Genomic DNA, 50,719 nt, shown 5'->3' with positions numbered 1-50,719 from the left:
GTCTTTGGTTTCTTTGTTGGTATGGAGCATGATCCTTATGTCTCCTATCCTCATCTATGAGGCGCCCAGAAAGATATTCCACATTTAGGAGTTCTGGAGCCAAACCATCAATAGTTGTGATAAATGTATCCCAGCTATCATCGAGAGAGCTGAGCATTACGCTAACTAAAGATTCCTCTGATACATTGTGGCCATGTTGAATTAAATCAGCCCTCATCCCTTTTAATTTTGCAATATGCTCACTCATATTGCTGCCTGGTTTGAGTTTTGTCCGATAAAAATTCATTGATAACCGTGTTGTGGTGCCTACATTTGTACTACGAAAGAGATTATTTAATTTAGTCCATACTTGTTGGACTGTGAGAACATCAGGTATACTAGGTTATAGGGCTGTGTCGATGGCTTCTAGTAGTATGCTATAAACCTTTTTGTGCACCTGTTCATCCTCAGCTGACCAGGGGATGGCAGGTGGGTTAGTTAACATATATAAACAATTTTGCTTCATGAGCACCACCTGGACCTGCTTGCACCAGTCCAGATGGTTCTCCCCATTTAATTGTAATTTTTTGAACCCCTGGGGCAAAGCAGGAGTCAAAAAATGCATTAAATTATTATTTTCAGGCTTTTCTGGCAGCCATTGCTGACCAGAGTGCTGAATGTCAACACTCCCTATAGCAGGCATAGGAATAGCTGTAAGAAATGCTGTTTTTAGAGGTTTTTCACACTGCGCATGTGCGAGGTCCTCAGTGCAATGTGGCTGTGCAAGTCTCAGTCCTGGCTGGAGCTCAATTGGGGAAGATGTCTTCCTTTGGGCTCCCAAAGAAGGCCGCGGCAGGGGTTCCGGTCTACTGGATTGGGCTGGAAAGGCCTGAAGATCATCAGGAAAAGCCGGTTGGGCCCAGAGTCCTCGAAGATGCGATGAGGAGGCCTCAGAAGATTCCCAGGGCCTGTCGATCGGCGCAGGACAGCAGGCGAAGAGCTCCGAAGCTGGCAAGCCTGTTGGAGGGCGAAGACCTCAGATGGATGATGCCGGCTGGCACCAAAATTAGTGAAAAGATATCAGGACTGTCAGATAGTATGGATAATATGACATTGGAAATTAAAAGAATGAAGCAAGAAATGAATGAAAATTTTACAAAGCAAACAGCAGAAATGACAATAATTAAAGGTGAAATTGAGCAGATTCATACACATGATGCAAAGATAGATCGGCAAATTGGAGAAATCTTTTTTAAAAATGAACAACAAGATAAAAAAATTTGTCTTTTGGAAGAAGAAGCGAGGAAATATAATCTGGTTATTCATGGAATTCAAGAAGAAAAAGTGGACAATTTGAAACAACGAGTTTTAAAATGGCTCAATGACTTGGATACACAAATCACATTTACAGCAACAAATCTGGCAAGTGTTTTTAGAATTGGGTTTAAAAGACAAAACGGCTTAAATAGAAATGTACTTGTCAGATTTGCAAATCTTAGTGACAAATTGGAAGTGATGGTGAAAGTGAGAGAGATGGGTGAAGCTTTGAAATTTGAGGAGAAAATTATTCAAGTCTTTCCGGATATATCAAGAGAAGAAAGGGCGTGGAGATTTTTTTTGAAACCAATCGCAAAGGTTCTGAGAGACAATGGAATTAAATATAACTGGAGACCGCCACAGCAACTAAAAATTTTTTATAAAGGAAGAATGCAAATAATTACTTTGGAAACAGATGCAGTGTTATACTTACACGAACTTGGATTGATTGTAAAGTATGAGGACGTAACAGAGATAAAAGATCAAATGCTCAAGATGGGTGGAACATATGCAAAAACATCAACACCAGAAGAAAAAGGGGTTGCTGGAGGACAAGATCCTAAAGGACTAAAGCGGAAGGAAATCTCACCTGCGATGGTTGAACAAAAGAAAAGTCGTGATGATATAATGGGAGATGGAGCGGATAAGAAATTCAAGGATCTTGAAAAAGAATTGCAGGAAGCTGAGTGCGGGGAGAAATTACCACCCTTTTCTCTGAGAGATGAATTTAAGTAGACTACCCGAAAGAAGTGACCCGACCATTGGCACGTCCCCTCTCCCCCACTCTCTTTATAGAGGCGGAAACCAATTGAGGATGTGGGGGACGAAGATTGTTTGTTATTCAATGTTTGATGGTTTTTTTGTCCTTTTTTGTTTTTTTTTTATTGTTTTTTTTCTTCTATGTTGAATGTTGTTTGGAATGTGGGAGATTGGTGCTGGGATCTGGGCACAGAAAGGAAGAGGAGGGGAAAGGATTAAAAAAGTTACAGTTTAAATGGGTTTAATAAAAATAATGACATGGAATGTGAAGGGTACAGGGAATCAGATCAAGAGAAGACGATTGGAACTTAAAATTAAAAGAGATTTACCAGATATATTATTTTTGCAAGAAACCCATCAGAAATCTGAAGACTCAAATAAAATGTATATAAAGGGTATGGAAATTTATGAAAAATCTTTTGGAACTTCAAAAGCTAGAGGAGTTGCTATATTGATATCAGATAGGGTATATTTTGAAAAAGAACAAGTAATTGTGGATGAAGAAGGAAGATATGTAATAATTGTGGGAAATATTAACGAGGAAAAAGTGACACTGGTTAATTTATATTTACCAAATGAGAAGCAAAAAGAATTTCTTGAAAGAATAACTAAAATTTTGGAAATCGAAAGTGTAGGGAAAGTAATTGTGGCTGGGGATTTTAATTTAATTAGAGATAAAATAGATAGTACTAACCCCACTCGTTGTGGAGGAGCAAATAAAATGGGGACCTTAAATAAATGGATGTTTCAAAACGGCGTGGTGGATGTCTGGAGAGAAGTGAAAGGAACTGAAAGAGTGTACACTTTTTACTCTAAGATACATAATACATATTCAAGAATTGACTATATCTTAGTTTCTAAAGATTTGTTGAATAATGTGGATAAGATAGATGTGGGAATTTTTAAGGATTCTGATCATGCAGAAGTTACGATGGAAATAGATTTTAATTTTGAGAAAAAAGGAAGTTGTTGGAGATATGATGAAAAACTGTATAAAAATGAGGAGGATAAAAAATGGATATTTAAAAAAGGGGAAGAATGTTGGAGATTGAATGATAATGGAGAGGTTAAATTTGAAATTGTTTGGGATGCGATGAAAGCAGTGTTTAGAGGGGAAAGTATCAAGTTATCAAGCAGAAAATATAAAAATTATAAAAATAAAATTGAAAAAGATAAAAGCCAGATTAAAGAATTGGAAAATCAATTTTTGCTTACTAAAGAAAATTTTTTTTTGGAGGAATTAAATTTGCTAAAAAATAAATTGATAGAAGAAGATATAGAATTGGTAAAAAAGAATATGAGATATTTAAATAGGAATTTTTTTGAATTTAGCAATAAAAATTCTAAGTTATTGGCAAGGATGGCGAAAAATAAAAGAGAGAAGAGAGAAATTGGAGCCTTGATAGATGATAAGGGTATAAGACGCTATAAAAAATTAGAAAAATGTGAAGTGGTCAGGAACTTTTTTCAAAATTTATATTCGAAAAAATTAATTGATCGGGGAAAACTGAGAAGCTATTTAGAAAAACATGTTGTGAAAATTGACCAAACATATAAAGATTTAATGGAAGAAGATATAACACAAGACGAGATTAATGGAGTAATACAAAAAATAAAATTAGGGAAAGCTCCAGGTGAAGATGGATTACCTGCTGAGTTTTATAAAGAATTTAAGGAAATAATAATACCAAAATTGCAAAAACTATTTAACGGAATTTTACATGGTGGAGAAGTTCCGTTGTCATGGAACAGAACGGTGATATCTATAATCCCTAAACCAGATAAAGACTTAGAAAGGATTGAGTCCTATCGGCCCATCTCTTTAATTAATCAAGATGCAAAGATATTTACTGCCATTATAAATAATAGATTAAGTAGATTTATAGATAGATATATAAGTTATAACCAAGTAGGTTTTGTGAAGGGTAGATACATGAGTGATATTGTCAGAAGAGTATTAAATATTATAGATGTTGCTGAATATAATGCTGATAAAATAGGTATAATATCATTAGATATTTTCAAAGCTTTTGACTCTGTACAATGGGAAACTATTAAAACAATTGTTGGGGTACTAGGTTTTGGTAATAAGTTTATACATGTTATTTCAAAACTGTATCAAAAAAGTAGTGCAAGAGTGAAGGTGAATGGAAGGCTGACAGAAGAGATAAGATTGGAAGCGGGTACAAGACAAGGATGTCCCCTGTCTCCAACATTATTTTTATTAGTTATGGAAATTTTGACTAAAATGATAGAAAAAGATGAAGAATTGGAAGGGTATAAGGGATATAAGATAAATCTGTATGCGGATGATACTTTGATTATTTTGAAAGATATAGAGAAAGATTTGAAAAGGATATATAAGCATTTGGAAGAATTTGAGGAAATGACAGGTTTGAAAATAAATTGGTCAAAATCTGAATTATTAATGAATAATAATGGTAAGGAGTGGGAGAATATGCAAGAACAACTTGGGATAAGGATTAAAAAAACATTGAAATATTTGGGCATAACACTTTCACTCAAAGTTAAAGAAATGAAAAAATTAAATTATGATGTGGTGATGAATGAAATTGAGAAAAAGATAGATAAATATAAAATGATAAAGTTGTCTTGGTTTGGTAGAATTGCAATGTGTAAGATGATGTTGTTGCCAAAGTTTAATTTTTTATTTGAGATGTTACCGTTAAACTTGACAGAGAAAGATATTGAAGGATATCAGAAGAAATTGGATAAATTTTGTAATGGTGGGAAAAGACCTAGATTAGTGAAGAAAATGTGGTATCAAAATCAAAAGGAAGGTGGATTAGGAATCCCCAAACTACTCAATTATTATTGGGCTTATGCTATTCGGACTGTGGTAAAAATATTTAAAGGTGAAGATAGTCATTGGAGAGATTTAGAATTAAAGGACATCAAGAGATTTGGCTCAACATGGTTTTTAGATAAAGCAAAATCAAAATGTGTAATTAATAGCTATTGGTTAAAGGGACTGAGTAAAATTTGGAACAAATTTGTTAAAATTTTAATTCCAGATATAATTTTCTTAGGGAAGACAATTGAAAATTGGCCGATTAAAACTAATATAAGTCGTGATAGGGTAATGGAAGATGAAAATATACAAACTATAATAGATTGGTTAAAAACTTCAGAAAATGAAAGGAGGAAAAAAGAAATCATTGAAAAATTGGGTTTAGGCTGGTTTGAAAAAATACAGATAGAAAAATGGACTAAGAAGGTAAGGGACAATTGTTCGATAAGTAGAAGTAAAACTGAATTTGAATATTTAGTATTCCAAATTATGAAAGATGAAATTGGGCTAAAGGGACTCGTTAGTAAGATATATAAGATTATAAATTTTGATGGAAAACCACAAAGGGTGATGAAGATGAATTGGGAAAAAGAACTTAATATTAAAATATCAGATTTAGATTGGAACGTGAATTGGAAGAGTAGAATTATGAAGACTTTATCTGTAAGGATTAAAGAGCATAATTATAAGGTTGTTTGGAAATGGTATTTGACTCCATTAAGATTGTCATTGATGGATAAAAAAATTAGTAAACAATGTTGGAGATGTGATATGGAATTAGGGACTTATGAACATATGTGGTACAAATGTGATAAAGTTAAAAAGTTTTGGCAACAATTGGAGGAAATGATATTTGAAATGATGGGGAAAGCAATAATATTGAGACCAGAAACTATATTACTGTTGATAATTAAGGAAATAGAACCAACAAAATATGAGAAAGAATTGATTAGAATTATGATTATAATGGGTAGAATTATAATAGCCAGATATTGGAAATTAGATGTGAATTTTAGAATAGAAGAATGGTATTGTGAAATGTGGAAATTAGCTTTAAATGATAAAATGACATGTGATATTAAAATTAGAAATGGTGACTATAAAGAAGACATTTTCTGGAAAATTTGGAAACAATTTGTGGACTATGCGCTGGGAAAATTGGATGCTTCGGTACCTGTACCCCGAGAACGTGGATTTTGGCGATCATGAGGATATATCCGAAGAACCAAATCTTCCTTTCTTATGTATAGCACAGGGTGAAATATTGTATATGTTGTTTGTAATGTTAGTAATTTAAAATATAAAATGTTAAAAATAATAAAAGAAAAAAAAAAAGAAGAGGATCGGCTATATGTGTGAGGATCTCAGCCGGAGGTCCTCCGAAGAACATCTGGGCCGGTGATTCTTGCTGCGGTGGTGGGCAGTATGCCTCAGGATCGCATGGGCCACCCATATCAGGTTGGATAGCCAGGGTTGCAGCCTCAGCGGTATTTTTAAAAGTTTTTACTGTGGCGCTGCAAGCAATGACCAGGGAGTTTATGGCTTCATGTAAACTAGTTTGCCCCTGGGTTGTTTGGCTGGGTGGTTGTGTTGGTTGCCCCTGCAGCATGCATGGGATAGTCAGGGTTGGCAGTCCCACTGCTGTTGGTGGCAGCTTGTAATTAGTTGCTCCCATTAGCTGTTTTTTATTAATGGGGTTTGTATTAGTTGTTAGGCCTTTGGCCTGTTGGTGGCTCATGGGCGTCGCCATTTTGGATCCTGTGACAACAGGAAGTAGTGAAGCCGCCATTTTGTTTTTCTGCTGAGCCGATGCAGGTTCTGTCAGAAAATTTAAAGGGGCAGGTTCTGACAGAAAATTTTTTGCCACCTTTTCTCTGGCATAATGGCTCACAGGAGTCTCTGAGGTAATTGAGGCATTTGTTTTTATTGCCTTCAACAAATCTCTTGATTTTTGGAGGTCAGATAGCCTCTTTGTTATGAGGAGATTAGTGAGGGATTCATTTAAGTCATTTTCCTCAGTTAAAGCCTTTAGGATACTGTATCTGGACTTTGCTGCTTCTTTGGGGTCAGGAGTTGCTTCAAGCAGAAGATCATAAGGGTCTTCTTCTGCTGTTACTTTGCCAGTATTTTCCTCAAAGTGAGAGGAAAAGTCAATTAGGGGCCTTTCAGGACTTGTGGCAACTAACCTGTATCCTGCAATTCGCCCACTGGCTCCTTTTTCAGCATATTCTTTAGCTTCTTCATCAGAGCTGTCAAAATCATCTGTTCTGCTGGTCGTGTTTGTTTCGCAGTTTTCTTGATGCTGGCTAGCCATCTGAATCCTCTGGGCTCTGGTTAATACCGGGAATTCATGGGTCCAAGTAATTTTCTTTTTAGTGACCCCTTTTATTTTAGATGACATACGTGAGCTTGCTAAAGATCATTAGACCACAACCATCCTCTTGCTATCAATTTGTTAGAAAAGTTTTTAGTTTAGGTTGTAGAGGTCAATAAGATCTTGGAATGTCCCAGCAGCTACAATTAAGCCAGATTTCTTTTATCAAGAAAAACTTTGTTTATTTAAAATCAATAAACTATTTACATTTTAAATCACAGAACATTGTATCTTGGTCTTTATTTATTTCTGAGGTAAATGTGCCTAGAGCATAATCCCTTCACCTGTGTGTCTCCTATGTGCCTTCCATGTGTCTCCCCTGTGTCTACCCAGTGTGTGTGGCTAAAGGGGGTCGTATTTATAGGGTGGCTAAGCCACTCCCCCTTCAGTCCCTTAGATAAAATGGAGGGAAAATATAAACACAAAACCATCCTTCCAGTGTAGACAGTGTGGTTCAGTGGCACTGTTTCAGATAATTATCTAACAGTCCTCAATGGACATTACCTCAAAAGATTGTCATCTTTTGTCTTTGGGGAAGAAGTATCCATCAAATCTCTCTCAAGAACTGTTTTTCAGAACAATCTCCCAGGAAGCTCCAAATCAGGACAGATCAAGAAGTAGTATAAGGTTCTTCAACTCCTCTGATAGATCCTAGCTTTCTCGTCTTCTCTATGTATATCTTCTATAGCATACCTCCTCCCATTTTATTAATTATGCTTTTTGAAATTGTGTCTCCCTCACAGGGAAGAATAGGAGGAAGCTGACGCTTTCTTTTGGGGGAGCAGGACCTGTGACTGAATCCCCAATGCAGGTAAGAGAAGAACATTCGTTTACTAGATTTGCATTTTCCGTTTCCCTCAAGATATCACCTGATCGACATATTTTAGGTAGTCCTTGACTTATGGCCCAAAACCATAAGAATTGGGCCCAAAACCTTTGTTGGTAAATCTCTTTCACAAGGAAGAGTAGAAAGAAGTTATTTTTCCCTGATGGTAGAGCTGAAATAGTGGTCAAAATTCCAACTGAGGAATTTTATTAGATTTGTATTCTCTCTTTCCTTCAGAAAGTCAAGCTGGGGTACATAGTACAGTCACCTTTCATTTTTCCTTCTTGTTTCGGTTGATTTATTCCTTTCTTCCTCAGAAACAGATTTAAATGAGATTCTTGTTAGGGATTTTTTTTTCTAATACTACTACTTTAAATAGAATGCTCTTTACTAAAGTAGAACATTGCCAAAAGCTTCCCAGTCAAGGAGCCCCTTCCTGCCTCCCCCCCCCCCCCATTTCTCTGCTCTTTGCATGAGCACCTTCCGTGCATAGAAAATCCACCAGGGGGGGCACTTCAGCCTTGGGCCGTATAAGTTGGGAAGGCAGTGACGTCATTCAGTTTTTGCCTTTCCAGGACACTGGACTCTCTCTCACTTTAACCCTTTGAGCTCTGCAGGAGTTTGAAAGGCGGAAACAAAATCCAGAGGTGGAGAAGGTAGGTATGTGTGTGTATGTGACTGTGTGTTCTTCTCCTAGAAAGGGAGACCGGGGGGTTCTCACTCTAAAAAAGGGGAAGAGACACATGCCTAGTCCTCATCCAGGTTCAGTTTTTTTGAGTATCAGAAATGGGAGACCCCCCCCAGATCCCATATTTCCCTACCGCCCTTTTCCATGATTAAAACAAGCATGGGGGAAAGCAGAGACCACGCATTTTACCCTCAGGAATAAGTCGAGATCCTCAGGAATGAAAGGGTGGGTACCTTGAGAATCCTACACACCCCATTTCCTGGGAAACTCCTACTTCGGGTGGAGAGCTTGCATGGCAGATCTCAAGCAGGAAATAAGAAATATATTTGCAAGAAAGTGTAGGAAGTTAGCACCAGCCCCTTTCCTGGAAGAGTGAAATATTTTGGGAAATATTAGGAAGGCAGAATGTTATGTTTCCCTGTATGAAAAATGGAGAAGCATGTTTTATAGACAAAGCAGCTCCCACCTTCCTGCCCCCCACCCTTTGTTAATGGGCCAGAGGCAGAAACCCAATCCTTTGTCAAAGGACATTTGCAACACAATAGCAAAAGAAACTAACACAATGGGCCCCATCTAGCAAGGAAACTCACCACATGTGACCTGGGAAGCACATGTGACCATCAGACAGCAAGGCTAGCTAAGACCCCCACCCCCTGGGAGTCTGACAACCATTCAGGATACTCTTTCGGGGCCCCAAGAAATGCAAAGCCAGAGAGAGCATAAAACCCAAAAAACTTGCTGTATCTCCCCTTTTCTGTTCAGAAACTCAAGCCATGTGATCCTGTCCACCATTAAACCATCTTTCCAAGCAGTCTCCATGTTTCCAGTGTCTTTTTCCCCACTTGGAGCAGAATCTAGAAGGATGTTTCTTCCAACAGAATAGGGGCAAAATATTATGCCTACATTCTCACCATGTGCTGAATGACACTAAACTAGGCTTGGATCCCCTGCAGTTCAATTTGTCTTAGGAAGGTAGTGAACCAGCATCCTAAACCAGGGTCAATTGACTGGCGTTTCATTTTATGTGAACTGAACGTTCATACTTCGTTAACCTGTTCTGGGCAAGAACTGGGCAGAAGATGCTGGAAGAAGGAACCATCGTTTCACAAGTTCACGCCTGGAACTTCAGGAGCATCCAATATCAGGAGGATGAAGGTCCCCGAGGACTTTGCAGCCGACTCCACTACTTTTGTAGTCGATGGTTGAGACCAGAAAAGCACACAAAAGCGCAGATGCTGGACTTGGTTGTTCTGGAGCAGTTCCTGGCGCTTCTGCCCCTGCAGATGGAGAGCTGGGTGCGGGAGTGTGGAGCAGAGACCAGCTCCCAGGCGGTGGCCCTGGTGGAAGGCTTCCTCCTGAGCCAGGCGGAGGAGAAGAAGGAGCAGGTTGAGTTGCAGGTGAGAGGACTTCCTCCTGGGACTCCAGAAAAGGTTGAATATAATAATATGTTCACATTTTTGTATCCTTTTAATAGTTTTATTATGTTAATTAAGAGATAAAATACAAAAAATGTAAACAGTAGGAACTGGGGGGAAAGGAAGAGAAAGATGTTTAGGATAAAGGGGGGGGAATCATTGAAAATCTGATTCTTTTTATCACAGTAAAATATAATGGTAACATTAGAGGCTCAACTTTTTACTCTTACATACTTAATATGTACTAGCAAATTCTGTAACAACAAACTTATGTAATCAGCAAAACTGGAATAGAATAGAACAGAAATGGAAGGGACCTTGGAGGTCTTCTAGTCCAACCCCTGCTTAGGCAGGAACCCTATACCATTTCAGACAAATGGAGCATTCACAATTTTTGGTGGCAATATGTTCCACGGATTAATTGTTCTGTCAGGAAATTTCTCGTTAGTTCTAAGTTGCTTCTCTCCTTGATTAGTTTCCACCCATTGCTTCACATCAAGATCGCATGAAGTGTTAATAACTTGGTAAAGTCACACTTGGAATACTGTATCCAGTTTTGGTCGCCATGATGTAAAAAAGATGTGGAGACTCTAGAAAGAGTGCAGAGAAGAGCAATAAAGATGATTAGGGGACTGGAGGCTAAAACATGTGAAGAATGGTTGCAGGAACTGGGTATATCTAGTTTAATGAAAAGAAAGACCAGGGGAGTCCCTTCCAACTCTGTTATTCTATTCTATTCTATTCTATTCTATTCTATTCTATTCTATTCTATTCTATTCTATTCTATTCTATTCTATTCTATTCTATTCTATTCTATTCTATTCTATTCTATTCTATCCTATCCTATCCTATCCTATCCTATCCTATCCTATCCTATCCTATCCTATCCCAGTATTTCTTTGCTTTTTCACAAGTCCAGCAGAGATGATAAAAAGTTCCTTTTTTATATTTACATTTCAACCATGTATTTGAAATTCCCTTAAACATCTTTGGCAGTTTATCATGTGTTAAATAGAAGTACATACCTCTTCATGATGTGTGATATCCATTAATTTTTTTCTCTTGCATACTATTTCAAGTCCTTTGCAATGGAGATCAGGGATGCTCAGAGAAAGAGGCATCCCTCAAATCTCCCTGAAGAACTGTTTTTCAGGAGGATCCCTCAGGAAGATCCAATTCAGGACACCTCAGGAGGTAATATAAGGGCCTTCTACTCCTCTGATAAATCCTAACTTTCTCATCTTCTCTGTGTTCTCTCCTCTATAGAATACCTCCTCCCATTTTACTAATGATGCTTTTTGAAATCCTATCTTTCCCACAGGGACGAATAGAAGGAAGTTGACTCTTTGTTTTGGCGGAGCAGAAACCAGGATTGAACCTCCAACTCAGGTAAAAGAAGAACATTCATTTACTAGATTTATATTTTCCATTTCCATCAGGAAATCAGAGGATGTAAATAGTATATGTCAGTGATGGCTAACCTTTTTATCGTTGCATTCTGAAAGCGTGCATGCACATGTGCGATAACACGCATGTGTAGCACTCATAACGCAATGCGACAAATTTGGACTTGGGCTATTAATGTTATTTAATAGAATACTAGCTGGATACCTGTGCTTCGCTACGAAACTATGTGATGGGGCTTGATAAATTGACACTTAAAACTTGTAAATTAATGAGTAGTTATAATCGGTTTCTCCTCCCCCCCCTTCTCTGCCTCAGCCTTGCCCCACAGAAGCCTCCCCTATCCTATCCCCTGCTTGCTGCTGTGAAAGTAAAACTGAAAGTGAAACTCCTCTCCTCTGCTTGTGTTTTGCATTTGAAACAGATTTCTTTTCAGGTGGGGAGGGGTAGTAGAACTCCTTAGCATCAGAATATGTTAATCATAATATAAGAAATGCTAATGCTCTGATGGTCATTTCAAAAAATCCTTTCTTAATGAGCACCTAGAAGCCAAGAGGAACATACGTGGCAAATTTCAAGGCTGGGCTCTGCTTCAGCCCAGCCTAGCCCTTCATCCAGCAGCTAAGGATGAGGAACTCAGCCATGAGGCCTTTTAGGGAACTGCATGCAAATCAAAACAAAGCGCTGCGAGTCCAGAAGAGGGAGGCCAAGGTTCAAAGGGGATGGGAGGGCTGGGACAAATCTGAAAAAACAGACCCTTCCTTCCATGCCAGGTTTCCATGAGAAAGCCCAGGGGGCAGCTGGCGAAGAGGTAGCCCTCAAGCGACTGCTCTCCCTTTTTTCCTTCTCCTTCCTTCAGAAGTGAGAGTCGAAAAGCCCCATCATTTCCAGCCACCATCCCACCACCTGTCTTTGCTTGCAGAGTGTGTGGCACAGCTAGAGGATTAGGTTGGATGACGGGGGCCAAATGTGCACGTGTGGCACCACCCTACCCTGCTACTTGCCTTCCCTCACTTCGCAGGGACACCAGCAACAACTAGAGGTGTGGGGATAAGTGGGGAAGGCATGCAATCCAGCCTGCCAGACGTGCCATGAGGCTGCCTGCTCTGTAGTAGCCACGGGCAAGCAAACACGACAGAGTGTGCAGAGAGTCCACATGGTGCATCTGGTGGCTAGATCGCATACCTACCGCACCCGCGTCTCTGCCAGTGCCACTTCTATGAGGCGAGGCAGGGGTGGCACCACAGCAGGGCCCCTACATTCTCAGCCCCTGCCATCCAGCCTGATCCTCCAGCTCCACCACTGCACTCCACGGAGGAAAAGACAGATGGTGGGACAGATCGTATGCCTCCACCTGCCCCCATGCAGGCTGTAGTTGCTTCCAGACACCATCTTGCCCTGCACATGTGCTCATCATCTCCTATGACAGCCATGCCCACTTCCCCACCCTCCCTGATGACGCATTGAACTCAGGCTTATTTTGGGGGTAGGGCTTATATTATGAGCAGCATGGAAAATCATGCTAGGTCTTATTATCGATAGATTGTATTTTCTGGGAATCACGGTATTCTCCATGCTTTTCAATAAAAAATGTTTTACATAATTCTTCATGGTGCCCCTTTTTAATGTAATTCTTTGAGTTGGATTTGTGCAAGGATCCTGAAAAATATCATTTTTGAAAAGAAGGTTTACAATCATTGAGTAAAAATTGTTCTGAAAGAGAACATAAATTTTGCTTTCAAAGTAAATATTAATTTCCTGATTTGTGCCTGTATTTGGAGGCCAAACAAACCAGCTTTGCAAAGGCTAAGAAATGTCTTCCTCAGAAAATGTTTTCAATTTTCTTACTTACATGCCAGCCAATGGCTCACAATACCAGCAGCTTCCTTGTAATCTGAGGAGGGGCACAGTCTCTGGATTTTGATGGCACACCACACAGATCACTGTCTGAGCTCTCCCAGCACTTTTATTAAAGTGTTGAGGATTGTCAGAGTGTGCACAGCGTAACTACTATTTTGAGACAACCCAGGAGCAAAATACAGTATACAGAGGTTTGTCTTACAAACAGTGGTTTATATACAAGACTTTTATATAGATTCATGCACGTGGTAGGCACATAGCAGGCAAGCAACCAATCTTCAACTCTACACTGAGAACTACAATGCAGATAGCACACAACGAGAAGAAAGATACACAAGGAGAGAGAGAGAGAGAGAGATGCCTTCTCATGGCCTCCCTTATATAGACAGCTTCTTAAAGTGGCAATAACCCTGCTGACTCATCCTCAGTCTTAAAGTGGTTGGTCAATTTTAAATCATCATTACTCTGACATGCCTCCCATTTAAAACTGAACAGCTGAATGCTTTAACATAGTCATGATGCTTTCTATTTCTATTATGTCCTTACCTCCTGCTCCGGTTCCTGCTCTCATTGCTACACACGCTACTAGTACTATAGCTGCTGGAACTATTCCTACGGTCAGTATCTACTGACTCTGTATACTCTTGTCTCATTATTCTCCATTACATCCTGTTTACCATCTCTTGGCTGGATACCGTTACTTTCTCTTTTAACTAGCTCAGTTTCCTCCGCAGGATTATCTGCCTGCCTATCATTCTCATTAATTTTGGCTTCCTCAATTTATCTTGTTGCTCCTGAATGCCACCTACTCTAACCCCACTTGTAGTAAACTGCTCAGGAGGTATACCTTTATTACTCCTTTCAGATCTCCTTGGTATTATCTGTTTCCAGCATTTCTGTGCTTTTACTTTTTATCGCAGGTCTATCCTCTTCTATATCTACTTCTGACCTGCCTTCATGTCGTTCCTTTATCATACTTCCTTCCGGAAAATTAGTGCTATGCATTGGCATGAACACATCAGGATTAGCATGCATCCTATTCCAATTGTTCTGCTCCACAAAACTAGCAGATCTAGAAATCACAACCTTTCTGGTTCCATCTGTAAACCCTTTGGAACCTGGCTCATACCCAATAAACCTAAGCTTCCTGGCCTTTTTCTGTCCTTTTCTCCTGGTGCCTTTGGGACTATGCACCCAGGCATAACTACCAAATGTCCTTAGATGAGCCAAGGAGGGTTTCCTTCCATGCAACAGGAAATACGGTGTTTCCTTTATTGCCACACTCCATATCCTGTTAATTATATAACTTGCTGTCTCCATGGCTTCCCCCTAGTAAACCTTACTCATGCTTGCATCAGCAAGCAATGAGTCCTTCATGGTCTGTATGACACCATTTCTTCTTTCAACCACTCCATTATCAGCCAGTGAATATGGATTCATACATCTAAACTTAACTATTATTGGAAATTATCAGACATAAACTCTGTTCCCCTGTCTGTTTGCAGCTGGCATACTTTACAACCATACCGTCGCTCTACAAGTTTTCCCCACTGCTTGAATTGTTATAATACATCTGTCTTGCTTTTTAGCAGATAACAAAACCCATATCTACTGTAGTCATCTACTATGACTAAGGCATACCTAGCTCCTCCTAAAGAGGGTGCCATAGGGCCAATTAAATCAGCATGCATTAACTGCAATACTCTGTTTGTTTGCCTTGAGCTTTTTCTACTTACAGGATATACCCTGGAGTTTGACTGTTTACAAACAGCGCAATCTAAATACACATTGCATTTCTTTATTCTAAATCCCTCAGCTAGGCTTGGCATCTTCTTTAGTAGATCGAAACTTGCATGCCCCAATCGTGTATGCAACAAATGTACGCAATTGTCATGTGTGGGAGTATTCATAAGTGCACATGCACAACTATTCCTCTGCCTTCTGAGAACATACAGGCCTCTGTTGAGATTCATGTTGAGATTCATAGAAATAAGTTAGCATGCTTAGTGATTCATTGTAGAGAGGAGGAGCACAAAAAATGTCACCGACTGATACACTGTCTTTAATTGTATGGAATGAGGATGTTTTTATGTTTTGTTTTTGTTTGATTTCTTAAAAAAAAAATAAAAAAAAAAGTTGATAAAACCTGCCTAAAATATTTCTTTAGTCAATTCTTTAATATTTCTTTTTGTTCTGTCCATTTTGTCATCTAAACCACTTTCAGGAGAGTCTTGTGTCCTTTGAGGAGGTGGCTGTGTTTTTCTCCGAGGAGGAGTGGTCTCAGCTGGATCCTCACCAAAGAGCTCTGCATTGGGAAGTCGTGCTGGAGAATTATAAGAACGTGGTCTCTCTTGGTAAGGGTTTCCTACTCTCCAGTCAGAGAGTTCAGGAAGACATTTTGTAGTTAGATGCCATTAGTTAGTTCTTCCGAAAACATCTCTAAATAGATATCCCCTCTTCAGAGGGAGAAGGAAAAGTTCTGTTTTTCTTCTGCTCCTAGGAAGGAAATGGGTGTATGGCATTCTGCTTAGATGTGTCCTGTCCAATTTTTTTTTGTATTTCTACTGAAACATTTTAATGACAAAGCAATTCCTTAGTTTGAGGTAATGCCAAACTCCATCACACAGATTTCAACTATTTTGGCTCAGATGCTTCCATATCATTCAGGTATTTTGATTTAATGTCTTTTTCAAGGTTTTATGCCTAATCAATAAGGATATTATCATTTCTATACCTATTATATTGTTATTATAATATAATATTGTAAGGATACAGATATGCAGTATATATTAGAATTTGTCACAATTAATATGACTTGTGAAAGAATGATCTTTTTCCCTAACCTTTCTCTCACTTTCATTTCTCTTTCCCTTTGAAGGTGAGAATGAGAATGACAATAAAGACTCTGGAGAACCAATCAAAGTGTTTAGACAAGGAGACATAATCGAGAAACCTGCAATTCAATCAGAATTCCAAAGGCAGGAGAGAAACCTGTCAAATAACTGGAATAAAGAAAGCTCATCTTTGATTGTTGCTCAGTTGCAGGACTTTATTGATCAACGAGGAAAACTAAACAAGAAATATTTTGGGAAAGGTCTAAGACTCTTCAAAGAAACATTAGATGTAAATGGACCCTGTCCATCACAAGCCAAAGGACCAGCCAATATATGCAAAGACAAAGAAAAAAATTACAGTTGGATATTCACACTTACTCAAGAAAATGGGTCCCTTGAGTCACAGAAAAGTTTTCACATGGGAGAGAAGTCAAATAAATGCAATGAACATGGAAACAAGATTGTTAATAAAAGGACATGCATGAGGGAGAAGCCACATAAATGCATGGAGTGTGGAAAGGGTTTTAGCCAAAAGAGTGCCCTTATTACCCATCGAAGGATCCACACAGGGGAGAAGCCATATAAATGCATGGAGTGTGGAAAGGGTTTTAGCCAAAAGAGTGCCCTTATTACCCATCAAAGGAACCACACAGGGGAGAAGCCATATAAATGTATAGAGTGTGGAAAGGGCTTCAGAGCAAGCAATGATCTTGCATCCCATCAAAGGATCCACACAGGGGAGAAGCCATATAAATGCATGGAGTGTGGAAAGGACTTCAGAACAAGCAGTAAACTTACATCCCATCAAAGGATCCATACAGGGGAGAAGCCATATAAATGCATTGAGTGTGGAAAGGGCTTCAGAAGAAGCAATGATCTTGCATCCCATCAAAGGATCCACACAAGGGAGAAGCCATATAAATGCATGGAGTGTGGAAAGAGTTTTAACCAAAAGAGTATCCTTATTACCCATCAAAGGATCCACACAGGCGAGAAGCCATATAAATGCATGGAGTGTGGAAAGGGTTTTAGCCAAAAGAGTGCTCTTATTACCCATCAAAGGATCCATACAGGGGAGAAGCCATATGAATGCATTGAGTGTGGAAAGGGCTTCAGAACAAGCAATGATCTTGCATCCCATCAAAGGATCCACACAGGGGAGAAGCCATATAAATGCATGGAGTGTGGAAAGGACTTCAGAACAAGCAGTAAACTTACATCCCATCAAAGGATCCATACAGGGGAGAAGCCATATAAATGCATGGAGTGTGGAAAGGGCTTCAGAAGAAGCAATGATCTTGCATCCCATCAAAGGATCCACACAGGGGAGAAGCCATATAAATGCATGGAGTGTGGAAAGGACTTCAGAACAAGCAGTAAACTTACATCGCATCAAAGAATCCATACAGGGGAGAAGCCATATAAATGCATGGAGTGTGGAAAGGACTTCAGAAAAAACAATGATCTTACATACCATCAAAGGATCCATACAGGGGAGAAGCCATATAAATGCATAGAGTGTGGAAAGGACTTCAGAATAAGCAAGGAACTTACAATCCATCAAATGATCCATACAGGGAAGAGGCCATATAAATGCATGGAGTGTGGAAAGGACTTCAGAACAAGCAGTCAACTTACATCCCATCGAAGGATCCACACAGGGGATAAGCCATATAAATGTATTGAGTGTGGAAAGAGCTTCAGTACAAGCAGTCAACTTATATGCCATCAAAGAATCCACACAGGAGTGAAGCCGTATAAATGCATGGAGTGTGGAAAGGGCTTTCGCCAACAGGGTGCCCTTATTGCCCATCAAAGGATCCACACAGGGGAGAAGCCATATAAATGCATGGAGTGTGGAAAAGACTTCATAACAAGCAGTAAACTTACATCGCATCAAAGGATCCATACAGGGGAGAAACCATATAAATGCATAGAGTGTGGAAAGGACTTCAGAATAAGCAAGGAACTTACAATCCATCAAATGATCCATACAGGGAAGAGGCCATATAAATGCATGGAGTGTGGAAAGGAGTTCAGAACAAGCAATCAACTTACATCCCATCAAATGATCCACACAGGGGATAAGCCATATAAATGCATGGACTGTGGAAAGGGCTTCAGCAAGCCCCGTAGTCTTATTTCTCATAGTATGATTCATAGACTGGAGAATCCCCAAAACAAAGATACATTTGGGTGAGAATGTATGCTAATTATTGATTTAATGGGTTCTATGTATGGATTTCCAATTTACAAACTGAACTTTGAAAAGGGTATTTCTGCTGTTCACCCTCCTGGCAACCGTAGAGAGATGAATTTAGTAATGAAAATAAAAACAATGGGCATGTGTCATTATAATTATGATTTATACTTTTTTGAATGTATCTGTATATAAAGTATATAGGAATGTCAAATTGGCGGCTCACGGGTCAGTTGTGTCACATGCACATACCCCAGCTCCGCAAATGGGGAAACAGTTACAATGTGTCACGTGATGGCAACGTCATGCGGTGAGTTTGAAACCTGTGGTGTACAGGTTCATTTTATTTTATTGTTTATAAATGAGCTTCCTGTTCCCCAACTGTCATCATTCCTCCAGTTAGTCATAGCTTTAAGAGGGATGCGAAGACGTCTAACAGATGCTGCTTCTCTAAGCCCAAAAGGAAGATATCAAAAAATTAGTCCAATTGCACCCATGGTATAGAACTGGGATCCCCAAAAATAATTAAATTTGCATCTTCAGTGTAGAACTGAGACCTGAGTCAGCTGGTATCTATGCAGAAACATTAAACATTATTCAGACAAAAGCCTCATGATATGAGGAAATTGTCACATGCAGATCAATGTAGAGCGTGTGGGAAGAACTGAAAGGATGAACGATTCCTCTCTCACAAAAGGAGCCAGAAGCGCCCCAAGTGCTTGTGCAATTTTCTTTTCAAACATGGACATATTTTGCTCTTCTGTAGTATGGTGAGGGCTAGAAAATCCACATTTGGATTAAATAAAATTAATTGCTTGTGCAATTTTCTTTTCAAGCATTATGGACATATTTTGCTCTTCTGTAGTATGGTGATGGCTAATGAGTCCACATTTGAATTAAATAAAATTAATTAAATATCAATGGTGTGGTTTTGTTCCAGTCATGTGTTATACTCATCTGTTAAACTCTTTAGTTGCTTTAAAAATGTATTAACACAGGAGTTTTGGAAGAATTCGGGGGGCCATATTTCAGGATTTGAAAGGCTCATGTTGGTTTTGTAATGTATTGAGTTTTGGCGGGAAGTTTGAAAGACAATGGGTCAACTGTGATTGGTCAGCTCCCGGCCCAGCCAGGTATATAAAGGGAGCTGTGTTACTGCATGTTTTGCTGAAGTCACACCCTGCATTAAAGAGCTGTTGTCACAGAAGACCTTGCTTCTGCCTCTTCATTCCCACAACCTAACATTGGCAACGGTGAAGGTGGGATTGAGGCAACGAAAAGCAAGCCGAAAAAGAGCCGGCAATAACGGATTCAGCCAGGCAGACGAGCTTAGAACCTTGCAGGACTACCACAATGTCTGTGTATGTACCGCCAACGCCTTTCAACCCAGCAAGAGAGAAGTGGGGATCGTACATGACCCGGTTTGAGTGCTCCCTGGAAGCCAGTGACCTAAATGGCCTCCCTGACAACTGGAAAAGAGCTCTCTTCCTGAGCCACTGCAGACCAGAAGTCTTCGACATGGCTGAGTCACTATCAGAACCAACTCCGGTCCAGACCGTATCGTGGCAAGTGTTGCAAACCTCACTAAAGACACACTATGCTCTGGTACCATCCAAGTTCATCCAGCGGTACGAGTTCCGGCAACGAGTGCAGCAAGGAGGAGAGCTGATCAGCGCTTACATGGCTGCCCTGCGTAAGGCTGCAACGCACTGTGAGTAATGAGACCTCGATGATGCACTCCTAGAGCAACTAATCTGTGGTGTGAGAGATATTCGCCTATAGAGAAGGTTGCTAGCCAAGTCTAACCTGACTACTACACATTGCTCTTGACGAAACAAAAGCACACGAGTCCTCCACAAGGCTGCGGAGACCCTACAACGACCAGCCACCTCACAAGCAACCCCAAGATCGACACCAGTGCACCACGAGACCTACAGCGAGGAAGAGTCGGATGAAGACATCTTCCAAACAGAAAGGCACAAACGCGAGCAGAAAGAACGTCACAGAAGCTGCTCAAGCTGCGAGGGTCACACCAAAGACAGACCTGTAAGTTCAGGGACGCCATCTGCAGATGCTGTGATAAGAAGGGGCATTTGGCGAGAGTCTGCCGAGCAAGATTACCGGTCAGCCACAAGCCAAGGGACAAATACAGCCAATCAGAGCCGGTGCAGCACAAGTGGACAAATAAAAGATTGCGACCCGAAGAAAAGGCGCGAGTTTCAAAATCACGAGACCTGCAGCACCCAGATTGGCTAGGCCAGCGCAACCATCGAGAAGAAGGTCCACACCAAATAGGGTAGTGCCCTATTTTTTTTTATTGAACAGTTTTAAAAGTTTTACAAACATTTCCCCTACCCCCTCCCCTTCCAACCCTCCCCCCCGCTTCCCAGAGCAAAATACAGGGTATAACATTTGACAAACATAAGCTAACATAAGCTAATTATCTGTAGCCTCCTAACCCCTTCTTGAACTTTTAACTCCCCTTTTACTAGACTAAGTTTAAGTACTTTATAAAATCTTTTGGATCATTCCTAAGCTATTTGAAATTTTTTAGTCCGATATTTGCCTTGAATATAATCAATCCATCTTCTCCATTCTAGCATGTATTTCTCATTTGAATTGTCCTTTAAATATGCTGAAATTTTTGCCATTTCTGCTAAATTTACTATTTTTAGTGTCCATTCTTAATTGTAGGTAAATCTTCCTTCTTCCAATACTGCGCCACCAAAAGTCTCGCTGCAGTTATTAAGTTCAAAATCAATTTAGTCTCTATAACCGTACAATCTGTGATTATACCTAACAAAACCAACTGTGGGGTAAATTTTATCCTTTTTTTAAAAATGTTTTGAATAATCCACCATATTTTTATCCAAAATGCTTTAACTTTTTTACAAGTCCACCAAACATGAAAATAAGTAGCATCAACACAGTCACATCTCCAACATTTGGGTTGTAGGTTTGGATACATACAAGTTAACTTTTTGGGATCCAAATGCCATCTATAAAACATTTTATAAAAATTTTCTCTCAAGTTTTGAGCTTGTGTAAATTTTACATTTCTTACCCAAATCCTTTCCCATGTTTCCATCATTATCGGTTCCTCAAAATTTTGTGCCCATTTTATCATACAATCTTTAACTAACTCTGTCTCCGAGTCTATTTCTATCAATATATTATACAACCTTTTTATATGCATTTGACTCTGGTCCCTGATTTGTTTTATCAAAATTTCTTCACTTTGTGTAATACCAATTTTCTGGTCTTTTTTCCATCTATTCTGCAACTGTACATACTGAAACCAAGTTTGAATTGCCCTTTCCTCTCTTAATATGTTCAAAAGCTTTAACTGTAGTACATTTTTTTCTGTAATCAAAAGTTCTTTATAAGTAATTACATCCTGTCTTTGTTCTATACTTATATTTTCTATCGCATGTCTGGGTACTGCCCACATGGGTATCTTGCCATTCAATTTATATTGGTATTTTTTCCAAACACACAGGAGAGCGTTCCTTAATATGTGACTTCTATCCACCTTCTTCTCAAAAACTAAGTAGGCATCCAACCATATAACAAATCATACCCTTCAATATTCAATATTCTTTCATCTGTTAAATTAATCCAGTCACTAATTGCTGACAAAGCAACTGCTTCATAATACAGTTTTAAATTGGGCAATTTCAAACCACCTCTTTCATGTGTATCCTGCATTATTTTTAATTTAACTCTCGGTCTCTTCCCTGCCCAAACAAAATTATTAATGCCTTTCTGCCATTCCACCAAATTTGCATCCTTTTTAAGTATTGGTATCATTTGAAAAAGAAATAAAAATTTTGACAGAACGTTCATTTTGACTACTGCTATTCTTCCTAACAGGGACAATTGTAATTTTTTCCATTTATCCATCTCTATCTGTATTTTATGCCATAACAATTCATAATTGTACTTGTATAATTTCCCATTTGACATAATAAAAATTCCTAAATACTTAACCTTTTTCACTATCTCGTATCCTGTTACTCTTTCCAATTCTTCTTTTTGATTTATATGCATATTCTTAACTATCATCTTTGTTTTCCCTATATTTATTTTAAACCCTGATACTTGACCATATTGCCTAATTATATCCATTAAACCTATAGCTGATTTTACTGATTGGGTTAAAGTTACAACCAAATCATCCGTAAATGCTCGTAATCTATAATCATGTTGCCTAATTTTAATACCCTGTATAATATCCGAGTCCCAAATTTTATTCAACAATACTTCCAAAGTTAAAATAAACAATAGTGGAGCCAAGGGACATCCCTGTCTTGTTCCTTTCTCAATATTAAAAAGTTTCTGTAAGACTATCATTAACTATTATTTGTGCTGTTTGTTTCTGATATATTGCCTTGAGAGATTGTATAAAATACTCTCCTAGCTGCATCTTTTGTGCTACTTTCACTAAGAACTGCCAATTCAATCGATCAAACGCTTTCTCTGCATCCAAAAATATAAGCACTGCAGGGACTTGATTGTTCTTCCCCAAATACTCCAGTATATTAACAATTTGTCTTACATTGCTTTTCATTTGTCTCCCTTGTATAAATCCAGTTTGATCTTTATGAATCACTTGTTGCATAACTAACATTAGTCTGTTTGCCAAAATTTTTGCAAAAATCTTATAATCTATATTAAGCAATGATATGGGTCTGTAATTTTTGGGTTGACTATGGTCTTGATCTTCTTTTGGGATCAGGGAAATAAAAGCTGTTCTCCAAGATGGTGGCACCTCTCCATTGTATTTTAGCAAATAATTCCTTAAGCAGTTCTACCATTTCTAGTTGGAAATTTTTATAATACACTTCTGTCAAGCCATCTGTACCAGGACCCTTTCCACTTTTTAATTGTTTAATTGCCAAAAGAATTTCCTCAGTGGTTATTGATACATTCAATCTTTCCCTTTGTTCATCAGTAATTACAGAAATATTCTCCTTCTGCAAAAATCTCTCTATATCATTTTTTCTTTCTTTTTCTTTTTTGTTAATGGAATGCTTATACTATATTATACTCTATTTTTTCTATCGTCTGAGATTTTTGTTTTTTCCTTAACATATATGCTAACCACCTGCCTGGTTTATTTGCATTGCAAAAAGTATTATGTTTAGCATATTTCGAATTCATTGCAACTTGGTCTGACATCAACATATTAAACTGTTCTCGCAATAAGAGCCTTGGTAGTACAGTGGTTTAATGCACCCTGTAATTAACACAGCTGCCTGCAATTTCTGCAGGTTCGAATCTTACCAGGCTCAAGGTTGACTTAGCCTTCCATCCTTTCTAAGGTAGGTTAAATGAGGACCCAGTTTGTGGGGGCAATAAGCTGACTTTGTATAAATATACAAAAGTATGAAGGCTATTGCTTAACGCATTGTAAGCCACCCTGAGTCTCCGGAGAAGGGCGGCATATAAATCAAATAAAAATAAATAAATAAATATTGAAATGGCTTCTTTTATATTCTTATCATCTGGTTTATCCACTAACACTTGTTCCTTCTTTTTTATTTCCTCTTCCAATTCCCTCTGTTTTTTCCCCTGTCTACGTCTGTAAGAGTTATTCAAACTTATTAAAACTCCTCTCATATATGCTTTACTTGCATCCCATACCATTTCTACAGGTGTACCCTTATGCATATTTAAAGCAAAAAATTCTTTCATTAACTTTTTACATTCTGACACATTTGCCTCATATCGAAATAAATTTTCATTCAATCTCCAAGATCTCCTAGACCCCTCCCCATGCTCTAATTCCATCCACACCGGATTATGATCTGTTAGAGTTCTTGGACATATCTTCGTCTTCTTTACCCTGGAAAGAAAATCATTTGTAATTAGTATAAAGTCAATTCTAGAAAAAGATTGGTGCCTATCTGAAAAAAAAAGTAAAATCCTGTTCTTTAAAATTTCGTTCACGCCATATGTCTCTCAGCTCCATATCATCCAACATGTCAAAAAAAGATTTCGGCAATTTAGCCCGTGTTTGAATGTTCGGCGAAAGGGTCTTTTTGTCTTTTTTAGTGTCCAGTAGACCATTCCAGTCACCCATCATTATGCATGATTTATAATCCATTTGTATTAATTTTTTATGCAAAAGTTTATAAAATTTCTCTTGTTGTTGGTTAGGTGTATATACTCCCATTAAAAGTATTTTCTTCCCTTCTATTATTAATTAAATCATTATATATCGTCCTTGTAGATCTGCTTCAATTAATTTAGCCATTAAATCTGTTCTTAGGTATATAACTATACCATTTTTCTTCTCAGGAGATGATGCAACAAAATGTTTGCCCAGTCTAGCATTTATTAAGTATTTCTGATCACTCGTTCTGATGTGTGTTTCTTGCAAACAAATTACATCATTTTTAAACTGTTTCAAATAGTGAAATATTTTCTTCCTCTTTTGTGGTGAGTTTAAGCCATTAACATTCCAGGTCAAAAATTTATTTGCCATCCTTGGCCCCTGAAAGCTTATACCGACTGGAAGTCCTCTTGGAATTTCCTCTGCCGAGCAAGACTACCGGTCAGCCACAAGCCAAGGGACAGATACAGCCAATCAGAGCCGGTGCAGCACAAGTGGACAAATAAAGATTGCGACCCAAAAAAAAGGCGCGAGTTTCAAAATCACGAGACCTGCAGCACCCGGATTGGCCAGGCCAGCGCAACCATTGAGAAGAAGGTCCACACCACGGTAGAGATCGAGGGAAGCCCATGTGAGATGGAGATTGACACCGGGTCATCACTATCGATCATGTCCTGGGCTACCCTGAAGGCAGCTATTCCTGGGTTGAAAAGGAGTCAACTACAGCTCCAACGGATTCGGCTTCAAGACTACTATGGAAACCGCATCCCCGTAGAGGGAGTAGGCACGTTCCAGGTCCCGTATGAAGAGCACCAGAAGAACACCTTCTCCATAGTCAGCGGAACCCTACCGAGCCTCCTGGGCCTGGACTTGCACAGACTATCCAAACTCACAGAGGTGCCTTCAAATGCACTAGGCTGCAGTTCGGAGTCAGCATAACCCCTGGACTATTCCAAAGTACCATGGAGCATCTGTTACAAGGAAGGCCAGGGATAGTGCCCTATTTTGATGATGTCCTTATTAGTGCCACTAGGAGACTGGCTCAGGCTAGTGTTGGAGAAATTCAGGGGTGTTGGCCTCAGGGTCAAGAGGAAAAAGTGCATGATAGCAGTACCCTCTGTTGCATTTTTAGGATACCAGGTGGATGGGACGGGCATACACCCCACCGAAAGCAAGATCAGGGCCATCAAAAATGCACTAACTCCAAAAAACAAATAGAAGCTACAGGCTTTCTTGGATCTCCTTAACTTCTATGCCATATTCCTGCGAGACAAGGCAACGGTAGCTGAACCCCTACACTGGCTGTTGGCTAAGAATGCGCGCTGGGTTTGGGGAAAGACTGAAGCTGCCGCCTTCACTGCAGTAAAAATTTTTTTGTTCGCGGACAGTTTCCTAATTCAGTACAATGCGATGCTTCCACTTGTACTAGTCTGCGATGCGTCCCCTTTTGGAGTGTGGGCCATTTTGAGCCATAGACTGCCAAATGGACTAGAGGCGCCCATCGTGTACTACTCCCACACCCTGTCCAGCGCAGAGTGGAACTACAGCCAGCTGGACAGAGAGGCCCTCGCAGCCATCTTGGGGGTAAAGAAATTCCATGAATACCTATGCGGGCAAAATTTTGAACTTGTTACGGACCACCGACCACTTTTGGGACTCCTGGCTGGGGATCAGCCCACCCCCGCTGCCTTGTCTCCACAAATGACACGATGGACCATTTTTCTGGCGGTTTAGTCCTACCGACTTGTCCACCAACCCAGACTAACTTAGGGCATGCCGACGCCCTCAGCCAATGCCCGTTACCAGACATCCTAGAGGACCCAACCCCGGACGTGCCAGTTCTCCTCATTGATGTTTTGGACTCGGGGCCTCTCACTTCAACCGAAGTGGTGAGAGCCTTGGCTAAGGATCACGTGTTGAGAACAGTCATGAGCTGGGTCACGAGGGGTTGGCCAACAAAGACTGAGGGCAGGGAATTCAAAGCATTTGCAAACAAGAAAAATGAACTGTCAATGCAAGGGGGTTGTTTGTCATGGGGTGACCGTGTCATTTTGCCCTTATCCTTAAGGGAAAAGGTTTTTAAAATGTTACATGAAGGGCACCCCGGGATCATAAGGATGAAGGGGCTAGCCAGGAGCTATGTCTGGTGGTCCCAGATGGACAATGACATTACCAAGTGGGTGGGTGTTTTGTTCCCGTCCCACACACGCACACCAACAGACGTCCAAGAGTTAAAAACCAAACCAGCTGACAAGAAACTCCCTTTTGATAACGGAACTTGGCAGCAACCTAGTGGCTGCCTGCCAAGAGTCTTTTACTTACGAAGGGAGGAGAGAACTTCTCTCCGCTTTTGTACATCAAAGTAAATGTTCAATAAGTACAGGGTAAATTAAGTCCAGTTCACAAATGTAGTCCAGCAAAGCCTATAGCAAAAGTCCGGCAATGCAGAATGGCGTGGAAGCTTTCAGCTTTGTTCGTCACAAGGTTTGACTGGCCACCACACTCCCTTTTATACCCTGTGGGGTGTGGTCCAATGACTCAGCCTAATCTCTGCCATGCCTCCTTTTCTGTTGCGTGCACTTATCTCTCCGACGCTGGCATGGATCCAGCCAAGACTCATCCCCGTCACTGTCTGACTGCGACTGCTCGGGGATACCTGGCTCCTGGCCAATCTCTTCTCCTTCGGGAGACACCTGAGGCATTGCCAGAGAGGAGGGTCCTGGAGAGGGAGGCCCGGCCAACTCCTCTCCTTCCCTTTCGGAGCCTTCTTCCTCCGATAAGATGGGCTCGGGGGTCGGAGCCACAACAGTGGGGAAGTGTAACCCCTGCCAAGAATCCAGACCAGATCCCCCAACGGCACCAGTCAGTGAATGGGAATGACCCCAAGGCCCCTGGGCCAGGGATCTACACTGATTTTGCAGGCCCCTTTCATGGCCAAACATTCCTGATAATCGTCGATGCCTACTCGAAGTGGCTCAAGATTATACTAATGCAGTCTACCACATCTGAAGCAGTAATCAAGGTGCTTTGGAGGCTGTTCGCCATCCATGGGCTGCCCAATACCCTCGTATCAGACAACGGGCCCCAGTTCATGGCTACCCAATTCGAGGGATACCTTGGAGAGTTGGGAATCAGACATGCCCTGTCTGCTCCGTTTCATCCGGCCAGCAATGGACTGGTTGAGAGATTCGTGAGAATGGCCAAAGAGGCACTCTCACGATTGGACGCTGGAGACTGGCAGGCCTGATTAGATAAGTTTCTGGCTGCCCGGCATGCCACACCATTCACAGTCACGGGGCACAGTCCAGCAGAACTTCTCATGGGCAGAAAGTTGAGGTGCGTGCTGGACTGGTTACACCCCAACTACTCTCTGGACAGGTTCAAAGGGGCTGACAAAAAGCTGAGGGGATTCCAGATAGGGACACCTGTGTTCACCAGGAACTACGCAAATGGGCCCCTATTGGTAGCAGGGACTATTTCTGATATAACAGGTCCCAAGTCATACACCGGGGACTTGGGAGATGGGAGAGTATGGCGCAGGCATATCGATCAACTGCGAAAGCGAGTAGCCCTCGAACCAGATGACCAACCAGAAATGCCAGCCTCTAACTACCAAAACCTTCCCACAACAGCTAGCTCAAGCCCAAGACGATTGGAGGACCTATCTGAAAACTTCTGTGTCCAGTGCCGCCCTCTCGAGCAAACGGGTCCAGTTGAAGAAGTCAACGCCCCCAGCGAAATCCAGGATGTTCCATTGGCGGAGCTGGGAGAAACAAAAGGTCCCTCCGACCAGCTCGACGCCATGCCTCAGACTGAACTGTGCAGGTCAACCCAGGTACAGACACGCCCTGGTCACCTGCGCAATTTTGTACGCAAATGTATACCCTGAGTGCCTTCTGGAAGGGGAGGGGTATAATGTATTGAGTTTTGGCGGGAAGTTTGAAAGACAATGGGTCAACTGTGATTGGTCAGCTCCCGGCCCAGCAAGGTATATAAAGGGAGCTGTATTACTGTATCTTTTGCTGAAATCACACCCCCCATTAAAGAGCTGTTGTCACGGAAGACCTTGCTTCTGCCTCTTCATTCCCACAACCTAACAGGTTTGAAGCTCAATTTTCAGTAATAGTTCTGGATCAAGCTGACAATAAAGAGACTGAAAAGAGCAGAGAGGTAAATTTAGGGTTTGTTTGTTTTTTTGATAGCTAAATCTCTTTTTTTTCCCCCTTGCATTGTCACCTCCATATGCAAAGGAATCTCTTCAAACCATTGGAATCTTCAGCTCTTGTGTTTGGAATGTTTTTCTCTGTTTATTCATGATCTGTAGATCATGAATGAATCCCAGTATCATTGCTCAGGCTGGTCCAGGTTCTTTCTTGCCCCTCAAAGGCATTTTTGGGTCATAGAGGTAAGTCAGAAGGGATAAGACCTCTCAAAAGCAGAATGATAACCTAGGGTGGGAAAAAAGTATTATGCGTAGCATGGATGAATAAAGGAGATGCAAGGGAAGACAAGATAGAAAGTGGATAAGAGAAACAAGGAGATTACAGGAAGGTCCATGAGAGGACTGTAATTTAATTAAATGATAACCAAAGAAATTTAATAGTTGAAAGGCAGTAAAATCACTCTAGGTGTAGGGACTGTAGGAAGAATATCCTTCTGGGTTCTGCTCCAAGTGGGGAAAAAGACACTGGAAACATGGAGGCTGCTTGGAAAGATGGTTTAATGGTGGACAGGATCACATGGTTCCTGAACAGAAAAGGGCCGAGACGCAGTGAGTCTCTGGTTTTTATGCCCTCTCTGGCTTTGAACTTCCTGGGGCCCAGAAAGAGTATCCTGATTGGTTGTCAGACTCCCAGGGGGTGGGGGTTTTAGCTAGCCTTGCTGACTGATGTAATCTTCCCAGGTGCTATGTGTTGAGTTTCTTTTCCTAGATGGGTCCCATTGTGTTGCAGATGAAGGTCCATTGTCAAAGATTGAGTTTCTGCCTCTGGCCCATTAACAAAGTGGGGGGGAGGGGCAGGAAGGTGGGAGCTGCTTTGTCTTTAAAACATGTTTCTCCATTTCTCATCCAGGGAAATATAATATTCTGCCTTTTTAATATTTCCTAAAATATTTCGTTCTTCCAGGAAAGGGGTGGGTGCTAACTTCCTACAGAAAGAAAGTTGAGCTAGTTTGTAAGGAAAACAAGTACTGTCAAGGTTCAGTGTAAGCCATACTAGTATTCCAAACTAATGAGTCTGGTTAAAATGGGTAGTACTTCCATTTAAAGAAGAAAAGCATAGCTCAGACTATTGCTATGATATTTTGCTCCTATATTCTGTTGTTTAGGTATAAATTTTGTTAATGTAGAAATTTTACTTACAGCCTATTAAACAATGGAGCTAGCTGTCTGCCTGCAATTGTGTGTATCTGTTAGGATTAAATCCCACTGAAAGAGAGTAGCCTTACTGCCAAGTAAACATGCACAGGCTTTACATGGTTGAGAGACAGGGTATCAGTTAGTATGAGGTGTATTGTAGAGAGAAATGAGAACTTCTGTAACAACAGATACTTTGTGCCCAGACCAGGTGTGTGTGTGTGTGTGTGTGTGTGTATGAGTGAGTGAGTGAGAGAGAGAGAGAGACAGAAAGAGACAGACAGTCAGACCAACAGAGGGAAGGAGAGAGAGATACTGTAGAAGAGAAAAAGAGGAAGGAAGGGAGAAAGAGAGAGAGAGAAACCCTCTGTGCTATTATTTTTAATTGTTCCATTGTTTATCATGTGTTAATATTTTACACTGTCCTGTAGGAAGTTAGCACCCACCCCTTTCCTGGAAGAATGAAATATTTTGAGAAATATTAAAAAGGCAGAATATTATATTTCCCTGGATGAGAAATGGAGAAACATGTTTTAAAAACAAAGCAACTCCCACCTTCCTACCCACCCCTTTGTTAATGGGCCAGAGGCAGAAACTCAATCTTTGTCAATGGACCTTCATTGACCATGGACCTTCATTGGGACCCATCTAGGAAAAGAAACTCACCATATGGCACCTGGGAAGATTACATCAGTCAGCAAGGCTAGCTAAGACCCCCACCCCCTGGGAGTCTGACAACCAATCAGGATACTCTTTCGTGGCCCCAAGAAATGCAGAGCCAGAGAGAGCATTAAAACCCGAGGATTTACTGTATCTGCCCCTTTTCTGTTCAGGAACTCAAACCATGTGATCCTGTCCACCATTAAACCATCTTTCCAAGCAGTCTCCATGTTCCCAGTGTCTTTTTCCCCACTTGGAGCAGAACCCAGAAGGATATTTCTTCCTACAGTCCCTAAACCTAGAGTGATTTTACTGCCTTTCTTTTGCCCAGGACTACCACATATTTTTCAGGGATTTACATGCATTCAATGACTATAGTCCAGAGCATAAATATGTGCGTGTTTATTTGTACATCAGGTTGCACAGGTCCATCTTAAGAGGCTATTCCTGGAATGTGATGTTTTGTATGCATACAGAGAAAGAAGCACTCTTGTAATCTTTGACTTTTAGGCTTGCTGTCAAACATCAGCCATAATACTAATGACTGTTTTGAACAATATGCAGGTTGTATTACACGAATGGCTATTTTATATGTGAAATTATGACTGAAATATTTCTGCACCTATATTGGTTGACACTGTCAGGAAGTCTCTCCTTAGTTTTAGGTTGCTTCTCTCTGTTCAGTTTCCATCCATTGCTTCTTTTTTTTGCCTTCTGGGGCTTTGGAAAATACATTGCCCCCCCTTTTTCCTGGCAGCCCCTTAAAAGCCTGTTGCCTATCATACTCTTGGGCAAAGCATGTGAGCCATTTCCTCCTTTCAGTGGTCCATGAAAGTGCATCTGTAGTATGTAGATAATAAAGTTGAAAAAAGGTGAACATTTTTACAGAACTATAGATACTCTGAGGTTGGGTGTGACAAGGAATGGCTGGGAGGGGAGGAGCCAGGCGAGGCACCCCTTGACGTGAGTGACATTGAGTTGGCCATGCCTACCCAGTCACATGACCATCAAGCCACACCTACTGTCACATGATCATCAAGCCACGCCCACAGAACCAGTAGTAAAACTTTCAGAACCCCCCCTGATCTCCCAGGTTTCTTTCACATACCTCCATGAACACAAAGGAGTGGCTTCTGACGGATTTCCTCTTCACCTTCGTGCAGCCTAACGTCTGTTAAGAACCATGTTGCAATTAGCTAAAAAGTGGTGAGCAGGACCACCCAGTGAGTCTAGGAGAAATCCTAAATTCTGAATCATGCATACATCACTCTCAAAGATGAAATTTTCCTAGAATCATAAGGTCTGTTCTGTTCTGTCCTCTTTACGTTACATGTTACTCTGTGTGGAGCTTGACATTCAGCTAAACCCAACTATCCTCCAATAAAACAGACCATGTCGGTAGATCTGGATGCTCTATTAAAGGAACAGGATGGGTAAGTGCATAGATGCATAAACGCACACATGCATACACACACACACACACACTCACACACACGCAAACATAAACACTGCATTCCAGGTTTAGGGGACTTTAATCCACAGAGGATGGAGAGGGCCTTCTCAAGATCAGGCATGATTGGCAGTTTCAAATTTCAGATGTGGATAAAAGTCTGCAAGCTTGGAATAGTGTGTGGGTGAGGTACATAGTACAGTCACCTTTCATTTTTCCTTCTTGTTTCGGTTGACTTATTCCTTTCTTCCTCAGCAACAGATTTAAATGAGATTCTTGTTAGGGATTTTTTTTTTCTAATACCACTACTTTAAATAGAATGCTCTTTACTAAAGTAGAACATCGCCAAAAGCTTCCCAGTCAAGGAGCCCCTTCCTGCCCCCCCCATTTCTCTGCGCTTTCCATGAACATCTTCCGTGCATAGAAAATCCACTAGGGGGGCACTTCAGCTTTGGACCTTATAAGTTGGGAAGGCAGTGACATCATTCAGTTTTTGTCTTTCTAGGATACTGGGCTCTCTCTCACTTTAACCCTTTGAGCTCTGCAGGAGTTTGAAAGGCGGAAACAAAATCCAGAGGTGGAGAAGGTAAGTATGTGTGTGTGTGTGTGAATGTGGGTTCTTCTCCTAGAAAGGGAGACCGAGGATTCTCACTCTAAAAAAGGGGAAGAGACACATGCCTAGTCCTCATCCAGGTTCAGTTTTTTTGAGTATCAGGAGTGGGAGACTCCCCCAGATCCCATATTTCCCTACCACCCTTTTCCATGATTAAAACAAGCATGGGGAAAAGCAGAGACCACGCATGCTGCCCTCAGGAATAAATCGAGATCCTCAGGAATGAAAGGGTGGGTACCTGGAGAATCCTACACACCCCATTTCCTGGGAAACTCCTAGTTCGGGTGAAGAGCTTGCATGGCAGATCTCAAGCAGGAAATAAATATATTTGCAAGGAAGAGAGGCAAAAGATTATGCCTACATTCCCACCGTGTGCTGAATGACACTAAACTAGGCTTGGATCCCCTGCAGTTCAATTTGTGTTAGGAAGTTAGTGAACCAGCATCCTAAATCAGGGTCAATTGACTGGCGTTTCATTTTATGTGAACTGAACGTTCATACTTCGTTAACCTGTTCTGGGCAAGAACTGGGCAGAAGATGCTGGAAGAAGGAACCATCGTTTCACAAGTTCACGCCTGGAACTTCAGGAGCATCCAATATCGGGAGGATGAGGGTCCCCGAGGACTTTGCAGCCGACTCCACTACTTTTGTAGTCGATGGTTGAGACCAGAAAAGCACACAAAAGCACAGATGCTGGACCTGGTGGTTTTGGAGCAGTTCTTGGCCCTTCTGCCCCTGCAGATGGAGAGCTGGGTGCGGGAGTGTGGAGCAGAGACCAGCTCCCAGGCGGTGGCCCTGGTGGAAGGCTTCCTCCTGAGCCAGGCGGAGGAGAAGAAGGAGCAGGTTGAGTTGCAGGTGAGAGGACTTCCTCTTGGGACTCCAGAAAAAGTTGAATATAATAATATGTTCATATTTTTGTATCCTTTTAATAGTGTTATTAAGTTAATGAAGAGATAAAATACAAAAAAATGTAAATAGTAGGAACTGGGGGGAAGGGAAGAGAAAGATGTTTAGGATAAAGGGGGGAAATCATTGAAAATCTGATTCTTTTTAGCACAGTCGAATAAAATGGTAACATTAGAGGCTCAACTTTTTACTTTTCATACTTAATATGTACTAGCAAATTCTGTAACAACAAACTTATGTAATCAGCAAAACTGGAATAGAATAGAACAGAATTGGAAGGGACCTTGGAGGTCTTCTAGTTCAACCCCTGCTTAGGCAGGAACCCTATACCATTTCAGACAAATGGAGCATTCACAATTTTTGGTGGCAATATGTTCCACGGATTAATTGTTCTGTCAGGAAATTTCTTCTTAGTTCTAAGTTGCTTCTCTCCTTGATTAGTTTCCACCCATTGCTTCTTGTCCTGCCCTCAGGTGCTTTGGAGAATAACTTGACTCCCTCTTCTTTGTGGCAGCCCCTGAGATATTGGAACACTGCTATCATGTCTCCCCTTGTCCTTCTTTTCATCAGACCCAGTTCCTGCAACCGTTCTTCATATGTTTTAGCCTCCAGTCCCCTGATCATCTTTGTTGCTCTTCTCTGCATTCTTTGTAGAGTGCAGAGAAGAGCACTCTACATCTTTTTTACATCATGGCGACCAAAACTGGATGCAGGTATTCCAAGTGTGGCCTTACCAAGGCATTATGAAGTGGTATTAACGCTTCACGTGATCCTGATTCTATCCCTCTGTTTATGCAGCCTAGAACTGTGTTGGCTTTTTTGGCAGCTGCTGCACGCTGCTGGCTCATATTTAAATGGTTGTCCACTAGGACTCCAAGATCCCTCTCACAATTACTACTATTGAGCAAGATACCACATATACGGTACCTGTGCATTTTGTTTTTCTTCCCTAAATGTAGAACCTTACTTTTTTCACCATTGAATTTCATATTGTTAGACAGCGCCCAATGTTCAAGTCTGTGATGATCCTTCTGTATTTTAAGCCTATTTTCTGGAGTGTTGGCTATTCCTGCCAGCTTGATGTCATCTGCAAATTTGATGAGTTCCCCATCTATCCATTCATCCAAGTCATTGATGAAGATGTTGAAGAGTAAGAGCATCTGCTGCAAGGATTTCCAGGAGTTGTCCCCTATTTTGATGATATCCTTGTTACTGCAGCAGGCAAACAACAACTAGGGGACCGATTACAAAGGGTACTAGAAAAATTTAGAAACACGGGTCTACGAGTAAAGAGAAACAAATGTTTGATAGCAGTACTCGCTGTAGAATTCTTGGGGCACAAGGTAGATGGAACTGGCATACACCCCATCGAAAGCAAGATACGGGCCATTAGGAATGAGCCAACCCCTAGAAACAAGGCAGAGCTACAAGCCTTCCTAGGTACTCTTAAACTTCTATTCAATTTTCCTGAGAGACAAGGCAATGGTAGCTGAGCCCCTCCACTGATTACTTGCCAAGAAATCCCTATGGGCTTGGGGCAAAGCTGAGGCTGATGCATTTGCCGCTGTGAAAAAAAACTTTTGTCTGCAAACAGCCTCCTGATTCAGTACAACACAATGCTTCCTCTTGTGTTAGTCCTCCTTTGGCGTTGGGGTCATCTTGAGTCACAGACTACTGAATGGGCTAGAGGCACCCATTGCTTACTTTTCCCGCACCCTGTCCAGTGCTGAGCGGAACTACAGCCAGCTGGACAGGGAGGCCCTGGCAGCCGTATCGGGAGTGAAAAAGTTTCACGAATACTTGTTCAGGTGAACATTCGAACTGGTTATGGACCATCGACCTCTCCTGGGCCTCTTGGCAGGGATCGGGCCACCCCTGCTGCCTTGTCCCCGCGCATGACTAGGTGGGCCATTTTCCTGGCCGCATACTCCTACCGCCTTGTCCATCATCCCAGCCAGAGCCTCGGGAATGCCGAGGCCCTCAGATGCCCGCTACCAGACCTTCTAGAAGACCCAACCCCAGGAGTTCCAGTCCTGCTCATCAATGTTTTGGACTCAGGGCCTCTCACTTCTGCTGAAGTGTGAGGGCCTCTGTTAAAGACCATGTATTAAAAACTGTAATGAGCTGAGTAACAAGGGGGTGGCCGGGTGAATCTGTAAGTGAGGAATTTAAATCTTTTGTAACCAAGCATGCTGAACTGTCAATGCAAGGGGGTGCCTATTATGGGGAGATCGTATTGTTGTACCGCTATGCTTGCAGGAAAAAGTCCTTAATGTTTTGCATGTGGGGCACCCCGGGATTGTAAGGATCTGGTGGCCCAAAATGGATGAGGATATTGCCGAATGGGTAGGCAAGTGTCACCCCTGTCAAGAATCAAGGCCTGCTCCCCCCACAGCCCCTGTCAGGGAATGGGAACGACCCCAGGGTCCCTGGTCGCGAATCCATATTGACTTCGCCGGCCCATTTCATGGTCAAACCTTTCTGGTAATAGTTGCTGGATGGCTAGAGATTGTCTTAATGAGTTCAACCAATGCAGAGGCGGTAATCAAAATGCTACAAAAAATCTTTGCCACACATGGGCTACCGGACACTCTGGTGTCAGACAACGGGCCTCAGTTCATGGCCACCCAATTCGAGGGGTACTTAGCAGAAATGGGAATCAGACATGCACTCACTGCACCTCTTCATCCAGCTAGTAACGGACAAGCTGAGAGATTCGTGAGAACTGCCAAAGAGGCCTTATCTAGGCTAGGCCCGGGGTATTGGCAGGCCAGAGTTGCTACATTCCTGGCTGCCCAACATGTCACACCATGCACTGCCACCAGGCAAAGTCCAGCCGAACTGTTAATGGGCCGAAAACTAAGGTTACACCCCAACTATTCCCCTGATGGGTACAGGGAAACAGATAGAAAAACAAGAGGGTTCTTGATAGGAACACCAGTGTTCGCAAGGAACTATGCAAACGGGCCCCTATGGCTAGTGGGAACAATCTCCGAAATCACAGGTCCCAAATCGTACAATGTAGATATGGGAGATGGGAAGGTCTGGCATAGCACATAGACTAACTTAGAAAACGAATAGCAACCAAGCCAGAATACCAATCAATGGTACCAGTCCCTAACTCTCAAAACCTTCCCATGGCAGCTAACTCAAGCCCGAAGTGGTTGGAAGACTTATCTGAAGACTTCGGTATCCAGCGCCTCCCTCTTGAGAAGCCAGTCCCAGCCAAGGAAAGCAACGCTCACAAAAGAATCCAGGATGTTCCATTGGCTGGGCTGGGAGAGACAAAGAGTCCCTCCAACTGGTTCTGTGGGCATGGCTTGGTGGGGGGGGTGTCCTGTGTCTGAGTGGGCATGGCCAGCTCAATGTCATTCACAGCCATGCTGGCGTGTCCTTATCTTTCTCTCTTGGGTCCGTCCACCTGCCCCATTCCCCCGAGTCGGGGAATGCACCATTCCCCAACTCCAGCCTTGTCACGGAGCTGCTGCCTGCTCGCCCTTCGCCACGCGGTGTATCCTACTGCTCACCTTTCTCCCGCGGCTAGCTGTCATGGAAGGCAAGCGCCCAAAAGTTACCGGAGTCGCTCACTCTCCTTCTTGAATGAGCCGCTCTGATCCACCCGCTGGCTGCGCAAGCGCACACCCAACCTACCGCTGACTTAAATAAACAGTGTGCACTTGCACAGCCGGTGTATGGACCAGAGCGGCTCATTCAAGAATGAGAGTGAGCAACTCCGGTAACTTTCGGGCACTTGTCTTCCCTGACAGCCAGCCGCAGGAGAAAGGTGAGCAGTAGGATACACCATGTGGCGAAGGGCGAGCAGGCAGCAGCTCCGCGTCAAGGCTGGAGTCGGGGAATGGTGCATTCCCCAACTCCGGGGAATGGGGCAGGTGGGTGGATGGGCGGAATCTCCAGCTGCCGTTGCTACTGGTTCTCCAAACTACTGGCCATCATTGCTACCGGATCAGCTTATCCCTTCCAATTCAGTAGCATTTCACCCCTGGAAGGGAGGGGTGTAATGTATCCTTGGAGGGAATTTTAGGAAGGAAAATACACAATGTTCATTAGCTAGCACCCTAGCCAGAATAAAGGGAGCTGTCTTGTTGCATCTTTTGCTGATTCTCACTGTGTAATAAAGAGCTGTTGTTGTTCACGACCTGGCTCCTGGCTCCTCAATCGCCCAACTTAACAGATAGCATCAAGATCACGTGAAGTGTTAATACCTTGGTAAGGCCACACTTGGAATATTGCATCCAGTTTTGGTCGCCATGATGTAAAAAAGATGTGGAGACTCTAGAAAGAGTGCAGAGAAGAGCAAGAAAGATGATTAGGGGACTGGAGGCTAAAATATATGAAGAATGGTTGCAGGAACTGGGTATGTCTAGTTTAATGAAAAGAAGGACTAGGGGCTGCTACAAAGAAGAAGGAGTCAAGCTCAAAGGGATGGCATGCATACCTATGGGAAGACAAACTCACGAAACAAGAACAATTCTGTAGACATATAGTGAGAGATACCCTGCTCAAAACCTGGAATGAAATTAGAAAGATCCACTATGATAAGATCCCATGGTGGATCTCTATAATGGAAGCACAAATCTATCCAAATACAATGGACAAAAATAAAATGAAAACATATCCCCAAAAAAAAAAAACCATATCAGGATCTCTTAAATGAAGAAGGAAAATTAAAAACAATAGAAGAATTAAGAACTCAAGGTCTTGAAATGGATTGGTGGCCATACTTACAATTAAAATCCAGATACAAAACAGATATGGAAAAATTTGGAATCCAAAAAGAACTAAACCAACTGGATAAAATCTTACTGGGCCCCAATGAGAAATTAATAACAAAAATTTATAATTTCCTATTGGCATATAAATTAAAGGAGGAGATAGTCAAAGAAAATATGATCACGTGGGCAATGAACTTTGGATACCCAATAGAATTAAATAAATGGGAAAAATTATGGAAAATCAATAGCAAATTAACACTATCAGTACCGTACAAAGAAAATATCTACAAGATGTTTTATAGATGGCACCTCCCACCGGCACAGATTTCCAAAATGTTCCCCAATACATTTTCACTCTGCTGGAAATGCAAAGCACAAAAAGGGACATACTACCACATGTGGTGGTCGTGTCCCAAAGCTAAACAATTCTGGAACAATATTAAAACCCAATTGGAAGAAATAACAGCTCAAAAAGTACCACTAAAACCAGAAACATACCTACTAGGCATATTTACTATGAAAGAGAAATAATATATTTGATCACACATATTTTGACTGCCTCAAGGATCACTTATGCACAAAATTGGAAACTGGAAGAAGTCCCAACACAAGACAGAATAATATCTAAAGTCATGGAATGTGCTGAAATGGACAGACTCACCAAGGAAATTCAAGGAAAGGAAGAATCTGACTACTACCTGGTTTGGCAAAGGTGGTATCAATGGTTGGAGGAAAAAAAAATCAAACCAAAAGAGGATCCTAAAAGAGTAAAACAAAATTTTGTACCAAACAAGATTTAACAACGTATAATTAAATATCAATAAAATAATATCGTTATATAAGGCTAGAGGAAGGAATATATATCGAGGAACATAGGTTATTGATGTCGTAGGGAATCTGGCATTACGTTTAGATGTCATTAATGTTATGTTTGTCTTATTTGTATTTGTATTTGTATGTGTATGTGTATTTTGTGTGTTTATATATTTAATAAAAATCTAAAGAAAAAGAAGAAGGAGTCAAGCTATTCTCCAAAACACCTGAGGGTAGGACAAGACACAACGGGTGGAAACTAATCAAGGAGAGAAGCAACTTAGAATTTAGGAGAAATTTCCTGACAGAACAATTAATCCATGGAACAAGGTGCCTCCAGAAGTTGGGAATGCTCCAACACTGGAAGTTTTTAAGAGATTGGATAACCATTTGTCTGAAGTGGTGTAGGGTTTCCTGCCTAAGCAGGGGGTTTGACTAGAAGACCTCCAAGGTCCCTTCCAACTCTGTTATTCTGTTCTGTTCTGTTCTGTTCTGTTCTGTTCTGTTCTGTTCTGTTCTGTTCTGTTCTATTCTATTCTATTCTATTCTATTCTATTCTATTCTATTCTATTCTATTCTACTCTACTCTACTCTACTCTACTCTACTCTACTCTACTCTACTCTATTCTATGCCAGTATTTCTTTGCTTTTTCACAAGTCCAGCAGAGATGGTAAAAAGTTCCTTTTTTATATTTACATTTCAACCATGTATTTGAAATTCCCTTAAACATCTTTGGCAGTTTATCATGTGTTAAATAGAAGTATATACCTCTTCATGATGTGTGATATCCATTAATTCTTTTCTCTTGCATACTATTTCAAGTCCTTTGCAATGGAGATCAGGGATGCTCAGAGAAAGAGGCATCCCTCAAATCTCCCTGAAGAACTGTTTTTCAGGAGGATCCCTCAGGAAGATCCAATTCAGGACACCTCAGGAGGTAATATAAGTGCCTTCTACTCCTCTGATAAATCCTAACTTTCTCATCTTCTCTGTGTTCTCTCCTCTATAGAATACCTCCTCCCATTTTACTAATGATGCTTTTTGAAATCCTATCTTCCCCACAGGGACGAATAGAAGGAAGTTAACTCTTTGTTTTGGCGGAGCAGAAACCAGGATTGAACCTCCAACTCAGGTAAAAGAAGAACATTCATTTACTAGATTTATATTTTCCATTTCCATCAGGAAATCAGAGGATGTAGATAGGATATGTCGGTGATGGCTAACTTTTTTGTCGTTGCACGCTGAAAGCGTGCACGGACATGTGCGATAACACGCATGGCAGCACCCATAATCCACTCCGCCTTGGTGAGAACAGCTGGAAAATAGCGGGTTCTGCTGAGCCCCACAAAAATCCAGCTGGTAACCACTGCCAGAAGACCCTTCCGGGTCACAGCTGAATTGTAGGGATGGTGAAGGAAGGAGAGGCGCTTCGCTGACCATGAAGAATTCGCAAATTCTTCATTAGGTCCGAAGCAATCTCAGCAGGCATAACTGCCATTGCTGGCAGTCACAAAGCCGGGACAATCGGGAACCAAGATTGTGCAGGAGCAGTGTATGGACAGAACACTGAAATGGGGTGAGATATTTACCAACTTTTACTTTAATGACTTGCAATAGCAAAAGGATTATGAAAAGAAAACTCCTAAGCTTAAAATAGCAGTGAATTGACACATGGAAAAAACAAAAATCCAGAAACGAAAAGGCAAAAAAAAAAGCCCAAGAGAAACTATAAAAAACAGATAGCGTGGGAAACAGCCTAAATATTCTAAAAGCGATTTTAGGGAGAAATTACTTGTTTATTTGAATTTCTAAACCCCTTAGATTTATCCGACAATCAGTTGTTTTTGACAGATTGTTTACATTGGATGGGATATAAGAGAGCCATCTACTAGATAAAGAGAAATACTACAACACTATAACTGCAGTATATTTAATAAAAGCTAATCTAATACACACAAAGTCTAATACATAGAACAGAAGTAACAACATCTGGTGAATGGACTGACCTTGACTCTTTTGTTAGAAGACTGGGAAAATTCAAGAACATTCAATAGTGGGTTTTTTTCTTTCCTTCTGAAGAATTACAAAAGGAACTAATTTGCAAATAACTACAGCTTACTAAAATTGACTATTGGATTATGGTTTGGAAAGACTGGAAGAACCTAGTGGACTAACCTGGACAAATTTGGACTTGGACTATTAATGTTATTTAATAGAATACTAGCTGGATTCCCATGCTTTGCTACGAAACTATGTGATGGGGCTTGATAAATTTACATTTAAAGGTTGTAAATTAATGAGTAGTTATGATCGGCCTCTCCTCCCCCCGTTCTCTGTCTCAGCCTTGCCCCACAGAAGTCTCCCCTATCCTATCCCCTGCTTGCTGCTGTGAAAGTAAAACTGAAAGTGAAACTCCTCTCCTCTGCTTGTGTTTTGCATTTGAAACAGATTTCTTTTCAGGTGGGGAGGGGTAGTAGAACCTTAGCATCAGAATGTGTTAATCATAATATAAGAAATTCTAATGCTCTGACGGTCATTTCAAAAAATCCTTTCTTAGTGAGCACCTAGAAGCTAAGAGGAAAATATGTGGCAAATTTCAAGTTTGTACTTGTAGGTTTTATGGTTCTGGAGATTTTGTGATTATTGCGTGAGTGGTTTTTGCTTTTATATACATATAGATTCTAAGAGGCAAAAGAAGAAAAAGTCAGAAGAAAAGAGAGAAAAAGGAAATAAAACTTTAAAAATTTGGACAATTGGGGAAATATAAGACTGTAAACTATTATGAAATAAAATGTGGGGTTTTGGAGGTATAACTGAGATTGATGTAACTTGATTAAATAGAAGTTTCTTAAATATTGAGATATTGGAATAATAGAAATATGCTTTTTATAAGCTTTTTATAATACTTTTTATAAATATTATAAGTATTTATAAGTATTAAATCACTATAAAATGGATCTAGAGATGTATGAAGAAATATTGTGCATGTTAAAAAGTCTGTGTGAATCCTTAAGAAATGACAAAGAGACAAAGGAATGGTTTAAAGATACAGAAATAATGTAGAAGGTACTCAACAACTGGGGGGAAAAAGAGGAACATGATATTCAAGAAGTAGATGAGAAACTAGAAAAAGCAGGGAAGGGAAGAATAAAAATAAGAAGCAAGAAGTTAGGAACAAAGAGGAGAAGAGACTAATAAGTAGAAGACAAATATATAACATCATAATTTATAAGGGTACAGAGAGAAGAGTGAAAACCCCCTTTAAAAAACAAAAACAAAAGGAAATTTTGTGGATAGGTGTTCAAAAAATGCAGCAGAAAGAGGCAAAAGCCACCCAGAAGGGAAAGTTTTGTAGACACAAAAAAACTAAAAGGAGATACAAGATTCTAAGAGAGAGAGAGATAAAAGACTGACCAAAAAATCAATAAACTATGGAATTTTAGAAAGACTAAGAGATGATGGATAATGAGAAAATCTATATATATAAAAGTGAAAACCACTCATGCCATAATCATGAAATTTCCAGAACCGTAAAGCCTACAAACTTGAAGAGGATAGGATAGGGGAGGCTTCTGTGGGGCAAGGCTGAGGAAAGAAGGGGATAGGATAGGGGAGGCTTCTGTAGGGCAAGGCTGAGGAAAGAGGGGGATAGGATAGGGGGGGCTTCTGTGGGGCAAGGCTGAGGGAGAGAAGGGGATAGGATAAGGGAGGCTTCTGTGGGGCATGGCTGAGGGAGAGAAGGAGATAGGATAGGGGAGGCTTCTGTGGGGCAAGCCTGAGGGAAAGAAGGGGACAGGATAGGGGAGCCTTGCCCCACAGTAGGGAGAGACCTATTGCTGAAAGGCCTCCAGGCTCTTTCCCGAAGAGAGGGTGGCTCTTCTCTGAGTTCTGCCATCTTCCACAGTGCAAGGGGCAGCATGCAAGTCCAGTTTTTGTTTTTGATGCGCTTGCCATGCGCAGCAACTGGGACCGCTGCAGGGGGAACCAGCAGCAGGCAGAGGCTTGCTTCTCCCCACATTCTTTTCTCCTCTGCTTCAGCCCAGCCTAGCCCTTCTTCCAGCAGCTAAGGATGAGGGGCTCACCCACCTCTACATGAGGCCTTTTAGGGAACATGGCATGGCCCTCTCCTCTCTCTCTTGCCCCCTCTCTCTCCCTGGGAACTGTGTGGGGAGAGGGGAAGGCCATTAAGGGGATGCTGGCAGGACACTCTTGGCAAAAGACAAAGCATCCCCACTACCAGAGCCCAGAATTTTAAGGCAGAAAAGTGAAAGGGGGGTGGTGGTTTCAAAGGCCCTGGAGAAAAAGAGCAAAGCTCTTCTGTTTGCTGTCTGAAGCGGGTGCCGAGGCCAACCCTGTGGGAAGCAATCTGCTTCTCCAGGCAAAACCTCATGGGCTTTGCAGAACCATAGGTCTGCAACAACAGCTAAACCTTCTCCCTTCGAAAAAACACCAGGATGTCTTTCCATGCAACAGGAAATACGGCGTTTCCTTTATCACCACACTCCATATCCTGTTAATTATATAATTTGCTATCTCCATGGCTCCCCCCCCCTTAACCTTGCCCATGCTTGCATTAGCAAGCAATGAGTCCTTCATGGTCTGTATCGTACCATTTCTTCTTTCAACCACTCCATTTTCAGCAAGCGAATATGGATTCATACATCTAAACTTCTTAACCATTATTGGATATTATCAGACATAAACTCTGTTCTCCTGTCTGTTTGCAGCTAGCATACTTTACAACCATACTGTCGCTTTACAAGTTTTCCCCATTGCTTGAATTGTTGTAATACTTCTGTCTTGCTTTTTAGCAGATAACAAAACCAATATCTACTGTAGTTATCTACTATGACTAAGGCATACCTAGCTCCTCCTAAAGAGGGTGTCATAGGGCCAATCAAATCAGCATGCACTAACTGCAATACTCTGTTTGCCTTGAGCTTTTCTTACTTACAGGATACACCCTGGAGTTTGTATCCTTACAAACAGCGCAATCTAAATACACATTGTATTTCTTTATTCTAAATCCTCAGCTAGGCTTGGCATCTTCTTTAGTAGATTGAAACTTGCATGCCCCAATCGTATATGCAACAAATGTACACAATTGTCACGTGTGGGAGCATTCATAAGTGCACGTGCACAACTATTCTCCTGCCTTGCAAGAACGTACAGGCCATCCTTCTTAACCCCTTGTGCACGTATACTTCCACTTTTCCTAATGGAGTACTGCCCTCCTGCAAACAGTATTTCATAACCCTGCCTGTCTAACCTGGATACACTTAACAGATTATGATCTAATGCAGGTACATATAGGACATTGTACAATGTTTCTCTACCTCAGGTACATACACGTTGCCTTTTCCTTTTACAGCAGCTCTTTGACCATTAGCTAGACTAACACATGTTTGCATAGTTGGTTTCAAACCAGAAAATGGTTGTGCGTCATTTACAATATACTGAGTCGCCCCACTGTCCAACAACCAAGTGTTCCTGGTATTTTCAGACACTGTTGCTCTCAGGGAAAACAATACTGGAGAACCATTCTTCGTGTGTTGAGTAGTCTTGCGCCCTTGTCTCGCTGCTCCTCTGTTTCTCCTCTCTGGGCAGCATCTCTGGAGATGCTCTGTAGAACCACACATGTAACATCTCTTCACTGAATAAACTGTCTCAGCTGCTTTGCTGGCATCCTAGACTGGTGCAGATGCTGGTTTGTGCTGAATATTCTCTCCTCCCTTTCCTGGTTGCCTCCCCCAGCCATTTCTGCTCCTCCTCCAACAATTGACCAGTCAAATATGCCACGGTTAAATCCTGCACTTACATGGACTCTAGACTAGTCACAAGAACGTCCCATGAACTGTCCAATGAACTGAGCACCACATAAACCTTGTGTGCCTCATTAAATGTCATTCCCCTTTCCTCTAATTCAAGGAATGTCTTTCTTGTATCCTGCAGATGTGTGGACATGCTCTCCCCCGGCTTCAGTTGTGCCATATACAGTCTTCTTGTCAGCAACACTTTACTTCCCACAGTCTCTCTAACATACACTGCGCAACTCACCCAGCAGTCTTTCGCAGACTGGACACCCCTCATGTGTATCAGCTGACTGTCCTCTAAAGCCAGAATTATGCTGGCTAATGCCTTTTCATTTCTTCTCTGTTCCCCATCATCCAGGACTGCTGGTGGATTAGTAACAATCATCCACAACTTTCCTCCGCAGTTACATCTCCATCTTCACATTCCAGGAGAGGTAGTTTGTCTCATTCAGCCGAGACACCAAGATAGCTCCTCCCATTATGCCAATGGAGGCCATGTTGCCTTCTCTCTTTCACAAGCCATTAACCATTATCAAGCCATGTTGCACAACCCCTCTGTCTCTGGTGCAAGCTCTCACTGGGTTTCTCTTCTCTCTAGTCTTCTTGAGTCACTCTGGCCTTCTCTCTAGCCTGGGCCCATAACATGTCTGAGAACTACAATGCAGACAGAACACGACGAGGAGAGAGATACATGAGGAGAGAGAGACGCCTTCTCATGGCCTCCCTTATATAGACAGCTTTTTAAAACAGCAATAACCCTGCTGACTCATCCTCAGTCTTAAAGCAGCAATAACCCTGCTGACTCATCCTCAATCTTAAAGCGTCTGGTCAGCTTTAAATTTTCATTACTCTGACAGGAATGAACAAGATTGCTCATTCTTAGGACAACATAAGTCATTTCATAAAGCACTGGAAAGAATCCCTTCACCTACAGGCACACTTCTGAAGGGTTTGGATCACTTATTGGTGGGTTTTCCAAGGCCCACCTGACAGTTGATTCTTTCAAGACACTGAGGGCCTTTTGATTGTGGATGGATTAATAGATCCAGAAGGAAGAGTATTATGATGATGGTTGGTTGGCTCGCTGGCTGTTTGGTAGATCAATTGATCCAGAAGGAAACTGGGCTTATTTAACCTGAATGGCAGTGAAAGTCCTACAAAATCATTCAAGTTGATAAAACCTGCCTAAAAGATTTCTTTAGTCACATGCTTTTTGTTCTGTCCATTTTCTCATCTAAACTACGGATTCCTATTAAGCATAGCTACTTCCCTTAGTGTATATGTTTACTTTTGGAATTTCCATATAAGAGGAAAGGTCCTGCAATGACTCCTCGGTCTGTTTTGTACTTTTTTTCCCTTTCAGGAGAGTCTTGTGTCCTTTGAGGAGGTGGCTGTGTATTTCCCTGAGGAGGAGTGGTCTCAGCTGGATCCTCACCAAAGAGCTCTGCATTGGGAAGTCATGCTGGAGAATTATAAGAACGTGGTCTCTCTTGGTAAGGGTTTCCTACTCCCCAGTCAGAGAGTTCAGAGAGACATTTTGTAGTTAGATGCCATTAGTTAGTTCTTCTGAAAATATCTCTAAATAGATATCTCCTCTTCAGAGGGAGAAGGAAAAGTTCTGTTTTTCTACTGCTCCTAGGATGGAAATGGGTCTATGGCATTCTGCTTAGATGTATCCGATCCGATTTGCTTTTGTGTTTCTATTTACCATATTTTTCGGAGTATAAGACGCACTTACCTTTTTTGGTTGTTGGTTTTTTTAAAGTTTTTTTTAAATTTTTTAGACAAACACACATATAAACATACAATGTATTTTCTTTGAACAGAATGTTTGGCTGATTCACAAATTTAAACAGTGTTTAGTCATTTCAATTAAATTTACAATTTCTATATTTCCTTTTTGCCATATTTATTCCTCATCTATTTTTTTTTTAAAAAACCAATATTACCCTTCATTCTCATCTCTAATCTTAATCAAATTCAATTTTTCCCTTCTATTCTATATTATACCCCTTCTCATTGTCATCTATTTTTATATCCATCCTCACATTGGTTAATTATTTAATATTACAATTGTTTAATACAAATTCAACATTTTTATATAAATCAATTAGTTATAACTATCTTTTTTGTATATTAATCAATATGAACATGAATACTCCAATTATTTCCATGCAATCCAATTTCTTACAAATCAATTAATTATATTTAACAATAATAATAAACCAAATAATTTCCCCCATATATTCTTCCAAACCATAATTTAGCATTTCTGCTTTCAACACAATATACAATTAATAGTATCTCAATTATTAGAATTCCCTAGTTAAATAGAGCTTTTTTTCTTTTGTGTTTTAAAATCTTGAACTCTCCTCTTTTGCCCTAAATTTCCCATTGTTTGCACCTATCTTTTTTGGTGAGGAAAAAGAAAAAGAAATCTCTCTCTGCCTCATTTTGTCACGTTGCAGCAAATAGCCTACTTTACTTTCAGTTTCGTTTTTTCAGCATAGCTAGGGAAAAAAAATCTGCTCCAGCACTTTTTGCAGTAAGCAGGAGAGCCCTGCGCAAAACAGCTGAGAGCAAATCAGCTGAGAGTCGGGAGGCCCATCTAATCAACTTGTGCTAATTAACCTATGCTGAAGCTGAAAGGGGCTGTTTTTCTTGCTGTTTGCTTGCAAGAAGGTAACTGCTGCAAGGCACAGGCCAAAGGGTCAGTGCCAGTGGGTGGGCATGGCTACATTTGGTGTATGAGACGCACCTAACTTTTCACCCCCTTTTGGGGGGTAAAAAGGTGTGTCTTATACTCCGAAAAATATGGTAAACTTTTTAGTGACAAAGTAATTCCTTAGTTTGAGGTAATGCCAAACTCAATCACACAGATTTCAGCTATTTTTGCCCAAATCCTTCTATATCATTCAAATTTTTTGATTTTAATGTCTTTTTCAAGGTTTTATGCCTCAACAATAGAGATATTATCATCTCTATACTATGCATTTATAAGGATACAAATATGCAGTATACCATATATTAGAATTTGGCACAATACCTGAAGGCAATTAATATGACTTCTTACAGAGTGATCTTTTTCCTTAACCTTTCTCTCACTTTCATATCTCTTTTCATTTGAAGGTGAGAATGAGAATGACAATAAAGACTCTGGAGAACCAATCAAAGTGTTTAGAGAAGGAGACGTAATGGAGAAACCTGCAATTCAATCAGAATTCCAAAGGCAGGAGAGAAACCTGTCAAATATCTGGAATAAGGAAAGCTCACCTTCGATTGTTGCTCAGATGCAGGACTTTATTGATCAACGAGGAAAACTAAAGAAGAAATATATTGGGAAAGGTGTAAGACTCTTCAAAGACACATTAGATGTAAATGGACCCTGTCCATCACAAGCCAAAGGACCAGCCAGTATATGCAAAGGAAAAGGAAAAAATTACAGTTGGATATTCACACTTTCTCAAGAAAATGGGTCTTTTGAATCACAGAAAACTTTTCACATTGGAGAGAATTCAAATAAATGCAATGAACATGGAAACAAGATTGTTAATAAAAGGACATGCACGAGGGAGAAGCCATATAAATGCATGGAGTGTGGAAAGGACTTCAGAACAAGCAGTAAACTTACATCCCATCAAAGGATCCATACAGGGGAGAAGCCATATAAATGCATGGAGTGTGGAAAGGGCTTTAGCGAAAAGAGAACCCTTATTGCCCATCAAAGGATCCATACAGGGGAGAAGCCATATAAATGCATGGAGTGTGGAAAGGACTTCAGAACAAGCAGTAAATTTAGATCCCATCAAAGGATCCATACAGGGGAGAAGCCATATAAATGCATGGAGTGTGGAAATGGCTTTAGAAGAAGCAGTGATCTTACACGCCATGAAAGAATCCACACCGGGGAGAAGCCATATAAATGCATGGAGTGTGGAAAGGGCTTCAGATTAAGCTATGAAATTACACGCCATCAAAGGATCCACACAGGGGAGAAGCCATATAAATGCATGCAGTGTGGAAAGGGCTTCAGAATAAGCAATGATCTTACATGCCATCAAAGGATCCACACAGGGGAGAAGCCATTTAAATGCATGCAGTGTGGAAAGGGCTTCAGAATAAGCAATGATCTTACATGCCATCAAAGGATTCACACTGGGGAGAAGCCATATAAATGCATGGAGTGTGGAAAGGACTTCAGAATAAGCAAGGAACTTACAATCCATCAAATGATCCATACAGGGAAGAGGCCATATAAATGCATGGAGTGTGGAAAGGACTTCAAAATAAGCAATGAACTTACATCCCATCAAAGGATCCACACAGGGGATAAGCCATATAAATGCATTGAGTGTGGAAAGAGCTTCAGTACAAGCAGTCAACTTATATGCCATCAAAGAATCCACACAGGGGTGAAGCCGTATAAATGCATGGAGTGTGGAAAGAGCTTTCGCCAAAAGAGTACCCTTACTGCCCATCAAAGGATCCATACAGGGGAGAAGCCATACAAATGCATGGAGTGTGGAAAGGGCTTCAGAAGAAGCAATACTCTTAAATCCCATCAAAGGATCCATACAGGGGAGAAGCCATACAAATGCATGGAGTGTGGAAAGAGCTTCAGTACAAGCAGTTACCTTACATGCCATCAAAGGATCCACACAGGGGAGAAGCCACATAAATGCATGGACTGTGGAAAGGGCTTCACCAAGCCCCATAGTCTTATTTCCCATAAGATAATTCATAGACTGGAGAATCCCCAAAACAAAGATACATTTGGGTGAGAATGTATGCTAATTATTGATTTAATGGGTTCTATGTATGGATTTCCAATTTACAAACTGAACTTTGAAAAGGGTATTTCTGCTGTCACCCTCCTGACAGCTGTAGAGAGATGAATTTAGTAATGAAAATAAAAACAATGGGCATGTGTCATTATAATTATGATTTATACTTTTTTGAATGTATCTGTATATAAAGTATATAGGAATGTCAAACTGGCGGCTCACGGGTCAGTTGTGTCACATGCACATACCCCAGCTCTGCAAATGGGGAAACAGTCGCAATGCGTCACATGATGGCAACGTAATGTGGGGAGTTTGAAACCCCTTGGTATATAGGTTCATTTTATTTTATTATTTAGAAATGAGCTTCCTGTTCCCCAACTGTCATCATTCCCCCAGTTAGTCATAGCTCTCAGAGGGATGTGAAGACGTCTAACAGATGCTGCTTCCCTAAGCCCAAAAGGAAAATATCAAAAAAAATAATGAAGTTATTTACACCCATGGTATAGAATCCCCAAAAGTAATTAAATTTGCATCCTCAGTGTAGAACTGAGACCTGAGTCTGCCGGTATCTATGCAGAAACATTGAATATTATTCAGTCAAAGGCCTCATGATATGAGGGAATCGTCACATGGAGATCAATGAAGAGCGTGTGGAAAGAGCTGAAATTATGAACAATTCTTCTCTCACAAAAGGAGCCAGAAGCGCCCCAAGTGCTTGTGCAATTTTCTTTTCAAGCATTATGGCCCTATTTTGCTCTTCTGTAGTATGGTGAGGGCTACTAAGTCCTCATTTGGATTAAATAAAATTAATTAAATATCAATGGTGTGGTTTTGTTCTAGTCATGTGTTAGACTCATCTATTAAACTCTTTAGTTGCTTTAAAAGTTATTAACACAGGATTTTTTGAAGGATTTGGAGGGGGCATATTTCAGGATTTGAGAGGCTGTTTGAAGCTCAATTGTCAGTAATAGTTCTGGATCAAGCTGGACAATAAAGAAACCGAA

General features: G+C 41.0%; 1 protein-coding gene across 2 annotated transcripts; it reads left to right on the top strand.

Annotated features, from left to right (window-relative positions):
- The first annotated feature begins 8,701 nt into the window (after positions 1-8,701).
- LOC139312194 (zinc finger protein 721-like) lies at positions 8,702-50,474 on the top strand. Of its 2 annotated transcripts, none has more exons than XM_070936787.1 (8): positions 8,702-8,723; positions 9,518-10,152; positions 11,250-11,364; positions 11,492-11,559; positions 15,659-15,788; positions 16,313-18,376; positions 36,606-36,613; positions 48,537-50,474. In XM_070936787.1, the coding sequence occupies exons 2-8, from the start codon at positions 9,835-9,837 to the stop codon at positions 49,710-49,712; spliced, it is 3,879 nt and encodes a 1,292-aa protein (XP_070792888.1). In that variant the 5' UTR covers positions 8,702-8,723; positions 9,518-9,834; the 3' UTR covers positions 49,713-50,474. The 2 variants fall into 2 exon arrangements, with proteins under 2 accessions (XP_070792888.1, XP_070792887.1); XM_070936786.1 differs by lacking the exons at positions 8,702-8,723; positions 36,606-36,613 and adding exons at positions 20,487-20,494; positions 42,970-42,988 and having other exon boundaries at positions 9,819-10,152; positions 16,313-18,206; positions 48,722-50,474.
- The last annotated feature ends 245 nt before the right edge of the window (positions 50,475-50,719 follow it).

This window comes from Pituophis catenifer, unplaced genomic scaffold (assembly GCF_029215685.1).
Source record: "Pituophis catenifer annectens isolate HBS135680 unplaced genomic scaffold, rPitCat1.0.hap2 SCAF_2, whole genome shotgun sequence".
NCBI classification, from domain to species: domain Eukaryota; kingdom Metazoa; phylum Chordata; class Lepidosauria; order Squamata; family Colubridae; genus Pituophis; species Pituophis catenifer.
The sequence above is the reverse complement of the archived record's forward strand: the minus strand, read 5'-3'. Positions and strand labels throughout refer to the sequence as shown.

Excerpts from the sequence above, each read along its gene's own strand:
- LOC139312194 (XM_070936787.1), top strand. The coding sequence starts at position 9,835 with ATGCTGGAAGAAGGAACCATCGTTTCACAAGTTCACGCCTGGAACTTC. Across the intron at positions 10,153-11,249 it reads AGGAGCAGGTTGAGTTGCAG|TCCTTTGCAATGGAGATCAG; the intron begins GTGAGAGGACTT and ends TACTATTTCAAG. Across the intron at positions 11,560-15,658 it reads GGATTGAACCTCCAACTCAG|GAGAGTCTTGTGTCCTTTGA; the intron begins GTAAAAGAAGAA and ends AACCACTTTCAG.